Here is a 63738-nt window from a genome sequence, read left to right as displayed (position 1 = left end):
ATGTTTTAACATGCACGTGGTAGGAAGCAAGACTTACGAAAATGCTTGTATTCTCAAGTAACAAACTTAACAAAACTAGTTGAGGTCAAACAAACTTCCTCTCCTGTATTGTGATTTGGGACACTCCTTCTGGAGCAGTTTTGCATACTACATCATTCTAAAAAGGTAATGTTAACATGCACGTGGTAGGAAGCAAGACTTACGAAAATGCTTGTATTCTCAAGTAACAAACTTAACAAAACTAGTTGAGGTCAAACAAACTTCCTCTCCTGTATTGTGATTTGGGACACTCCTTCTGGAGAGCAGTTTTGCATTTGTATCAAGGACCATTAAACTGCAATAACTTTTCACCAGATAATTGTACTTTTAGTCCTAAGTATGACCAAGCTGTTTTCATTATATAGAAAGGTTTGTTCCAGGTTTGGTTTTTAATTGTGAAAGGTATGAAACAAGCCAAGAGCATATTATATAACTTCTATTTAAGGACCATCAAATACTATGCAACCATTAAGATTTTTTGACTGTTAATATGGAAAATTATTTTAAAGTAAAAAAAAATTCAAAATTGCAAATATTTAGTCATTGTGACTCACTAAAAATATGCATGTGAAAAACATTGGAGGCCCTAGAAGCAAAGAGCACATGTAGTATCTAAATCTTGGTTTCTAAATACCATTGTTATCCACTACATGAACAGAAATGGCCAACTTTAGAGATGAGGCAGGGATATAAGATATGCCTGGATACATCAAACTAAAATGTGCAGTAAGGGAAACCCACAGAATGAGAAAAAAGATTTATAAGCTATAGGTCAGGTGAAGATTTAATATCCACAATATAGATGAGGAACTTCCCACCTCAAAAATTTTTTAAATTAAGAAACAAGTAAAAGCATTTGAATAGACATTTAAAGAAACCCTGCAGATGGCCAGCATGTATATGAAAGATTCTCAACATCACTAATTACCAGAGAAATGCAAACTAAAACCACAATAAGGTATTTATTACCTAATACACAACAGATGTTGGTGAGGATGTTAAAAAATTGGAACTCTAGTACAATTGTTGGAAATATAAATGGTGCTATGTAAAACAGTATGCAGAGTCCTCAGAAAGTTAAAAGTAGAAATCTTGTGATCCACCTGATTGCAATTCTGGGTATTTATCCCCAAAGAATTGAAACCGAAATCTTTAGATATTTGCAGACATGTTCATTGTAGCATTATTCACAATAGCCAAGATGTGGAAACAAATGTCTATCCACAGATGAATGGATAAAGAAAATATTTGCATACAATGGAATATTTTTCAGCTTTGAGTAAAAAAAAAAGGAAACCTTGTTATATGCATATGACAAAGATGAACTTTGACGTTATGCTAAGTAAACTAATTCTGGGACAAATATTGTATGATTCCACTTATTTGAGGTATGTAGTCAAACAAGCAAAGAATATAATGGTGGTTGCAGAGGAGGAAAGATGAGGCAGTTGCTATTCAACAAGTATAAAATTTTGTTTATATAGAATAAGTTTTAGAGATCTGAACAACATTGGTCCTGTAGTTAACAATACTGTGTTTTGTTCAGATAGATCCCTTGTTAAATATTTTTATGACAATCTTAAAAAAAAGAAAGATGAGCCTGGATCACATTGGAAAATAAGGAACAGTGCAACAGGAGCCAACTTGAAGGGGCTCCCACTGAATTTACTGAATTTGGGTTAATTTAGGTCTCAGAATGAATAATGATAATGGATCATAACTCATTGAATAAAATAGAGACCAATGGGTCCACACTATACAAATGGGCAAGGAAGAAGGAAAAGTGCTTCTCTAATTCTTTCTACATGTTTTAGTTGCATGTCAGCTAGTAAATGTGAAAGGAAAGATGTAGTTAGAAAATCTCCCTTTGAAAACTGACTCAAGAAAGAACCATCAATGGCTGCTGAAACTACTGTGTAAAAATTTGGTGATTAGGATATCTATACAGTGACAAAAATTTTCCCCACAAATATTTTAATAATTACAAAGATAAAAATAGTAACCTTACAGAGAAGAACCTGGCAGACATTATCTTAAATAATAGTTCACATCAGGAGTAACGGGGCAAGCTGACGTCACATCTACTCATACTGACCTAAGGATAACAACATGGTTTAGCTGTATTCCTGATAAGAATGCACACTCTGGACCTGAACATGAGGAACCATCAGAGACATCTATGTGTCCAAAGACACATTCTGCAAAATAATTGGCCTCTACTCTTCATCTCTGTCAGGGTTATAAAGGACAGTGAACGACATCTCAAGGAACTATTCTAGATAAAGGAGATTGAAGAACTGTGACATCTTAATGTAATATGTGATCCTGGATTAGACATGGACCAGTTTTTTCTATAAATGACAGTATTGGTATAATTGTTAAAGTGTGAATAAGGTGTATAGATTATAATCCAGTGCTATGTCAAGGTTAATTTTTTTTTTTTTTGGTACCGGGGATTGAACTTGGGATCTTGCCCTTGTGAAGCGGGCGCAGTGCCACTGATCTAAATCCCTGGCCCCTCAAGGTTAATTTCTTGATTTTTTAGTTATAGTTATACTAGGAGTGGCCTTGTTCTTAAAACCATTTAGGATATTAAGTCTGCAACGTATTCTGAAGTGGTTCATACCAAAATTAATGCTGCAGATATAGAGAAAACATGACATATAAAATTCAAAAGTTTTGGAATCTGGCTATAAGATACAGGGTTTCTTTGTACTATTATTTTATATAAAATATGCTTTTGCATTTACATTCATCTAATAACTGAAGTGATGTATATTTATATTTTTCCTTTTTTACATAAAAGATAGTCTATTTTACTTTCAGAATGAAAACTCTGAAAAGTATTGCTATATAAGTTTAGAAAGAAAGAAAAAATATGAGATATAGATGAAGAGTAGGTTTTTTTATGTGTTCTGGTCTTGACACATCTAAAAAATATGAATAAATAGAACCAGTTATGAAATCTTATGACTTGAATTTTCCTGTATGTGTCAAATAATTTGGAAAGTGTAGAACATATTTGAGGGTTAATATAGTTGAAACTTAACTGTAGTAGCCTTAAAATGATGTCTCATTTTTCTTTTCAGCCTTAATAGACTTAAGGAACAAATATATGTGTTACTTGCTCATAATATAGAATAAATTTATTCTCTGAGAATTAAATTACAGGCCAGGCATGGTGGCGCACGCCTGTAATCCCAGCACTTGGGAGGCTGAGGCAGGAGGATCACTGAGTTCGAGACCAGCCTGGGCTACATAGTGAGTTCCAGGTCAGTCTCAACTACATAGTTTTTAAAAAAAAAAAAAAAAAAAAAAAAAAAGAATTAAATTACAACTGTGGATTTTAAGGCTGTATCTAATTTGTTAAAAAGTGAATACATACCATGTATGTATAATGGAAATTATTCATCCTTATAAAGGAAGGAATATTTTGATACATATGTCACAACATGCATGAAGCTCAAAGATATGCTAAGTGAAATAAGCTGGTCAACAAAAAGACAAGTACTGTGTTCTTAGACTTGTATGAGGTCCCTAGAGTGGTCAAATTTATAGAAAGTAGAAGAGGCAAGAAGGAATGAGGATGGGAACTTCACTGTTTCAGAGCTTGAGTTTGAGAAGATAAAAAAAAAACATGAATGACATTTCGGGTTTTGTCATGACATATTGAAAATAGAATGCAAAAGAGTTTGTATGCATGCTATAATGTAATACATTATGTCACAGGTATTGTCTTCAGGAAGGCACCCTGGATCTGCTAAGTTAACAAGCAAGAAGAAAGGGTAAGTACCCAAACTCAGGAAATGTTTTAGGGGGCTGGACTATGTTTTGCCTATCCCAGAATACTAAATGGGGCTTGTACCGTCACAAGATTAATGGAGTAGTTTTTCCTGTTTACCTAGATTGATTACTTTATGATTTACAGACCATATGGTCTTCATAATGTTCTTTTTTTTTCCTATGGTTAGACAAGCTTTCTTTTCCAATTTTTGCTGGAAACAAAATGACTACTTACTAATATATTTTGAGAAAAAAATACTTTATCGTAAGAATGTTAATCCTGTTTTCTAGGACCCATATAAGAAAAATCTCACGTTTTAATGCAGATTCTGGATGTCCCATCCATTCTGATTCAGAAAGTCAGGTAAGATTAAGCTGAGTAACTGGAATATACACTGATTAGTCTTAAGGCAAAAGCTTAAGCAGGAGGACTAAAATGCAGAGGTGAAGTATTAATTTCCCTACAGAAGTCCGAGGCTGTTGCTTTAAAGCCTTTTTTTAACCAATAATAAGTTGATTGTGAATAAATTTATTTAGAATTTCATTTCATATCTGTCTTCTCCCCCACTACAGTTTTATATACAAATATGTTCTCATTACTTTCTCCTTGCAGACTGAAACTGTTCAGGGACTTGATGGTTGTGCTGCTTTGCTGCGGAACATTTTGAGAAATGAAGATTCAGGTTTTATTTTTCTAAATGATTTTTCATTGTCACTTTTTCTCAAGTAGTTTTTTTTAAAGTTGATGAATTTTATTTCAATTATTAATAGATTCAGAAGCAGTTTATTCAGAAAATAGATGTAATTCCAGAACTTTAGAAGACAAAAAATGTGGATCTAAGAAGAAAGGATATGAAAAACATACTATTCCTTCAGTAGTTCGGAAAGAAATATGTAAGCATTTTTTCTCTGGTTTACTTAAAGATAATTTTTAATTCTAGGGATTTTGATGTTATCAGGAATATACAGTTGCCTTTCATTTTTATTGCTTTTATTTAGATATACGTATGTGCTCGAGCTTCTCTTTTTCTGTTCAGCTTCTAATTATTGAGTAGTAATTTTACTGTCACTTTCCTAAGAAGAAGAATAAAAACAGATACTGTCTCTGGGTTTATAGGAGAAAAGTTTCAAATTCTGAATAACGTTTAGGAGATAGGTAAAGTTACCTTTGTTTCCATTGCCACTTATTTTCATAGAAAATCACAGATTGGTTGAATTTTTAATCAAGGATATATCAGGCTAATATATTTTGATAATAATTGTTACTGTTTTGTATGTACTGTTCCTAATTTGCATAGTAGGTGTACATAGTACACAAGAAGGTAAAATCCAAGTTGGATAGATAAGGAATGACAGATTGCCAGTGACTGCTGTGAATACAGCCTGAGGCATTTCACGCTCTCAGGATTAATTTTGCTGATTTAATTAAGTGCAGTATAGAACAAACAAGTTTTGAGTATGTTGTCTCTTCAAGGCCTATAAAACAAGTCTAAAATAGAGATGAAAAAGTCCACATTAGTAGTTCTTTAAATAACATGTAATTGTACGTATTTATTGAGTATAGTGTGACATTTCTTCACATGTATACTGTGTGTACTGATCAAACTGTTACAGTGGGAATTCTGAGTGGGACCAGCTAGTTCCACAGTTCAGGGCTAAGCATTTCAGCACTTTATTGCGTGCTTATATTTAGTGCAAAGGATAAACTCTAGAAAATCATCTAAGGCACTAGTCCTGGATATTGAGATATTAGGACCGGACAAAGAGGCTAAGAAAATGAAGGTAGAGCATTTATAGGAGTAAACATCGTTGTTCCAGTTGACCTGAGTTAGGGAACAAGGAGAGAAACAACTTTCTTCATACTTGTTGACCTGCATTGTTCAGGAGTGTAGGCACTAGTTGTGTGTTGCTGCTGAACACTTGAAATGTGACCAGCGCAACCAAGAAGCTGTCTTTTTAATGTTACTTAATTTTAATATATTTGAAAACTGATACTTGATTCAATTATAAAACCTTGAACTAATGTGTTGCTTTCCTCTCATTGCTGAGATGAAACACCTGAGACCACAAGGTAGGGGGAAGTAGGTTTATTTGGCTTACAGTTCATGGAGGCTTCAGTCCTTTATCGGCTGGCACCAAGGCAGGGATGACAAACTGGCATGGCAGAGGAGAAACAACATGGAGTGCACAAGGCAGCAAAGGCAACAAGGGAGACTTAATAGCATCTCCCTGCCCCTTTAATCTTAGTCCAACTACTTAGGGCAGGAAGCGCTCACACCCTTAATCCTAGTGCCCTTGAGCCTAACATTATAACCTGAATCAATTCCGCTTCACACACTCTAGATCCAGCCTACGACCCCATGAGGTTTTGGGGAGACATCTAGACCCAAACTATAACAACTAGTGACTCGAGTATGTGAATCTACCTTTTCAGCTGTGAATTTTATTACATCTAAATATAGATCATGTATGACAATTTAGCATCCAAATTGAGTTGTCCTTTGTATAAGATAAACGCTGAAGTTAGAAGATTTAATACAAAAAAATCTCAGTTCTCTATATTAAATGGTAATATTTTGGCTAAACAGATTTATTTATTTATTTATTTATTTTCCTCATGAGTTTATTGGTCCATTTTAGGTGTACAATACAGTTACATACATTATTGGGGTCTTGTACCTTTACATGACAGGTCTTGGTTCTCATTTTTTTCCCCTTGTCCCTGCCCTCCCTTCACCCCTCCTCCCCTCCCCCTTTACAAATACTTCATTTCCATTTTTTCATTTTCTCATATTTTTTTCTTTTTCCTTATTAGCTTTCCCCTACCCTTCCCACTTTCCCCACACCTTTAGCCCCTTTCTTCCTATTTCACATTGTCAATTATATCATTAGGATCTTATGTGTTATTATAGTTTATTCACACCAGAGAAAATATTCAGTGTTTACACATGTGTGACTTATTTATTTCAGTTAGGACCAACCCCTGGTTTAGACTGATGTTGTCTGAGAAATATAAGCAAGTCATGTATGTAATGTACAATTTCCAGGCTAAACAGATTTAAACAAAACATGAAAAGCTAAATTTACCTATCCTTTTCACTTTTTATTGTGGCTACTGGAAATTGTACATTACATACATGACTTGCTTATATTTCTCAGACAACATCAGTCTAAACCAGGGGTTGGTCCTAACTGAAATAAATAAGTCACACATGTGTAAACACTGAATATTTTCTCTGGTGTGAATAAACTATAATAACACATAAGATCCTAATGATATAATTGACAATGTGAAATAGGAAGAAAGGGGCTAAAGGTGTGGGGAAAGTGGGAAGGGTAGGGGAAAGCTAATAAGGAAAAAGAAAAAAATATGAGAAAATGAAAAAATGGAAATGAAGTATTTGTAAAGGGGGAGGGGAGGAGGGGTGAAGGGAGGGCAGGGACAAGGGGAAAAAAATGAGAACCAAGACCTGTCATGTAAAGGTACAAGACCCCAATAATGTATGTAACTGTATTGTACACCTAAAATGGACCAATAAACTCATGAGGAAAATAAATAAATAAATAAATAAATCTGTTTAGCCAAAATATTACCATTTAATATAGAGAACTGAGATTTTTTTGTATTAAATCTTCTAACTTCAGCGTTTATCTTATACAAAGGACAACTCAATTTGGATGCTAAATTGTCATACATGATCTATATTTAGATGTAATAAAATTCACAGCTGAAAAGGTAGATTCACATACTCGAGTCACTAGTTGTTATAGTTTGGGTCTAGATGTCCCCCCAAAACCTCATGGGGTCGTAGGCTGGATCTAGAGTGTGTGAAGCGGAATTGATTCAGGTTATAATGTTAGGCTCAAGGGTATTCCACTGACATGATGTGAAGGTCCCCAACACAGGTTACACATGCTTCAAGTTTAGGTAGCAACTGAAGAACCCTGAGCTTGGGGAATCTGTCACTTGGTTAGTAAACAGTAAACAAGTTTTTACAGGGGGAAATATTACCTCATGTCTCAAGGTTGCTGTCACAGATGCAGCCTTGCAGAATGCCCTGGCTTTCTTGACATAGGAACGAGAGACCCACTGAGGACCACTTGCTAACAGTGTAGTCCATACAGACAGCATGCCTGCAGAGCAAGGTATAGACCAGTAGAGGATGGGTGTGGCAGATGAGAGATGCCTGGTATTCTTGGTTCCTAGCATTAAGTTCTTGTTTGAACTCAAGTCAAGTCCTGTGGTCAGGACAGAGTATTCTTACTGCCCTTCCCCCATACTTTGATCTTCTGTAGAAAGGTTCTACTTCCATAAGACAGTGATCTTCAGGGTTGTGAAATCAGAAAATTGCAATGAGTCCTCATTGACTTATTTACTCCTAAGATTTGCTCATTAGAAAAAGCTGCCTTCCCTTGGTTTGTTTGTTTACCAAACTATAACACTATCTAGAAAAGAACATTTTTTGTTTGTTTATGGGTGTGGGTGGATGTTCACTGCTATTAACCAATATAAGAGTTTTTGCTCTTTTGTCCCAAACCTCAGCTCCTCTGCAAAATGCAGAATTTATGCTAGGTACTTATTGTCCTTTCCATGAAATAGTCATAAATAGAACTTTAAAGAATCAATTACTGCATGTCTCTTAGTATCTATGTAGCATTTTAATTTTAGCATACATACCATTCTGCTATTTTTTAGCTATCTATTAGGGCACAACGTCCATAGGTACTTTTGGCTGAGATCTATCTGATGATTGAATGTCTGTGGAGTCAAGGAAACCCACCTTGATGCATTCTATGAGTAAAGAGGCAGAGAGGCCATTCCAGAAATGTATTGAGCTGATGTGGGTACTTCTGACCTTAAAGCATGTGTTTTGTTTTGTTTTAAGATGGGGTCTTTCTGTGTTGTCTGGGCTGACCTTGAACTCAAAATCTTCCTGCCTCAGCCTCCTAAGCCTAGGACTGCAAGCCAGCACCATCAGGCCTTAAATAAAAATAAGCATTTTTTTTTTTTAGTATTCATAAGATCCTGAGTTCAATCCCAGTATCACTACAAAAAAAAAAATCAATCTTTCAGATTTGATAACTGTCTAGTGCTTTCATAATTTTTATTTTAATAACATACAGATGATCTTCAATTTATAATGCTGGTGTAATGTTCCCCCCAAACCCAACAGATAGGGAAAATCTTAAAAGTTGAAAAAAATACATGTAACCTACCAAACCTCATAGTTGAGCAACACCATCTATTTAGTCTTATGGTTGAGTGGCATCATGAGAGAGAGTGATGCAGTTTTGTCAGTAACCCAGAAAAGAACAATTCAAAATTCAAAGTGTGATTTTTTATTTATTTATTTATTTATTTATTTTTAAATTTAATTTATTGGTACATTCTAGGTAGATGTACAGTTACATTCATTACTGGGATCTTGTACCTTTACATGCCAGGTCTTGGTTCTCATTTTTTCCCCTTGTCCCCACCCTCCCTTCACCCTCTTCTCCCCTCCCCCCTTCAAACACTTTAATTCCATTTTTACATTTTCTCATATTTTTTTCCTTTTCCCTTATTCCCCCTTCCCTATCCTTCTCACTGCCCCTACACCTTTGGTCCTTTTCTTCCTATTTGCTAAGTGTCCCATTAGGATCTTGAGTACTATTTTAGTTTTTCATAGCAAAGTGTGATTTTTTTAATTGAAGGCCTATTGCTTTATACACTGTGAAGTCAAAACATCCTCAGTTGAGCCAGATTCACTGGCAGATACCTGTAATCCCAGCACTCAGGAGGATGACACAGAGGGTTGTTGAGTCCCAGAGCTTGAGACCACATGGGGTAAAGTTGGAGGTGATCTATGTACACATATGGCTGCTCTCACCTTGGGAAATAAAGCACAGCAGGCAGAATTCTTTGAGCACTGATTGCTCCCACCAAGGCCAGATGTTCTTATATATTTTAAATTATAATAGGCATCAATGGCCTTATCTACATTAGATGTTTATTTGATATTTGGATGGCAGAACTTACCCATCGTACAGTGCTGTGTATACAGCACATAGGGTTCATGAACTGAAAAGTTTTAATGGACCAGTTAATCATTAGCATTTCAGGTACAGTTTTCATGGAAGGTACTTTGGTGTCATTAATAAGAGCAAGGTTGCATACTTCATTTTATTTGGGTAATAACAAGCCCACTCGTTAGTTTGTTTTATTTTAAATTGTATAGCAATAATATAAGGGCATTTTTTCTTTTTCTATCCATTTATGATTTGTCAATTGTCTTACATGCTAAGACTTTATACCTTTAGTACACATTTTCAACATTATCAGCAGAGTCTCATACAGATTGAGTTTATAAGTTAGCAAATTAAGCAGTTTTCATTCAGAGGCTTTGATTTTCAAGAAGTATGTTTGGAGCTTATTGATTCAGATGAGGACATCTGCTGGCAGAGGCATAATACTGTACGTGGCTCAGCTTGAGAGACTGAAACTGCCTTCTAAAGAAGGTAGATGACAGCCAGCGCCTGGGCCAGAGACAGTGCGGCCTGAGAAGTCCTCAGACTGGGTGATTCTTATCTCAAGGAACCAAAGGAAATCTAAGAACAGAAGAGAGACCCAGAATCAGGAGGAAAGGATGTGTAGTGTGCCAGACAGCCGTGGGCTATGCTGTCCCCTCCATCATTTCAGATTTCAGAGTTAAAATATTTTAGAGGGCATTTTTTATTTAATTTATTATAAAATTGCATATCCAATAAGAAGTAATATTTGCCTTACAGAAATACTTTGACCGGATTTGTAGTAGCTCATCCATTCAGATAGTGAAAATAACTATTACTGCTTTTGCTTTTAATCACCTGCAAGGGAACATGTTCAGAGGTGTATTATTAGAGAACAAGACTTATAAATACCAAATATTTACTTGTCTATCTTTAAGAGTTTGTAGCAATTTTGGTGTATAATATTTATTGAATTTTTATTGTGTGCCACACATTGATCTTAGAACTTTACAAGTATATTTACTTCTCACAATAATCTTACACACTATTTTTTAAAAATCATTTTTCTAATGAGAAAGAATAAGTCAAGAGAGCTTGAGTTTACTCAGCTAGTAAGTGACTATTGTTTTATACATCTTTTTATAAACATAAACACTCATTTGTTAGGTGTATACATGAGGGTGGAATTATGCTGTATGGATAGAGAGAGAGAGAGAGAGAGAGAGAGTGAGTGTGTGTGTGTGTGTGTGTGTGTGTGTGTGTGTGTGTGTGTGTTTGGCTTAGGTAGATATTATTACAAGTTATTTTCCTAAATTTATTTCATACCTTGATAACCTGTGATCTACCAGAACCCTGATTTCTGCTAATAATGTTTAGCGAATTTTGAAGAGGGGATCTTGTTAGATGGGGAAATAGAATTTAGATTTTCATATCAATCTGCTGGGTAGTTCTGTGTAGAAAACTTTGCTTTTAATTCATTAGTTTCTACTTTGTACATAGACTAATGAGAGAAAATAATAAAGCATAAAATACAATCTGCCTATAGAAACTTACAGTTTAGTGAGAGGGAGAAGGGGATAAAAGAAAGCCTCATAAAATATCAGTGGTAAGTGATTTAGATATGTGCTTTAGGATGGCAAAGAGCAACATTAGTTTGAGATGGAAAAGACTCATGGGTGAGTGAAATATTCAGATGAGCCTTGGGAAATGGATAGAATTGAATGGTAGGAGTGGCACAGGAAGGAAAGAAAGACTTACTGGGTTTCTAAGATGGCCATGGAATGATAGTTTTGAGTTGAGAATGATGGGAAGATAGTTGGAAGAGTAAGTTGTGGTCAAGCTCTGGGAAATTTTAAATGCCAGGTTACAATATTTTTTTGAAAGCCCTAGGTATAGATGAAATTTTCTTAATGGTTGATCTCAGAGCTCTGATTTTATTTTTAACTGTCAAAGCATCATAAAAGTTACAGTCTTCTGTCTTTCCTGTTCCATTTTTCCCTGAGAACATGAACTGGACAAGGGAACTGGCAACATTTTATGGGGTATCAGGGAGAACACAATATCTCGACTGGTATTATAATTGAAGAAGGAATTTTACAAATAGCATTTAGTAGAGATTTCTCAGAATTGGTATAGATGATTGTGACTGGGAAACTTAACTCATTAACTACTTTGAAGAATTTGGAGTAATTTCTTAGGGAGTAAGAGCAATAAAGCCCTTCTATGAAGTATCTGATGAACTGTATTTCTGAGAGTTTTTCCTCCACTAAGCTCTTCTGAAAGTTTTTGAAGAATCATGTTTCAAGAATTTTTTTCCCTTCTTCCACATTAGTATCTTTGGATAATAAGAAACAGATACCTAGTGAAGATTCTACTGAAAGTGAACGAGACACATCAGACACAGCACAAAATTGGTCATTACAAGATCATTATAGAATGTATTCACCAATAATATACCAAGCCCTCTGTGAGCATGTGCAGACTCAGATGTCACTGATGAATAACCTGGTGTCCAAGAATGGCCCCAATGGGATTCCTTCTGTACCTTGCCATACTATATCTGATTCTGGTTAGTATAAGTGATATTTTTAAAAGATTGATTATTAACCATAATTAAAGTGCTTTGCTCTTGTATAAGCAATATGAGATGTGAATGATGTTTTTTCTCCCTCTTTTTAGAATCTCAGGCAATACCACATTCTAATTGCGGCTGTTGTACCTCCACCCCAGTCTGGGCACCTCAGAGGCCACTCTGCCCTCCAATGGTTCATTCTGTGGGTGCAGTTTGTATGCTATACAAATTTGCTTATAGAAATTGTCATCTTTGGAGTAAATAAATATTGAATTTACTGATGGAATAAGTGCACTGGAAGATAAGACCTATTTAAAGTATTTTTATTAGAAAAGTTTTATATTTTTTAAATAATCAATAGAGAAAAAGAGGGGAAGAGATCAGTACAATAAAAAAATAAACTATACCTACTACCCAAGCACTGATATAGTATGTTGCCAGTCATTTAGTTCTGGGTATAGATTTCATTTTCTGCCAATTTACTAAGTATTCTTTCTTTTAAAAATACAATTTTATTTAGATTTTATACAGTTTTATATACTGCTTTTTTGCTTGAGATGTTATTATACATACACTTCTCTATTAACATATATTTTTATGACTAAGTAGTGAATGCTATATTTCTGGGCATACCATTGTCTGTGTAACCATTCTTTATGGCTCAATATTTAAATAGCCAGTTTTTGCTACCTTAACATTTTTTTTAAAGTGCATTTTTGCAAAAGCTTTTTATATGTTCAAGCCAGTTTTCTTACAGTACAGTTTCCCTAAGTTGAAATACTTTAGTCCAAAAGTGGACTGATTTTCAATGCCTTTAAAGTATTCATGGTATTTGTAAACAATCTGTTTTAGGCATGGCATTATAATGTTCCCATTTGCAAAGTGATCTAGTTATGCTTTAAAAAATTAGAATCTTTATTGTGCAGAGAAGAAATCCTTACTTTAAGGCTGAAAATATCAGTCAGTTTCTAATATTAGAAAGTTATTGTGCAGCATCTGTGGTTCAAGTTTGTTATAATTAATGCCTACAAGTGAGTGCTCACGCTTTTGAAGGCCTATTTTTTCCTCTTGCTTTAGGAAGTTCAAACCGATGGTGGTAACCAGTTTGCATCTCAAAGTAAAACAATGTCTGTGAACTATCCTGATGTTTCGAGGAGCTCGTTCAATGCCAGTACTGGAGTTGCATGTGGCCTGCCCCAAACTGACAAAGCAGCTGTTTCCGCATTTCAGCAGCTGAGTCTTCCTTATTGGATTCTGCCACAACGAGGAGTCTGTAAGGAAGCAGACTTACCAAAGTGTCTTCAGACACGTATGTCTTTGTTTCAGTCCCTTGGAAAGGAAACTCTCCCAGACAGTAAGACACACCAAAGCCCAACTCAGCTACAGCCGGCTTTCTCGGCCTCTAGTGAAGAAAGATGTGCCAGAGAACAAATTACAGAGGCCACAAATGAAGGAAAGCATTTTGACGTGCATGTGCAAGATACAAAAATTGTCCAGAATATACAGAAGGCAAAAAATGTGAACCAGACTGCTGAAAAAGTTAGAACTATAAAGTATTTGCTGAGAGAGCTCAAGGCCTTGGTAGCAGAACAAGGTAGATGAGTACTTTCTTCATAATTTTCTGTAGCACAGTATTATGCTAAGTAGCAGTGTCATGTTGTTCGTCATTAACATTTAGAATAATTGCCGCGGAGATGGTAATGTTTTCAGTGGACTGATTATTTTTCCTATTTAAAAAGATGTGGGAAGCTAGGTGTGGTGGCACATACCCATGATCGCCACACTCTGGGAGGCTGAAGCAGGGATCTCACAAGTCCAAACCCAGCCTGGGATACTTAGCCAGACCCTGTCTCAAAATAAAAAAAATTAAGGATATAGCTCAGTGGAAAGGCCCTAGGTTCATTTTCCAGTAACACATGCATACAAAGATGCAGGGCTGGGAGTGAGGCTCAATGGCAGAGCACTTGCCTAATATGCGCAGTGGTCCCCCTGCATTCCCTTGCCAGCACCATAAAATCAAATACAGATAACAACTCTTCTATTGTTTAACAGATCTCATTTTGAGAAGTAGCCTAAACCTTTTAGTGCCCTTTTCACTATTTTATTTTTGAGACTTTTATCAAATCAAGAAAAATGTCTATGAGTAAGTTTGTATTGAAGTAATAGCTTTTGCTTGGGATGAGTTATAAATTTGTCATCTTGGAAAATAGTAATGGACTGTGGAAGCACTAAACAAATACCTAATATTTCAGACACCAAAGAAATCCTAAAATGCTGTAAGAATATAATGCTATTAAGCTACAAGTTTAATGTATTAAAATCATTGTGTTTCCAGGCCTTCAGATTATGACTATTCTCTACCAAATGTTTAATGATGATAATAATAGTCAGTATTAGCTATCACCTACTGAACATTTACCATGTTCCCAGCTGTTTTTTCTATGAATTACTTAATCCTCACAGCAACTGTAACAGGTGATATTTAATATTCACATTTTACAGAAGAGCAAATTTAGGCTTTGAGAGCAGTATCTCATTTAATCTCAGCAGCCTAATGAGATAAAAAGTCAAAGGACTCAAAAATTTCAGATAGCAATAAGTTCAAGAGATCTATTGTACAACACAGTGGCAATAATTAATAATGTATTGTAGTCTACAAACTTTCTAAGAGGGTTTTATATATATATATTCCATATATGCTAAATATATGCAGTTTTTAAAGTAAATAATTTTTTAAAGAGTAATTTATATACAAAAAGAATGGAGTGATTTGACTAAGGTTATAGTTCTAGAAAGTGTGGATCCTAGTTATCTTATCCTCTGTATTGAAAGCCCATGTGCAAAAGCAACTCTTCAAAGATTGACAGAAGACTGCTCATTCGTTGGGCCTAGTATGTGTACACATATTTTTCATGTTAAAATACTTGTAGATTTTAGTAAGTTTTTAATTTGAATATACTTTTAATTTTATATCAATTAATATATAATTCAAATTATGTTCAGTCCACAAAAAATATCAGTAGGAATGAGGGAACAAAAAGGAAAAGGAAAAAGATCTACCACTTGTTTTTTTTAATCTGTATCTGTCTCCTCTAAATAACTACTATTCACAATTAATAACAAAAATGGCCTTAAATCTACTTTATAAAATCAAATAATGATTTAGCCTTAGCAGGCCTTCACTCAATATTTTGCCAGATGAATCATCTAAAGTAAATCATATGTATGCCACGATCAAAGGTTGTATTGTAACTGTTAATACTGTAGCCAATTATGAAAAACCTATAGCAATGTTGTCTACTGTACTAGACCTTTGGTAAGTGTAAACCACTTTCCTACCAGACACAACCAAAACAGAATCACTGATATAATAATTCTGTGATTTAAAATTAATCTTTAGTTTACTGTATGTTCTGAGTAAGCATGTACATGTAGTAGGAAAGCAAAATAGGATTTGTATAATGAAATCATCCATAAATCATCCATAAATGAAAGGTATTTATAGCAAGTATATAATATCTATAGACTTTATTTTTTAGTAATATGTTACAATAGGCTTGTCTAAAACCAATTGAAAATACTGATTTTACTCATTTCTTCTGCCTTTCATAGATGATTCAGAAATTCAGAGGTTGGTAACAGAAGTGGAAGCGTGTATAACTGGACTTTTAGCAGTAAGTGGAAACACAGATATTCAAGTTGAAATAGCACTGGCCATGCAGCCATTGAGGAGTGAAAATGCTCAGTTACGAAGGTAAGAATTGTTCCTTAAATATTTTTGTCTATAGACAAAGATGTCCTAAAATAAGGATGGACTATTATATCTAAACCTTCATAAAGAAAACAGATTTTTCTGTCTTACTATATTTCTACCTTTTCTTCTCCATTTTCCAAATATTTCTAGCATTCTCTAATTCTTCCATTACTTCTTCTGATAAATAATATTTTTTCCTGCCTCTTTCATGTTTGTTGTCACTGACCTGTAGTGTGTAGACAGGAAGATGGAGTGCCTGAGTATATTAATCATGTTAGTCTAGGCTTTGCTACAGAAACAAACTTCTAAATTTCACTGGCATAATACACCAAAAATTTATTTCTCCTTCATTCAAAGATCACCTGGGTCACTGAAAGCTAATTTATATCCTATGATTTATGATCCATCCTATTCCCATTTCATGAAGCCACTGTCTCAGATTGTTTTCCAGGAAAAAAAGCATGTGTCTACCAATGGAGCATTCTTGCATATTGGACCATAAGTGACTATCTCACTACCACTTAATATTTTGTAGGATAAACAAAGTTACATGATCTTCCCTAATATAAAGTTCTGGGACATAAAATTTTCTCATACTTCCCATATACCTAGGATGGAATAGAGAACCTGATTTAGATAAGCACTAGTAGCTCCACCTCATTTAGACATAGGGAAAAAACTCATTTAAATGCATAGATTTTATTTCTTGGCTTTCTTAACTTGTTGGAATTATATTCTTTTTTATTTTGAGAGTGGAATTCAGGGCCTCAGGCAAGCACTCTTATCACTCCCCAGCCCTTTTAAATTTTATTTTGAGGCAGCATCTTGCTAAATGTGCTAGGCTGGCCTCAAACTTACCAGTTCTCCAGTGCTAGCCTCCCAAGTATCCAGGATTACAGGTGTATGCTACCATTCCTGGCTTGGACTTATATTTATAATTTGTTTAAGGAAGATGTAAACCAGGGATCTACTCTTGAAATATAGAAGAAATCACCCACATATTAGCAATAATATCTTAGCTTTGAATGTTGAGTGATGACCACTGAGGCCAACACTCCAGTGTCTGTTTATTAATTTGCTTTGCAGAGAATTGAAGCACATTTCAAATGCTTTTGCAGCACTGCAATGGAATTTGTCCTGAGAGAGTGTTACATTTGACTTTGTATAGACATTGTATAAGCTATTGACATTGATATAAACTATTGACATTGTATAAGATAGGACTTGAAGAACCTGCACATATTTTTTAAGAAACTGAAAAGACATAAAATAGGATCCTAGTTGTAGAGTAGCTTAAATTTATAGTCTAGAGTAGTGATAGTCAAAGTTTTAGAGACCAATGCCCAAACTGCAAACCAAAACTCACTTTTTTATCACTAAGGCCCACACTGCAATTAAACCTAAATACTTATTTTTTAGTTTAGAATAAACAACATTGACATCTTTTATCTTAAGAGAAAAACAAATAATACCCATACCATAGGTTTGCCAGCACTGGTCTGTGAAAGCATGACACCAAGATGAATGTACTTGATTAGGCTTATTTCTTGAATAATAATTAGTCTTAGTTTTCTTGTTGCTGAAACAAAATAGCTAGCACACAAAGTTAAAGGAGGAAAGACTTACTTTGGCTCACAGTTTGTAGAGGTTTCAGTTCATAGTTGTCTGGCTCCACAGCAGGGTAGCATGGCACAGGGGCATCACAGAGGTTACAGTTCATGGTAGGCAGAAGGCAGCAAGCAGCAAAGTAGCAAAGAAGCAGCAAGTGACAAGCAACAGCATCAGACCTCTTTCTGTCCCTTATGTTCTATCCAGGGTAGGCCTTCCCATTATCTGCACCCAGAACTATGCCAAACCAATCAGTGGATTAATTTAGTAATCACACACCCATATCCCAGCATCACACACTGTCTATCCAGCCACCTCTGAAAAGCCCCTGCCCCTACATAAATGATGGAGTTGATGGTTTTAAATTCTAATGATACTTTCTTCAGTCCTGACCTAGGGAATCCCAGTAACAGTATTAATTTTTCAAAGCCAAGAATAAATAACAATATTGGTAAGGCACAACAACTACTAACTTATTGAATATTTGTTATGTGCCAAGCTTTTGTCCTTTATATGTGCCATCTCTTAAATTCCTCAAGCAGCTTTGTGAAGTAGATATCATGTTATTCTCATTTATAGATGAGGAAACCAAGACATAGAGAGGTTATGCAATTTGCTCAAGGTTGCACATCTAAGAAGTGGCAGAGTCAACACTCAAATCAAGGCAATTTGATTTTAGATGACAAGAATCCTAATTTATAGACTTCTACATTGTCAAGTAGGAAGCAGAGACTAACTTATTTATACATCATCAATATTTAGGTGTATTTTATAGAACAAAAGAATAATACTATAAACCAATCAAATAAATAAACATTTAAAGGAATGATAATCAAATAATTGGATTCTTAAGCACACTAGAACTTAATGTTAGAATATTATCTATTTTAACATTGTTACCATGGAAATATTAATGGTTATTTATTTCCATTTCTTAGAACATTTTAGAATTGCCTTAGGAGCTAATTTATTTATTTGTTTGACAAAATTTATTGGTTATTTTAGTAAAGACATTCATCTCAGTCATTTCTCTAATCTTGACCTTAGATTAGTATTTCATTTGGGTCAAGAAAAGAATATGTAGGAGAGGGATGTTATTGTAATAAGCAGTAAAATGAACAAAAATGAATAGTTTGCCTACATAAAAGTAAGTTAAATTCATATATATTGATATAATTAAATCATATTAAGAACTAATAGTTCTACATACATTTCCATTGTTTTATTTGGGACTTAATCTAAACTTTAAAAGAACAATTTATTAGGCATATGCACAGGTTTCTTTGGAGTTACTACCTATTGAAGATCAGCAAGTAACTACCACCAATAAAATAGTCTGAAGCTGCTTCCAAATTTAACATTGTAGGAATTCTGAAATAAATCACTGCATCTTTTTTTTTGTCTGTAGCTATGCTTTCAAAGATGTTTTTAACTATCACATTTTAAAAGTCCATATAGAATACAAAGCACCCTATAGTACACAAATCTAACAGTATATATGATGAACAATTCCATAAAATGTGTTTGAAGATACATTTTCTTCCATTTTCAGTACTTACAATATGCTTTTGAGAGTCCACTGGGCAGTATATATACACTTAATAAACCATATAATTGTTCTAATAAGAAGTCCTACAGTGAGTTTAATTCAAATTGGATTTAACAATTTAGTAATGTAAATGTATAAGCAAAGTGGGCCAGGGATTTATCTCAGTGGTTCCACCTCCTGCATCGCAAGCACAAGGACCTGATCTCCAGTACCAAAAAAAAAAAACTGTATAGGCAAAGTTACAGAAAATGCATCTTACTGTTTTCCATCTTCTACAATTTTGTTTTTTTTTGTACCAGGGATCAAATTCAGGACCTTGTGCTTTCAAGACAGGCGCAGTGCCACTGAGCTAAATCCCTGGACCTTTTTTCAGATTTTTTTTTTCTTTTTTGATACCAGAGATCAAACTCACGACTTTGCACTTGCAAGGCAGGCAGTGGAACCACTGAGCTAAATCACTGGCCCAATGTTTTTTTTTTTTTTTTTTTTTTTTTTTTTTTTGGTGTTTATACCTTTAAAAAAAATAAAAACCAGCCAAATACTTAAGCAGTATGTGCATTTAAATTTTTGGTGGTAGGTCTGTATTTTAAAAGAAATAGCTTATGATTTACCTCAAGTTCTGGTGGAAATGCTTACAGGAACTAGCTAATAAACAAAAACCAAGAAAAGCACATTCAAAGTACTGATTCACTTGAGTAGCAAATGGCTGTTCTTGAAGATTAATGAAGGTAGACAAGATCATTAAAGTGAAATGGGCTGTTATGAACAGTCGATACTTCACATAGAAAAAATTTTTAAATTATTTTTTTAAAGAGCTAAGCTTCTGTATCCACTAATAGCAATATAATACCTAATAATATGTTAGCAAAACAAATGCCAATAAGGAAAAAAAAATCTTAATTTTATCTAAATTTGCTTTCAGTCAACAGTTCAGCCACATTTTCCTTTCAATACAATACAATACTCTCCTTTTCCTTTTATAAGGCTGTTCCTGGGAGCCAGACAGTTTAGGTAATGAGGGAGATAATTTAGGAGTAACTGCTTACAGTTTTAAATAGACAGTAATTTTTTATTTCTTCTTAATGTGCTTATAGTTGTGTCTAAAAAAATATGCAGTTCTTAAAAAGGTACCATTTCTGATTTATTATTTGTAACCTTTGGAAACTAATCTCATGAAACTACAAAATTAGCAAATGTCTTGAAATCTGTATATAAAACATAAATTACCTCTAATTTCAAACTCTCACTTACTAATAATGTACCATTCAATCTTTAAAAAAAAATGAAAGGGGCCTGGGATATAGCTCAGTGGTGCTGCTGCCTACCTTACAAGTGCAAGGTCCAGCGTTCAATCCCTGGTACCAAAAAAAAAAAAAAAAAAATGTCAGCTCCCAAGATAGCCTTATACCGTTCTTGAAAAAAGGAAACTGTTCCTTTTAACTTTATACCCATCCCACACTCCAGTTCAAAACACATCATTTAGTTGTCTTCATCATGGACATTTCCAAGATGAGATTTTGTATTTCATTCCCATAGCTTCTGGTTATTAGAAAACCCATGCTTTCTTTATTGAAAGAGTTTGGTCCTGCCACTGTTGGTGTATCCCGCCCGGTATTCTTCATCCTCATCTTTGCTTCTGGAGGCATTTCCTCTGGTTCACTGTCTTCATCTTCATTAAAAGCTGCTGCTACTGAAAGGCTTTTTGGAGCAAGAGGGAACAGTTTCTTTAGGCTTACTCGATACAAGTTTGATGGATATAGTATGCTTTTGTTGTCTGACTACCTATGGCAAATCCAAACTTGGAGATCTTTGTAGGCTTTGTTGGGAGGCCCACAGCTGCTTCTTCAGCTGATTGCTTCACAGTGCTGTGACTGGAACTTTCCCTCCTATTACTCCGGTGGCTCCAGCTCACTTTGGCTACTTTGGCTTCCCCTCTCCCGCCTTTCTGTCTGCCATTTTCCCTGCTGCAGCCTCCCCTGCAGCCAAGTTAATTTATAAGCCACTCAAGAAAAAGGGACTTAATATTTTATTGCTACCTATTGTTTTTAATTTTTTAAAAAGTATTATCCTAGTTGCCAGGCGTGGTCGTGGCACATGCCTGTAATTCCAGCACTCGGGAGGCTGAGGCAGGAGAATCACTATGAATTCCAGGTCAGTCTCAACTATGTAGTGAGACCCTATCTCAAAAAAAAAATATTATCCTTATTGATTCGTTGATGTCTAATCTAGTTCTTTAAATGTGGTATTGGAGGTTTCTGGCAGTCCTTATAGGACAGTGTATGGCATGCTCTTACCATTGTTGTTTACACGATCTTTTAAAAGATGAAATTACCAGGGCCAGGGATTTGGCTTAGTGTTCTCTGAATGCCTTGCAAGCACAGGGCCTGAGTTCAATCCCCGGTACCAAAAAATATACATATATTTATACACACACACACACACACACACACACACACACACACACACACACACACACACACACACACACACACACACAATTACCAAAAAATGAAGAATTTACCAGATACACACCATTTAGCAGAATGAAGTTTCCAGCAGTAGTGTAGGATTTTTGTGCCTCTTCATACTCTTTATTTGAAAAGAAGCATTCATAATCATTACAAGTAAAAGCTAAAATGCATAAATTCACTCAGAAGTTGTTTTCAATCAAAATGTGATTCTTTTTTTTTCTGTTTATACATTTGGAGACTACATGTTTCCTTCTAGCTAGAGAAGTGATGGGGGATGTTATTGAAGTTTATTGCCATCTTGTGGTGTAGTGAGAGATAGCTAGGAGTGTTGTTTTTATGGCATCTTGGCAGTTTTTATGTGCCCTGCTCATTTTGACCTACAAAACCCCTGATACTCCCCCAAATATCCTGGATGGTGTTGGGGGTGGTGTGATACCTCTTACTAACAATTATCGAGCTAGAGTGCCTTAACTCACAACCACTTTCTGATTGTAGACTGAAATACAAGACCAGCAGGTACACTTGCAGAACAAAACCAAAAAAATTGAAATGGGAATGTTTTTTGTCTGTATTTGATATATTGTCGTAGTTTCTGCAGATGGGAGCTACTGAGGAAGAACAGGTTTTTTGTTTTTTTGTATTTTTTTTAATTTCACTTTATTTTTTAGTTAGGAGGAATAATTAGAAAGCCAGTGAGTTAAGAATTAGATATATTGAATGTATCATACAGACCATCTGGAGACACAGACACACAGACACACACACACACACACACACGCACAAACCTGAAGCACAGGAACAAAATCAACAACTATAGATATATAGACTTGGAAGCTACTGAACACATCCTTTTGAGCTTTTACCATGGATCTAACACCATTACAGGCACTAATTATTAAGAAGGTATAGAATATGGTTACGATGAGGGTGAACTGCTGGGGAATAACAGCTTTATAGGGAAAGAATAGAGGAAAAGGAGCCTCAGAAAAAAAACTATGAAGAAACAACAAGGGAAGTAGCAGAAAACCTAAGAGACTGATGTCACAAAAACCAAAGGAAGAAAGAGTATTGAGGAGATCTGTACATAACCTTGAAAATAAACAGACTCACAGCAAGGACAAAGCTAGGTCAGAATAAATATCACAAGACCAATCACCCAAAGAAATACAAAAAAACTTGAAATAGTGTTTCATGGTCTCAAGGAAACTAAAGATAATAGGAACTCATAGAGGGAAAAGAGATTGAGACAGAGAGGGTGCTTAAAAAGGAAAAGATAGAAAGAGAGGAAAAAAATTAGATGAGCTCAGAAAAGTAAAAGATTATAAAAATTAAAGACACACTAAAAATAATTAATAATAAATAAACACGAATTCCTCCAGAACTCAAGCAACCATAGTAATGGCTTTTCTCCCAAGTCTATTTGTTTATTTATTTATTTATCTATTTTTTGGTACCGGGGATTGAACTTGGGTCCTTGCACTTGCAAGGCAGGCTACCGAACCGCTGAGCTAAATCCCCAGCCCTTCCAAGTCTGTTTAATTGCTACTAAATTCACATTTCAATTTTCTACTGACTTTAGTGTCTTTCTCGTCCCAGGTGGTTTTTTAAGAAATGTATTTTTACTGTGGTAAAATGTACATAATATAATGTATATCTTCATATTTCAAAAAAAAAATTTTTTTTTTGGTTTTTTGAGACAGGGTCTCACTGTGTAGTTCACACTGTCCTTTAGCTCACTATGTAGCCCAGACTGGCCTCAAACTCACGGTGATCCTCCTTCCTCTGCCTCCTGAGTGCTGGGATTACAGGCATATGCTGCCATAGCCAGCATTTTTTTTTTTTATACTGGTTATTGAACTTGAGTCCTTGCACTTGCAAGGCAGGCAGTGGCCTAATTTTTATTTTTATTGGCACGTTTGCAGTACATGATGATTATATTACTCATTCGGTGTCTTAATTCTTTTTTCATCACCTTTCCCTCCCATCCCTCCTCCCCTCCTTCATCTCTTTGTCCCCTTTCCTTTGCAAATGATCTGTCTCTCTGTTTCCTATCTTTCATTTTGCTCTTTTATTTATATCTTGAGTTGCTCATGTAAGACAACCTATACAATATTTACATTTCACTAAACATTGTGGTCTCGAGGTGCATCCATTTTCCTACACATGACTCAGGTTTATCATTTTGGGTTTTTTTTGTTGTTGTTATTTTTGGTACCAGGGAATTAAATTCCGGACCTTGCACTTGTGAGGCAGGCAGCGGCACCCCAGAACTAAATCCTGGCGCTCAAGTTTATCTTTCTTTATGGCAGAGCAGTACTCCATCCTGTGTAAATACCACATTTTTCTTTATCCATTCATCTGTTGATAGACATATGAGCCACTTCCAAGATTTAGCTGTTATGCACTGTGCTGCTATAAACATGGACATACAGGTATCATTCTAATATGATGTCTTTAACTCTTTCAGGAGGATACCTAGAAGGGGAAGAGCTGGGTCAAATGGAATTTCCAGTTTTAGTTTCTTGAAGAATCTCCATCTTGATTTCCAAGGTGGTTGTACCAGTTTATGTTCCCGCTAACAATGTAGAAGGTTCCTTTTCCCCCTGCCACGTGCAGCATTTTTTATTTGATTTCTTGATTATAGCCAGTGTTTCTGGAGAAAGAGTCACAGTGCATTTCTGTAATGGCCTGAGATGTTGAACATTTTAAAAATTTATTTATTGGTCATTCGTACTTCTTCTGAGAAGTGTCTATTCATTTCAGTTGCCTAATTTTTGATTGTCTTTTATTTGGCGGGGGTCTAATTTTGCTTACTTCTTTATATATTCTAAATATTAGTCCTGTGTCCTAGGAATAGCTGGTAAATATTTGCCCCATTCTGTAAGTTGTTTCTTTTTGTTTGTTTGTTATTTGTTCTCTTTGCTGTGTAGAATTTTAAAAATTTGATGTGAGCCCATTTGTTAATTCTTGGTGTTATTTCTTCTGTAACTGGAGTTCTGTTCAGAATGTCCTTGCCTATGCCTAGTCTTCAAGAGTTGTACCTATTTTATCTTCTAGGAGATTGTTTCTGTTTCCATATTTAGATCTTTGATCCATTTAGTTTAGTACATGGTGAAAGATACTAGTCTAGAGTCAATCTTTTGCATGTGTATGGCTAGTTTTCCCAGTAGCATTTGTTAAAGAAGCTATCTTTCTTCCGGCTTATGGTTTTAGCTTCTTCGTCAAAGATCAAGTAGGTGGATGTGTCTAGAGTTTTTTCTGCATCCTCTATGGTGTTCTGCTGATCCATATGTCTGTTTTTGTGCCAGTGCCATGCTGTTTTTATCACAGCAGCTTATAATATAACTTGTATAAGGTTGTGATGTTTCCTGATTTGCTTTTTTTTTTTTTTCCCAGATTAAATTTTGGGATTGTTTTCTCTAGTTCTGTGAGGAGTGCTATTGATAGTTTAAGTGGAATTGCATTAAACATGTAAATCAGTTTTGGAAGCATGGCCATTTTGACTATATTAGCTGTGTCTGTCCAGGGACAAGATGTTTTAATTTTCTGAATTTTTAAGAGTGTTCAATTTTCTCCATTTTAAGAGTATTATTATAGTTTTCATTGTAGAGCTCTTTCACTAGGTTAATTCCTAGTGCTATTGATAGTTTAAGTGGAATTGCATTAAACATGTAAATCAGTTTTGGAAGCATGGCCATTTTGACTATATTAGCTGTGTCTGTCCAGGGACAAGATGTTTTAATTTTCTGAATTTTTAAGAGTGTTCAATTTTCTCCATTTTAAGAGTATTATTATAGTTTTCATTGTAGAGCTCTTTCACTAGGTTAATTCCTAAGTATGTCGTTTTCTTGATGCTGTTGTGAATAGTATTATTTTCTTAATTTCTTTCTCAGTGAGTTCATTACTGGTGTACAAGAGGGCTGTTGATTTTTGTGTGCTGATTTTGTATCCCGCTACATTGATTAATTTAGTTAATAATTTAGGAGTCTTTTGCTGGAATTTTTGGGGTCTTCTATGTATAGGTTCGTGTCATCTTCATAATAATTTGTTAATTTGATTTCTTGCTTTCCTATATATATATTCCTTTTATTTCTTTCTCTTGTCTGATAGCTCTGGCTGATATTTAGAGTGCTTGATTGAATAGGAGTGGTGATAGTGGATTTCCTTGTCTTGTTCCTGCTTTTATAAGGAAAGCTTTCAACTTTTTCCCATTTAATATGATGTTGGCAGTAGGTCTGTCATGAATAGCTTTTATCAGATTGAGGTAATGTCCTTCTATACCTGTTTTCGTCAACTTTTTTTAAAATCATGAATGAATGTTAAATTTTGTCAAAGACTTTTTTTGTGGCTTTTGAATATTTATTTTCATAACCACTTTTAAGAACATATTTCAGTGTCATTGAGTATATTCATAATGCTGTGTATCCCCCCACAATGTCCCTAAATTTTTCATCCCCAACATAAAATCTTTATCCATTAAAGAATAACTTCTTTTTCCATCCCTCAGCTTTTAGTATGTTCTGTTCTTTCTGTCTCTAAATTTGAGAAATCTGAATTTTTTATCTCTTTAGTTTGCAGCCGTATTTTCAGTGGTAAGAATTGTGCCTGGCACTCATTATAATAAATATGTGTTAAATGACTGAATGCATGTTGGATAGACTTAAACATCTCAAAGCAAAATAAAAAAAAGAGAATAATCTAAAAATTATTAAGAAGACACCTGAAGGGGCCATGATGTAGCTCAGCGGTTCGGTGGCCTGCCTTGCAAGTGCAAGGACCCAAGTTCAATCCCCGGTACCAAAAAAAAAAAAAAAGACACATATGGAAAAGAAACAAGATGAAAAATTGGCAAATGTGAAAAAGAAAACAACAGTTGGATTAAAGACAGTATTAAAAAATATATGAAAGGCATTTACTAATCTAATGATCTGTATCTGCAGATCAATAGTACATGCAAGAGCTCAGAAAAATAGTAACACCAAGACATTTGCTGGTAGTTTCTGTACCCAAAGGACAAAAAAATGACTAATAATTTTTTAGAGACATTCAAAATAAAAAGCAAACCATATATAAAGATGCAACTATTATGTTGACCTCAGCCTTTTCACAGTGTTCTTTTGTACTAGAGAGATAATCACAGTACATCGTATACAAAGTCCTAGGGCAAAGAAGATGGGCCCTAAGAATCTGTTATGTGGTTTAGATGTCCTTTTAGTACTATAAGGACAAAAGCCATATTCTCAGGTGGGCAGGAACTTAGGAAATAAAGCACCCTTGGGCTCCTTAGAAACAAAAGCAAAGCCAAAACAAAACTTTTTTTTTTGGTACTGGGGATCAAACTCAGGACCTTGTGCTTGTGAAGCAGGCGCAGTGCCACTGAGCTAAATTCCCAGCCCCAAACGTCTTGAATGATAAAATCCACTCAACCAAGACATAGATTCAAACAAAGGAGATTAGAGGTGAATGTTGAATCTATGTGTAGAATTAAGACAACTAGAAATTGTGGTTTCAGACTGGAAGATGTTAGTAATCATGACAGTACAAATTCTTAACTCAATATTTTTCATATCTTATTTCCTCAGTTGTAGATTATTTAGGAAAATTTCTTGAAGAAGTTTACCTTATGTTCATCTTGTTTGACTTATTTTCCTTCAATTAAAATTACATAATCCTAAATTCATTACATAATATTTAAAAATCATATTTGTAATAGCTCATCGTACAATTTTAATCATTTGTTTTTGTATTTGTTTATGCTAGAAAATGTATGAATAGTATCTGCAGTGATTATTATTTCTCCTCAGTGTTGTGCTAGAGGCTCTGACTAGGACACTAAAGCCAGAGAAAGTAAAAATTACCCATTGGAAAGAAAAGAAGTAAAACTACTTTCCTTAGATGACATGATACTTCTTGTAGAAAATCCTGTGGAATCTATAAAAAGTTACTAGAATTAATAAGGAAGCTTAGTAAGGCTGTAAAATTCAAGGTCAGCATAAAAATACAATTGTACTAGCAATGAACAGTTGGAAATGAAATCTTAAATCTGTACTTTTTTATTAGTATCAAAAATATGAACAATTTAAGGATAAATACAACAAAGAAGTATAAGGCTCATATACTGAAAAATATAAAATATTGCTGAAAGAAACTTAAGAAAAAGAGATAAACCTGATCCATACAAGTAAATTTTATTATGATGTCATTTGTCTCCTGATTGAACTATAGATAGATTTCTTGCAAGTCCAGTGAAAAACAAGTAGGCTTTTTTTTTTTTAGAATTCTGATTCTAAAATTTATATGGAAATTCAAAGAATCTAAAATTACCATGATAATTTTGGGAAAGAGGACAAAGTACTATCTATTTCAAGACATAAGGTTAAAATAATTAAGATAGCTGTGACATTGATATAAAGGTCGTTAGACTAAATATTGAAATACAACAGTCTGATCCCATCGATGAGAATCTTAATTTAAATTACTTATCTAAGAACTAGTATTTTCTTCCATTAAACTCAAGTACTTGCATGCAAAGGGACCTCCTCCTTATACTGTTCAGTTTCTTTTGATGTATAGAGGTGGGTTAATTCTCAGTTTAAATACTTGAACCTTATGTAAGAAAACCTGAGCCCATATTGTTTTCTATTTTTCTTAGCTAAATCTCATGGTATATTAAATTCATGCACTTACCTGCACATAAGTATATGTATGTGACGGTATGTTTATAGGGGTTATATTAAATTTTCATAACCTTATTTCAACAAATATTTATTAATCATGTGTCTATACTGTTATAGGTATTACAGAAGTTTTGAATAAATGGACATGGACCAGCATTTCTATTTAGTAGTGTGTCTGTAACACAGAATGTAGCAGTTAGCCTGCGTACTCTGAGGAACTCCCTCAAAAAGTACTTTTTTGTATTATCCAGCCATAGTATTTTAGATCTAGTTAATAGGTACTGTTTAGTTTGCTGCAACATTTACTGAACAGTGAAAGGGAGGAGCTGATGTATATTAGGAAATGCCATATTTTTAAAATAATTATGCATTAGGAAAAGGACATTATAAAGGAATTTATAGGAGTAGTGAAGTAAAAAGAATTCAGTGTATGTTAGATGCACCAAGCTGTTCATGATTTCTATATGTGTTTCAAATTAGTGTTTCTGTATACATTATTAATTACTGTTTTTTGTTTTTTTGGTGGTTAAGCCTCCTCTAATCTAAAGTTTATGTACTGATAGTTTCTCTGGTAGTAATACCGTGTTAGTGATGATTACTTGATAGACACTGATTAAATACCTGTGTTTTGTTTTCCCCTCTGGATAGCTGATGAGGTGTATGTTACATTTTGGTGTATAGACACTGATTAAATACCTGTGTTTTGTTTTCCCCTCTGGATAGCTGATGAGGTGTATGTTACATGTTGGTGAACTGTGTGTGTGTGTGTGTGTGTGTGAGAGAGAGAGAGAGAGAGAGAGAGAGAGAGAGAGAGAGAGAGCATTTGGCTATGCTATATGGAGTTTTTATTTCCATGGGTTTTGTTTTCTAAATTTAAGAAGTAACTGTTACTATCAGCAAAGACCTTATGAGAGCTAAAATTTAACTGTTTTGTTGAAAAATCAGCTCATTCTGATAACCCAAATATTTGTGGAGAAATGTCTGGATAATTTATTGAATTCATGAGTGTTGTGTGGACAGCTTTGGTCATTCTCATCGTATAGGTTTTTGTTGTGGAATAGTCAACTTCATATGGATTCACTTTTACATGCTTGGCATGTAAGAAATAAACACTCAATTAAAAAAAAAAAAGAAATAGAACAGCCTAGAATTAAACTCACACATGAGGATAATTTTTGACAAAGATGTCAAATTCAGTGGGTAAATTGTGTGTGTGTTTGTGTGCTGTTGTTGTTGTTTGGGATTGAACCCAAATCTTTGTACATGTTAGACAAGTGCTCTACTACTGAGCTACACCCCTAGCCCAAGAATAGTAAATTGTTCTGAAAACATTGGCTTGGGAATGCCTTCCTCACCTAAAGATTATTTGGATTTTTCCCTAAAACTTATATAGTTTTCTTTTATTTTTGGTATGTCTTATGTTTAGCTCTATAATCCATCCAGAATTAATACATGTGAATGATATGATATAACACCCTAGCATTTTAGGATTCAATAACAATGTAAATATTTTAATGCAGAATATTTTCAGGTAAGTAATAATGTGAAGATGCTAGATTCTTATTTTTATATTTATTTTTTGGTACTTCTTTTTAAATAGGCCATACTTTCCTAGAAATTAAGAAAACACTTTTGTATGTTTGTGTTTGTGAAGCAGCTGAATATTATGAAGTTCATTTTAGGCCAGAGTTGTTACTTATGCACATTCTCAATAAATAGCCATTAAAATTTCAATCTAATAAACAAATTTTTAGAGGCATAGATTTGTATTACCCAGTTTTGTTAACGTGTGACAAACATTGAGCAGAAAGATACCTGATAGCAGGTAGTGCCTGCAGGTATTCTAGTTCTTATGTAATGACAGATCTTTTTAAAAGTAGACAATTACAGTAAAGAAGATACAAAGAAGGAAAATGGAATAAGAAAATAGCAAGAGAGAAAAACAAAGGGAAAAAAAACAGAAAAGTCATTGAAAAGTTAACCTTTTTTCAGTGAGGGGAGGTTAAAAAAATTTTTTTAATTGTCTCAGGCCCCTAGTGAGGTTTTGTTGTTGTTTGGTTCATTTAGTTGTTTGTTTGTTTTTTTTTATTATGTTTTATGTATTTGTGTTCCACTATTATATTTTTTCTTTTTTGTTAGGCTGTCACATGTACACTGTTAAATGGACTTGGGATACTAGCATTCATAGTTCTTCATTACTTTCTTTAGGCAATTAAGAATTTTGAACCAGAAACTCAGAGAACAAGAAAAAACTCCACCAGCATATGGTAGTATGGGATACAACCCTGAATGTAGGTAAAAGAACTTAAAGGATTAATATTAAAATCTTATGGCTCTGGAGATACTGGAAAAGAATTGACCTTTCTGAATTGAGCTTCCTTGATTACTTTGTCTAAGTGAATTTTTCTTTGTTTTTCTTTTTCTTTTTGCTGTTTTAGATATTGAACCTAGAGATTTGGCAAATGCTAGGCAAGTAGTCTGCCACTGAGCTATAGTACTAGCCCAGTTTCCTTTATTTCTTAAATCAACTTAAAAAAAATAGGAATAATATCCCTTATTAAAATTTAAGGGCCGGGGATTTAGCTCAGTGGTTCTGTTACCTGACTTGCAAGCACAAGGTCCTGAGTTTGATCCAGTTACCCTCCCAAAAAATTTTAAAATTGTGTAGAAAAATAAAATATTGGTGATAGCACTTCTGAATAATGCACCTCTGTTCAAGGTTTATATCGTGTCGGGCACAATATAACTATACATGTACGTTTTCTTTTTTAAGTGTACAGTTGCACTCTTCTTTAAGTAAGTTCTTATTTAAAGCTCTTATTTAAATAGAGGTTATGTAAAACCTTTTTAAAATTATAGTGAACAATTTTCTGTATCAAAATACATACATATATGCTTTTTTCTGTTTGATAATTACTTAGTATTCTATTTATATATAAATATTTATGATCATCTATGAAATATCTGGGTATTTTACCCGAGTGCACTTATTAACACAGTGAAAAATCCTTGTATAAATGTCTTTGTGCATGTTTGTGAGCTTTTTTGCGGGATAGATTAATAGCAGTAGAACTTGTGAGGCAAAAAGTACATGCAGTTGTAATTTTGACAGATACTCCCTCCTTCTGTTCATTTTGTTTTGTTTTGACACTATGTTGCCCATCCTACTCTCTAACTCCTGGGGTCAAGCAGGCCTTGGCTTCTTCAAAAGCTGGAACTACAGGTATGACCCACCAAATTCTCCCTATGGATCACGGAGCTTAATAGAGAAAAAAATTGTCATTAGAAGAAAAGATGACATCTTGGTCACGTTCTTGTCACTAAGACACAATATCCAACACTTACACCTTAAAGGAGGAGAGGTTTATTTTGGCCCATGGTTATCCAAGGCAGAAGTGACATACAGAAGGCTGGTCACATCGTGGCAACCAGGAAGCAGAGAGTCAAGGGACAGACCAGAGAAGGAGATGTATCCTTCCAGCTCATGCCCCAGTGACTGCCTGATAAAGCCAGATTCCCCCTTCCAGCAACAAGTCAGCTGTGTCACGCCCACAATTTGGTCACCTTCCAAAAGCCATACCTGGGAGCACATGAGGCCTCTGGGGCACAGTCTTGATCCAAACCATAACAGATGAGAACCTTTCATTTTGTTTTGTTTTTTAACATTCTTGGGTACTTTTTCTGAGTCTGATGTAAACACAAATGTCACAAAGAAATGGCTTTATGAAGTGTTTCTCCAGAAATTTTTTTTTTCAATTTCTGAACAGTAAAATACATTCAGAAAGTGTCAACAAAATGAAGGGAAAATTTTGTGATACATGACATAACAGCCTTAACCTAATATATGAGTATCTTTTATAGAGCAGTAGGAAAAATAGGAATATCCAGAAGAACAAGCCTTTACGAAAGTGTTTAGCTTCACCAGAATGATTTCATATAGATCACTGGTTCCATGATAAACAGAAGGTAAGGGTTAGATGAGGGTGAGAAAGAGTCGAGAAGGGAGGGCAAGAGACCAGTGATTACCATGCTAAGTAGCTTGTCTCTTTTTATTCTTTTGCTTATTTCTCTTTTTTAAAAGAGCATTTATTAGTACTTATAAGTTCTTGTTTGAGACCAGCTCTATGAGAGCTGGGACCATGTCTATGTTGTTTACTGCTGTACACCCAGCTTTTAATAGTGTTCTTCATACATAGTGAGCATTCATTCAAGGTTATCTTTGCTAAATGAAATCGTGCTAAAGAATGTGATAGATCTGTGCTGATACCTAATAATCTTATGGGAAAAAAAGAGCAAAGTTAGAAATTGTGAGTACAGTGTAGTATGATTCTTTTATGTTTATATATATATTTATAATATATTTATAATATAAATAATAATATGCATTTATATATACATATTATTTATATGTACCTGGACTGCTGACCCCTGGACACTTAGGTGATATGTGTGATGTTGCCTTAACAAACTAAGTCTGTGGCAATATATTATGCAGCAATAAATAAATAATACAGTATTGCAAGCAAGAACACAGCTTCAGTTTCCTCAATCATTAAAAAGGATCCAACTCAGTACCTTACACTTGCAAAGCAGGCAGTGGAACCACTGAGGTAAATCCCCGGCCCTGTTTAAATACATTTTTATGTGAAATATTATATGCAAAAGTGAATCCAGAACCAGAATTAATAGTGATTGCTTGTAGGAGGAGACTTAGGATGGGCAGGAGGATACTTTATAAGACTCACTTGATTTCATTGAAGGATCCAACTCAGTACCTTACACTTGCAAAGCAGGCAGTGGAACCACTGAGGTAAATCCCCGGCCCTGTTTAAATACATTTTTATGTGAAATATTATATGCAAAAGTGAATCCAGAACCAGAATTAATAGTGATTGCTTGTAGGAGGAGACTTAGGATGGGCAGGAGGATACTTTATAAGACTCACTTGATTTCATTGGCATTTTGTGACTCTTGAATTTTTTACTTTGTACATGTATTCATTCTTTTAAAAAAGTAAAAATAACTTAATGCCCAAATTACCAATTGGAGAAAAAAAGGCATAACTGCTGCCAATCAATTTATGCATATAATTATTAAGCTGAGTCAAAAAAAATTCCAGATCTCTCTCCTTTTCAGACTTCTTTTAAAATTAAAAAACAATTGTTTTATTTATTTATTTATTTTTTTTGGTACCAGGGATTGAACCCAGGACCTTGCATTTGCAAGGCAGGCACTGGATTATTTGGTCTTTTTTGTCTTGCAGTGTTTTCCCTTCAGTCTTTGAATATGTCACTACAAAATCAATTACAGGAGTCACTGAAGAGCCAGGAATTACTACAGAATAAAAATGAAGAGCTGCTAAAAGTGATTGAAAATCAAAAAGATGAAAATAAAAAATTTGCTAGTATATTTAAAGACAAAGATCAAACCCTTCTTGAAAATAAACAGCAATTTGACATTGAGATTACGAGAATGAAACTTGGTATGTATTTAGACTATCATTACAATCACATTTTTTTAAAAAAAGAATGAGAAACAGTTTTTTGTTGTTGTTGTTGTTTTAGAATTGGAAGAAGCCTTGGTAAATGTGAAGAACTCCCAGTTTAAGTTAGAAACTGCTGAAAAGGAAAATCAAATACTGGGAATAACACTACGTCAGCGTGATGCCGAGGTGGCTCGCCTGAGAGAATTAACCAGGTGATACTGATTTTTTAAAATAACTCATCTTTTATTAGGTATATTTATTAATTTTAAAATAATATCAAATGTGATCTCTTTCCTATATGTTTTCCTCTTAATTTTGCCAGTGTTTTTTGCTAATTTGCAATGTTTTCTTCTGTTTGATTTGTTAGGCAAACCTAGCTAAATGTGTTTTTAAACCATATGCTTCTAGGTAATGGACTCTGATGGAGCTGAAGACTTGCATATAGCAAAGTGATTAAGCTCTCTGAAGCCAGAGTGACCTGAGTAGAGTCTTAGCTTTGCCACATTATTAGTTAACTTTGAGGACATTATTTAAGTTCTACAAACCTTGACTATAAAGTGGGGACATAGTAGGATTGTTAGGGAACTGAGAGCTAATTCATGAAAAGCATTTAGCCTGGTGAGCATTCATGCCATATGTGTTAATTAATTTTCTCATTGCTGAGACAAACTATAGGACTCCCAAAGTTAGGGAGGAAAGGCTTATTTGGTTCAGTTTGTAGAGGTTTCAGTCCATAGTTGGCTGGCTGTAAGGCAGGATGGTACAGCAGACAGGCATCACAGAGGAGAAACAGTTCATGGTGAGCAGAAGGTAGCAAAACAAGCAAAGAAGAAATGATTACAGCTCTTTGCATCCCTTGTATCTGATCCAGGCTTCTTAGGATGGGTAGCACTCACACCTTTAATCCTAACATCCTTGATGCTGGCATTATACCATGAATCAATCGCAGCCTCACACACTCTAGATCCAACCACCCCTGAAAAAACCCTGCCTGTGACTTCATGAGTCTATGAGGGCACATCTAGACACAGCCATAACACCATATGACTATGGGGATAAGTCATTTAGCCTCTCTGAGCTTCATTTTCTTCATTCTTTCAGAAAAATGAGGGAGATGCTGTAGTCCCCCTTCAATCCCTGGCAAGTTTGTTCCCAAGCCAATAATCTCAACTTTAATATTATATACATCTACAAAATTGTTTTCTTTTGAGATATTTGTGAAGAATTTAATTTTCAACGATTTTTTTTAAGTCCTAAGAAGTTAGTTATTATAGTTGAAATCATCAGAGCTGACCATGTCTGTGAATGATTCTGGAAAGTCATAGCTCTAAATGTAAAACAATTCTGTATATAAGGCAATCTCTCTTGTACTTCCAATTTAAAGAGCTATTTTGAATTATAAACTTTATAATTAGTATATGTTTGCGATACATACATTTTACAGTCATCTTGGAGATTAGGTATATGTACATAACAGACCTTGTTTCTTTTCTTAATTTTTTTTCCCTCTTACCTCCCATACTCCTTCCTCTAAATGCCCTTTTTCCATTTTCATTCTTCTTATTATTAATCTTATCTCATGTTTATGACGTACAGTGTCTACATACATTTAGGTTATTAGGTTCTTCCTGTACATGGCTTATCTTTATTTTACTTATTTCCCTTTCCCCTTTCTTTCTTCCCTTGCCCTCAGTCTCCTAGACCCCTTTCCATATGCAAGAGATCCATCCCTTGTTTCCTTCTGTCCATCCTTTTCTGTGCTTTTTGTTTGTACTTTGCCTCACTCAGACGAGAGATATTATATGATATTTAAGCTTATATGTTTGGTTTATTTCACTCAATGTTATGTTTTCTAGGTGCATCAGTTTTTCTATACGTGTCACAAATCCATCCTTTATAGCTGCGTAGTATTCCATTATAGTATATAGATACCACTTTGTCTTTAGTCCAGTCATCTGTTGATGGGTATACAGGCTGCTTCCAGAATTTAGCTAGTATGAATTGTGTCGCTATAAACATTAGTATGCTTGTGTCACTAGAGTATGATGTCTTACACTCTTTGAGGAAGATACCTTGAAGGGGAGTAGCTGAGTCATATGGAATTTCTAATTTTAGTTCTTTGAGAAATCTCCATAGTGACTTCCATAATGGTTGTACTAGTTTACATTCCCACCAACAATGGTAGATGGCTCCTTTTTCACTGCAGCCACACCACAATTTGTTATTTTTTAAAATTCCTGATGATTACCATTCTTTCTGATGCAAGACAGCATCTTGGTATTGTTTTAATTTGCATTTTTTCTAATGGCCAGAGATGTTGAATACTTTTTCATATATTTATTGACCATTTGTACTTCTTCCTCTGAGATGTGTCCGTTCATTTCTGTTGCCCCTTTCTTTAATGAGTCTTTTATTTTAGGTGGTCCAATTTTTTTTAGTTTTTTATATATTCTAGATTTAGTCCTCTGTCTAAGGAATAGCTGGCAATTTTTCACCCAATTCTCTTGACTCTAGAATTTAGCTAGTATGAATTGTGTCGCTATAAACATTAGTATGCTTGTGTCACTAGAGTATGATGTCTTACACTCTTTGAGGAAGATACCTTGAAGGGGAGTAGCTGAGTCATATGGAATTTCTAATTTTAGTTCTTTGAGAAATCTCCATAGTGACTTCCATAATGGTTGTACTAGTTTACATTCCCACCAACAATGGTAGATGGCTCCTTTTTCACTGCAGCCACACCACAATTTGTTATTTTTTAAAATTCCTGATGATTACCATTCTTTCTGATGCAAGACAGCATCTTGGTATTGTTTTAATTTGCATTTTTTCTAATGGCCAGAGATGTTGAATACTTTTTCATATATTTATTGACCATTTGTACTTCTTCCTCTGAGATGTGTCCGTTCATTTCTGTTGCCCCTTTCTTTAATGAGTCTTTTATTTTAGGTGGTCCAATTTTTTTTAGTTTTTTATATATTCTAGATTTAGTCCTCTGTCTAAGGAATAGCTGGCAATTTTTTCCCCCAATTGTCTCTTGACTCTACTAATTGACTCTTTTGCTGTACAGAAGCTTTTTAGTCTGATACATTCCCATTTGTTGATTCTTTTTATTTCTTGTGCAACTGTGGTTCTGTTTAGAAAATCCTTTCCTACACCTGTATCTTCAAGTGTTTTACTTATTTTATCTTCCAGTGGGTTCAGTGTTTCTGTTTTAATGTTTAGATCTTTGATCCATTTTGATGTTAGTTTAGTATGTGGTGAGAGGTATGGGTCTGGTTTCAGTCTTCTGTAAACAGTTGTCTAGTTTTCCCAGCCCAGGCTGTCTTTGCTCCAACATATGCTTTTGGCCCCTTTGTCAAAGGTCAGATAGCTGAATGTATCTGAGATGTTTCTCTGTCCTCCTGAATTATAAACTTCTAGGGAAAAAGATCTGTAAAGTATTTAATAAATATATTTGAAATATCTTTAATCTGTTAATAGAAAAATGACACTTTTATCAGAATAATTTTATTGAAATTTTTATTTAAGAATGGGAAGGCAAAAGACATTTCTTGTATCCTGTAAAATTATAATTTATTAGGCTCTAGCCATGGTTTCTAAACTTTGGTTACACTACTTTTCAAAGTAAAATAAGAGAATGTTTCAAAAGGAATGGCTCTTGTTTTCTGAGGAGTCCTTTTGGGACGAAAACTTAGTATTATCAAGTACTTATGATAAGAGAAGCCAATAGCAAAAGACCACATATATAGTTCCAAAATAGTCAAATTTATTGAAGTATATCAGGGTTTGTCACAGGTTGAGAGAAGAGGGGTCAGAATAGGGAGTATCTGCTAATGGGTATAGGGTTTCTTTTTGGGGTGATGAAAATGTTCTGAAAGTAGATAGTGGTATACAACATTATAAATATGCTAATAGGGCTGGGGATTTAGCTTAGTGGTTCTGCCGCCTGCCTTGCAAGCACAAGAACCCGAGTTCAATCCCCAGTACCAAAAACAAATACGCTAATAAAACCCAATGAACTATGCATTTAGAGGGGTGAATTTATTGTATGTAAATTATATCCCAACTGTTGTTTTTAAAAATTATATACATTATGTGTATCATTTATACATTATATATAAAATATTATGTTATCTTTTATAATATATAATTGTATTACATAATATATAATATAATATCATATTATATTCAGTTCCTTTATTTCTGTCCGACAGGATCTCAATATGTAGCTCAGGCTGGCCTTGAACTCACTAGGTAGCCCAAGCTGGCCTTGAACTCAAAGCAATTCTCCTGCCTCAGCCTCTTGAGTGCTGAGATTACAGACATATGCCACCATGTCCAATACAATCCATTTAGAGAAGTAAAGGGAGGAAAATAAAAAGGACAGCAAGTCAGCATAGTCAAGTGCCATGAGAGGTTGCCTAGGCATTCCTGTGGATACCTCCTCCCTCGTTCTAAGGCACATGGTTCTTAGCCCCAAGCACAACATCTGATGAAGAAGAGGATCTAGTTTCCTGGTATTTTTTTCCTCTCTCTCAGTCTTGTTATTTCTACTATTATGTCCAGCTGTCTTAGAGATATGAAGTCAGAATCTAATAATTATTTGAAAAGTACTTTGACATTTTTCATTCTTCCCTCTCCCCTATTAACTCATTTGTGATTCTCTATGGAAGAGAGATTTTGGAATCTGTATTTTCATAGATGGAGAAACTAAAGCCATGCAAGTAAAGTATTAATAGAAAGTTAATATCAGACCTGTGACTAGAATTCTTATAACTTAATTTCTAACCAGATTTTCTTTCCCTCTGATGCAGGGCATGACTTTAGCTAAAACAGTTTGTTTCTGGAAACAATTCTCTACCTGATTTAATCTAAGTAAAATTTAGATTTTTTTTTTTTTTTACCTGAGAGATAGATGGAGAAATTGATGATTTTTTGCTTATTTGTTTATTCAACATACATTTATTATTATGTTCCAAATATATATGTGCAAACATACATTTAATTGCTAAATGCCCACATCAAGTCAAAAGCTAAGTTTCTAACCTGTTAGTTATTTGTATGTTTGGGGTTTTTTTTTTAATCTGTTCAATATCTGTTTAGCAATATCTGTGCTTTGCCTATTTTTTACTTGAGTTTTGTTTGTTTTTGTCTTTGTTTGCTATTGCGTTGTATTCTTGATGCATTTTAGATATTGATTTCTTATCAGACATAGGTTTGCAATTTTTTTTTACTTTGGATTTTCTCTTCACTCTATTGTTTCCTTTTATGTGAAGAAGCTTTCCAGTTTTGTTTTGTATTTCACCTATACTAGAGAATGAACCCAGGGCCTTTGCACTGAACCTTTTTTATTTTTTATTTTGAGACAGTTTCTCTGAGTCACTAATAATTTGCCTAGACTGTGCTCCAGTTTACATCCACCTGCCTCAGCCTCTCACAGGGCTGGGATTACAGGCATAAACTCCCACATCTGACCAAAGTTTTCTAATTTGGCGCAGTTTCTTTTGTCTGTTTTGTTTTTGCTGTCTGTAATTTCAAGATCATATCCCAAAAATTGTCCAGACCAATGTTGTGTAAAGCTTATTTCCTGTGTTTTCTTCTAGTAGTTTTATAGTTTGTGAGTTTTAATTTGTCTTTAATTCATTTTGAGTTGATTTTTATACTATATTGGGTATGAGATAAGGAACCCAATTTTATTCTTTTAAATGTGGGTATCCAGTGTTCCTAAAACCATTCATTGAAGAAGACTCTTCTTTCCCTGTTGTATGTTCGTTGCATCTTTGTTGAAAATCAGTTGACTAAAAATCTGTGGGTTTATTTCTATTTCCCTCTTGTTCCATTGATCAAGTGTCTGTTTTTATACAAGTACCATGTTGGTTTTAATTAGAGCAGCTTTATAATATATTTTGAAATTGGGAAATTTGATGACTCCGTCTTTGTTCTTTTTTGCCCAAGATTGCTTTGGCTATTTGGAATTTTGGGGTTCTATATCAATTTTAGAATTATTTTTTCTATTTCTTTGAAAATGGCATTGGAATTGTGGTAGGGATTGCATTGGATCTGTAGATTGCTTTGAATAGTGCAGACATTTTAACAGTATTCATTCTTCCAATTCATGAGCATGGAATAGCTTTTTCATCTATTTGTGTTTTCTTTCATCAGTATTTTATAGTTTTCTATACATAGATCATTCATCACCTTGGTTAAATTCACTTCACAGTATTTTGAGTGTTTCAGTCACTTTGTAAATGGTATTTCTTTTTTGGGTAGTCATGGGTATATAAAAATCTTTTTGATATTTGTGTGTTGATTTTTGTATCTTGTATCTTATAATTTTAAAAATAAATTCTAATAGGTTTTTCATGTATAATCATTATATATTTTTTTAAAATATAGTACATCATGTTGTCAGCACACAATCTCAATTCTTCCTTTGCTGTTAGGATGCTTTTTACAGACCTCAAATTCCTGTGATTCAATTCAGCTGTTTTTTTAATGTGGATTTTTTTAGGATATTAAATGAATTTTCAACCAGTATTTTCAATTTACAATAGACATGTCAGGATGTAACCTCATAAAGTCAAAGAGCATCTGAATTTCTTTCTCTTGTCTAACTGCTCTGGCCAGGATTTAATAGCACTGTGTTGAAAAGAAGTGGTAACAATAGGCATCCTTGTCTAGTTCCTGTTTTTAAAGGAAAAGTTTCCAACTTTTCTCCATCGAGTCTGTTAACTGTGGACTTATCACATATGGTCTTTATTGAATTAAGGTGTATTTCTTGTGTACCTAGTCTATTCAGAGTTTCTATTATGCGAAGGTGTTTTGAACTTTGTCATATTCCTTTCTATATCCTTGAGTTAGTAATAAGGTTTTTACTCTATTTTGTTACAGTGGTATATCACATTTATTGATTTGCGTATGTTAAACCATTCTTTTATCTCCAGGATAAATCCTACTTGCTCATACTGAATGATTCCTTTAATGTGTTTTTAAATTTGGTTTGCTAGTGTTTTGTTGAGAATTTTTGCATCTGTGTTTATCAGGGATATTGGCCTGTAGTTATCTTTTCCTGTAGTGTCCTTGTCTGCCTTTGATATAAGGTAACTCTGGTCTTACAGAATGAACTTGGAAAAGTTCCCTTCACTTCAATTTTCTGAAGAATTTGAGCAGGATTGGTATTAGTTCTTATTTAAATATTTGGTAAAATTCAGCTGTGAAGCCATCTGTACTAGTTCTTTTCTCTAATGGGAAACTTACTGATTCAATTGCCTTGTTACTGATCTGTTCAGATTTTCCCTTTGTTCATAATTCAATCTTGGTAGGTGTTATGTGCTTTGGAATTTACTCATTTCCTCTAGGTTGTCCAGTTTGTGGTATGTAACTGCTCACAGTGGTTTTTTATAGTCCTTTGCATTTCTGTGATATGAATTGTTAAGGCCTTCTCTTTTGTTTCAGATTTTGGGTTTTTCTCTCTTTAATAAGTCTAATAAGGGTTTATTAGTTTTCTCTTTACAAAAAGCCAACTCTTTAAGTTTCATTGATTTTTTTTCCTAGTCTCTTTCATTTTTTTCTCCTGATTTTTGTCATTTCCTTTCTTCTGCTAATTATAGGCTCAGTAGGAACTTTGGCTCCTTGAGGTATAATATTAGATTGTTTATTTGATATCTTTGTTCTTTTCTGTTACAGGCATTTATAGCTATAAACTTCCCTCTTTTAATTGTTTTTGCTGTATACTGTAAGTTTTGGCACATTGTTTCTCTTTGTGTCAACGTATTTTTTTACTTCATTTTTGAATTTTCTAAGGTTTTTTTTTGTTTGTTTTTTGTTTTTTTGAGACAGGGTCTCACTATGTAGTTGAAACTGACCTGGAACTCACTGTGTAGCCCAGGCTGGTCTCAAACTCACAGAGATCCTTCTGCCTCAGCCTTCTGAGTGCTGGGATTACAGGTGTGCGCCACCACACCCAGCTCTCCTGTTGTTGATTTCTAGTTTTATTGTGATTAGAAATGATTTAATATGATTTATTCCTCTTAAATTTATGAGGGTTTTTTTCCTGGCCTAACATAATTTACACTAAGTAATATTTTGTATGTGCTGGAGAAGACTGTATATATGCAGTGTTTTGTATAGGTCCATTGGTTTGTCTAAAGTAATTCCATCTAATTTATCTGTATTAATTCTCTGTCTAGGTGATATGTCCATTGTTGAAAATGGGGTATTGACATCACCTTATATTATTGTATTACAGTTTATCTCTTCGGAGCATTTAATTGCGTTATTGGGTGCTCCAAGATTGGATGTGTTGTTATATTCTCTTGATGAGGTGATCCCTTCATCATTATATAATGAGCTTCTTTGACTTTTTCAGCTTTTGACCTAAATATATTTCATCTGATAGAAGTATAGCTACCTTTGCTTTTTTTTTTATTAGTTTCTATTTGCATGGAATATCTTTTTCTATCCTTTTACTTTCTTTCTTTTTTTTTGTCTCATTGAGTTTATTGGTACATTTTAGGTATACAGTACAGTTACATTCATCATTGGGATCTTGTACCTTTACATAACAGGTCTTCTATCCTTTTACTTTCAATGTGATATTCTTACTAGTAAAGTGAGTCTCTTGTAGGCAGCATATGGTTGGTTTTTTTTTTTTTTAATCCTTTCAGCCATTGTATGTCTTTTGGTCGGAAAATTAATCCATTTACAAAGTAATTGGTGATGAGTATGGACTTACACCTGAAATTTTGTAATTTTTTTTAATATTCTTTATTTCATTTTTCCTCTCACTGCCTTATTTTGTGGTTTGGTGATTTTCTGAGGTGGTATGCTCTAAGTCCTTTCTTTGTATGTTTTGTATAACTTCTATATGATTTTGCTTTGTGGTTACCATAAGGTTTATATAAAACATCATGTAACAGGCCATCTTAAGTTGATAATACCTTATCTTTAATCATGTACAAAAACTACACTTTTATTACTCCATATTTCATAATTTTGATGTGAAATTTTACAATTTTTTGTGATTTCTATTCTTTAACAACCTATTGTAGTTAGTTTTTTTAATAGTTTTGTATTTTAACGTTCATATTAGAGAGAAAATTGCTTTACACATAGCCTGTATAGTACTAAAGTATTCTGAATATGATTATTGGTTCCATATATCAAGTTTTATACTTTCAGATGTTATGGTAATTAATGGCCTTTCATTTCAGCTTACAGAATTCCCTTTAGCAATTCCTGCAAAGCTTGCCTAGTGGTAAACTCCCCATAGATTTTGTTTGAGAAAATTTTTATTTCTCCTGATTTCTGAGTGACAACTTTACCAAATAAAGTAGTCTTGATTAGCGATTTATTTTTCCATTTCTTTGAATATACTGTATCATCCCATTCTCTTCTGGCCTGCAGGAGAGCCAGATAGTTACATCAGGACTCCTTTGCATCTGATGGGTTATCTTTTGATGCTTTCAGAGTTACTATTATTATTTTTTTATACTGGGGATCAAACTTGGGACCTTGCTCTTGAGAGGCAGGCAGCAGAACCACTGAGCAAAATCCCTGGTCCTCAGAATTCTTTTTTGTCTTTGATTTTGGTTACTTGGTCAGAGTGTGTCTTAGTGAACTCCTCTGTGGATTGGATTGGTTTGCAGACCCTCTGAGACTTCTGTCCCTCAATGCTAGTATCATTCCCTAGATTTGTGGAAATTTCAGCCATTATTTCCTTTGGGCCCTGTGTTTCTCCTCTCTTATGTAGCTGTTTGTCTTAGTTACTTTCTTGTTGCTGAGACACAATACTAGACACCCACAATTTAAGGAAGGAAAGATTTATTTCAGCTCAGTTTATAGAAATTTCAGTCCATAGTTGGCTGGCTCCAAGGCAGGGTGGCACAGCAGAGGGGCATGGCAGGTAGGAAGTAGAGAGTAATCATTGGCAGAGGAGGGAAACAAATAGTACATCTGTGTGTGTGTGTGTGTGTGTGTGTGTGTGTGAAATATATATTCCTCATTTAATGTCTGTGTTCTATTCCTGCAACTAGGTCATTAAATGAATTGGTTGCTAAATGAAGAGTTGTAAATAGTATGTAGATTATAGCATTCAGAACAAAGAAATGGTCAAAGGAAACACCCAACTTGATGACTTTTTTTTATTTGCATAGTTCTTACATGCAATGTATGACAACATAAAACTGCAGCACTGTACAGTATAACACAATCAGCAAAAATTATGGTTCTGAGCTGGGCATGGTGGTGCACGCCTATAATCCCAGCACTTGGGAGGCTGGGGCAGGAGGATCACTGTGAGTTCGAGACCAGCCTGGGCTACATAGTGAGTTCCAGGTCAGTCTCAACTACATAGTGAGACTCTGTCTCCAAAAAAAAAAAATTATGGTTCTGTATAAACAAGATGTACTGTACCCAAAAAGACATTGAGGCTATATAAAGATGTACAGAACTGTACAAAAAAACCAAAAGGACAGGTCAAAAGTCTGAGCAGTGAGTCACAAATCTGAACAGTTGTTAAACAAATAGGTCATTAAATAAGGAGTGTGTGTGTGTCTCCAGGTCATGCCCCCAGTGACCCATCTCTTCCCACCAGGCTTCACCTCCTATATTATACCCAGGTAGAAACCCAGAAGTATTACACACCCATGATCCATTTACTTCCCCAAAGCCCTGCCCCACCTATGAGTACCTGAGGCTTTGGGGGGATATCTAGATATACACCATAACAGTACTCTTATGCAAGAGTTATTTCTCTTGATGGGGTTTTTTTTTTTTGGGTGTTTTTTTTTTTTTTTTTTTTTTTTTTTTTTTTTTTTTTTTTTTTTTTTTTTTTTCAGCTCCTCTGACTGGATAATTTCCAGTTTTCTGTCTTTCAGCTCACTGATTCTTTCTTCTGCTTGATCAAGCCTGCCATTGAACCTTTATTGAATTTCTCAGTTCAATTATTATATTAGCTCTTTGTCAAACTTCCCATTTTATTCATGAATTGTTTTCCAAATTTCATGTGTTGCCATATTTTCTTGTATTTCCCTATCATTTTTAGGAGAATTGTTCTATCATTTCCTGTATCTCCATTTCTTTAAGATCTATTATTGGAGCTTTATTAGTTTCTCTCAGTGGTGTCATACTTCCCTGATTGTTTGTAGTCCTTGTGTCTTTGGGTTGGTGCTGCTCATTTGAGGAAGCATCTATTTCTTCTGTCTTTGTAGGTATTTTTTGGTAGGGGTAGACCTTTAGTCTGCTCTTGATTCTAGGCAGACTGGTTGTTGAACACAGGTATGCAGACCTTACTTTTAAGTTTAGTAGGGCTGGGCTTTTGCTCTGAGGGAAAGTAGGACTACTGGCTGTGTTTCATAGTCCAGTGAGATCATGATGGGCTTTGCCATCTCCTCTGATTGGGCAGAGTGGCAGGCTGTATTCCTAGCAGAGTGGCACTACTGTTTGGAATCTATACTGGTGTGGGCTGGGCTCTGAGGCTGGCAGTGGTCACTACAGTAAGACACTGTTCAGCTACTCAACCGGTGTGATTCGAGGCTGTTCTCCACAGATGTGCACAGTTGCAGGCTTGTCTCTGGCCAGGTTAGGCAAAACTATAGACTGAGCACCTCTGCTGGGCAGGAACACTCTCAGAAGCCCTGCTGTACCATGTAGAAATTAGGGAGGTTCAGCATGGTCAGCCCTCTACCACTCAGATGTGGGAAGGCTAGATGCTCTTCTCCACAGATATATATGGGTACACTTGCTTCCTAGCTTGGTTGGAAGGCTTAATTGGAGTACCATGGCAGAGGTGGGATTATCACTTAGCCACTGGGGTTGAGTAGGACTAGATACCCTCCTCAGCCAATGTTTGCATGTTGCCTTTGGTGTAGGAAAGTCTTGGGCAGAGCTCTAATGCTGGGCAGAGTCACCTCTGTTAGTTTGGGCAGGACAGAGGCAGATATACTAGGACCTGTATTTGTCTCCTGGCCTAGAGCAGGAGCACTTATGTCCCTAACAGTGATTATTCTTAATTTACTATATTTGATAAGATTTAAAAAATGAAAAAAATTTCCAACACTGCTGCAAAAAATCAAAATATTTAAAAGTCGAACTTTAAAGCGTGCTCATTTTTTATTTTGTTACCTGTTGATATGTTTTGTGTCTTTTCAAATTGGTATGTTTATCTTTTATTGATTTGTAAGAACATATATGATTCAATTCAAATGTGCCAACCACTTTACCTTATATCTTATTATTTGCTATTGTTTAATCTTCATTATACTTCTGAAGTAGGTATCTTCAGACAAAACTGAGATTCAGAAAGGTTAGCTGACTTTTCCAAGATCACAGCTAATAACAGTAGGATTTGATGCCATTTCTTTCAAACTTCTAAGCCTGTGTGTTTTTCTTTATGTCCCACTTTTCTGATACCTGGCTGTTATTTATATCTAATTATGATAGAGGTGGGGATTTAGCTCAGGGGCACTGGCACCTGCCTCACAAGGGCAAGGTTCTGAGTTCCATCCCCGGTACAAAAAAAAAAAAGTTGTTTAATTATGATAATTATCTCTAAGCATCTATTTTTCAGTATTGTTCCAGTGTCCTTTGTTATATACATTTTGAATTGAGGAAAATAATTTTTAATAAAACCCATAGCAAATAAGTAGTAACTTCCCATTTTGATTTATAACTTAGCCTACTATATTAGGATGGCTTTTTACTGAAAGATTCATTTTGTAGTATTTCTCAGAAATAAAATATTTCCATATCTTAAGATAAAAAAATTATGAGCCTTCACTTTTACATGTAACATTAGGTTTGATACAAATCAACATCTTTTCTCGTTTGTGATTTACTCTTGTCCAACATATTCTGTGATTTTGGCTTTTAGTAGCTTATTTTCATATTAAGAACAAAATACATATGGGAAATCCTTTTCTTTTTTTTAAAGGTGGAGATATATATATATAAGTGAATGAGAGAAATAGACAAAAAACTAATGATTATTCTCAATTTTTCTTGACAGAACTTTACAAAACAGTATGGCAAAGCTGCTCTCAGATCTTAGTGTGGATACTACTCACTGCAAGCTTGGAAATAACCTTACCAAATCACTTCTGCACATTTATGATAAACAACTCCAACAGGATCCTGCCCCTCCTCACACTTCCGTAATGAGCTACCTAAATAAGTTAGAAACAAATCACAGTTTTACTCATTCAGAACCACTTTCTGCACTTAACGATGAGGAAACTGTAAAGCCAGACAGACCCTGTGAAAACGTCTTGCCTTCCAGAGGCCCTCCACGTGGTGACTGTAGGGTGGTGGAGGGGGTATCCGCCCCTGGGTTTCTTCCTGCCTTTTCACAGCAGGGTTCTGATGTGGAGTGTGAAAGCATGACTTTAATAGAAGATTCATGTAATTTGGATAGTACAATTTATATTCCTTTTGCTAGAAGCTCTTCTAAAAATAATTCTCCACTTTCTAAGAGAATATTCCCCCAGCCACAGGTAAGTGTTGCTACAACCCAGCTGGTCAGCAGCAGTGCACTGACCCTGGAAACAGAAAATAAACTGAGTTCACCTGTAATTTGTTTGAATAACAAAGCCGAAGATATACCCGAAAAACTTTCCCAAAAAGCTGATACAGAAGACAAACAACTCCTCAAGAAAATAAAGGAAGCAATTGGTAAGATCCCTGCTGCCACCAAGGAGCCAGAGGAACAGGCCCACCAGCACCCATCGATTTGTCACACCACCAGCGTCCAAGCAAAAGGCAGTGCTGTCTGTGATGGCAGCTTTTTAAATTCTGACCTGATGTCAGACTGGAGCATCTCTTCTTTCTCAACCTTCACTTCTCGTGATGAACAGGACTTCAGAAATGGGCTGGCAGCACTGGATGCCAACATAGCTAGGCTGCAGAAGTCCTTAAGGACTGGTCTTCTGGAGAAATGAAATTAGAGGAAAACTGATTAAGTGCTTCCTCATTTAGATTAGAACTTGGCTATATTGAAGATATACCGGTATTTTAAGTTTCCTTAGAGAAATAATTTTTCACGTTATTAATTATGTATGAAAAATAAATTATTTGAATAAATAAACTTACCATTGGAATATTTTGATACTTTGGAGCTTACAAAAACAAGTCACCTTTAAATATTTAAATTGTTAGGGAACAAAGTTGTAGATAACTAACAAAGTATAGCAATGTTTCAATTTAATACTTAGCAATTACAGTTTTTTTATTACATTTAATCCCTGGGTTAAGCATACAGATTGAAAAGATTTTGTGCTCATCTTAAAGAAGAATGGGAAGGGATCTCTGGAGACAATTATTTTTTCAAACTAGAGTTTCTTTTTGGTTTCAAGGTAACTTTATTTTTAAATGGCATCATATATTTATGTGGGACACTTTGTGCTATGAGCCAGTGCTGTTGGTGAAATGTATAAACATTTTTATGATAAAAGGTGCCAGTTATCAGCACTTCATAAGAAAAAAACTTTGATAACATCCTCAGTTAATATGTTTTCTTAAATCCTGAATATATGTTTTAAGGCCTTCAAAAAAGAAAACCAGACTGATATAAAAATGCTAAGAGCTGAGTTTCATTTGTAGAAATTTGGTGGTTTTTTTAATAAGTAAGAAATGTTTGGGTTTTTATCCTTGCTGTCTTTAAACGTGATGGAGCTTGAAAATATTGTCATTTGTCCTGCTTTCTAAACCAATTTTTTTTATCATTTAGCTATGAAATTACTCTCTTGTATAAATTATATGAAATGTGTTGTTCTCTCTGTCTGCTTTTCTGTACTAGTCTTCATAACTGCCCAGTATCACCTCCCTCCAGTGCATCTTGACTCCTAGAAAGCTGAGTTTTGTGTTATGATGAACACTTAGTACTTATCATGTGTCTGGTGCATTCGTATTTAGTACATGCACAGGTTTTAGCATTAAAGTGTGTACTGCTAGTCCTAGAAGTTCTTCCTGGTGGCTTTAGTTGTTAGTGCTACCAGTCTAAAGGACTCAGCTGGACTCTGACATGTTTTACGGGTAGAGTACTGGGGTTTTTTTTTTTAGGTCTACAAGTTCTAAATGAATTCTAGACTTATTTTCACAGAATTGCTTGATAGCATTTTAAGTGTTTTTATTCCTTGTATTCGTGAATTAATTTGGTGGCTTATTTGGAGGTAACAGGCTATAACTCTTAAATACATAACTTCAGAAATAAAATAATGCAATGAAGAAAATTGTCATTTTTCTGTTTTCAAATAACTTATTCATATGTAGAATTAAACTTTTAAGATTGTTGTGGCAATTCTGAGGATGAAGTAAAGTGTTTTGCCTCTTATATGCACACAACACTATGATCCCAAAATGTATAGGGATTTCTTCCCACTACGAAGAAAGCAGTACTTTTAGGTGGGAATTCTATAATGCATTTCAATCCTGACACGATCCAGTCCCATGTAGAGTCAGAACCCAGAGTCAGGACTCAGTCCAACAAGACTGCCCTCTACTTCAGATGCCTGGCGTAGATCCTGGCCTCCAGACCTTCTCACCAAGTAGCTACAGGTTGGACTTCCCATGACCTCTCTCTCTAAACACTATCAGAGCAGTTAATAGAACTCAAGGAAACACATTCACTGGTTTATTATAAATGACATTTTAGAGGATACAAATAAACAGCCAGAAGAAGGGTTACATGGGGCAGTGTCTGGAAGGGTTCTGAGTGTAGGAGCTTCTGTGTCTGTGCAATTGGGGTGTGCTACCCTAAGCAGATAAGTTAGTTGTAAGCCTCCATGTAACCAACTGTCCAGAAGTCCTCCAAACTTTGTTGGGGGTAGGGGTTGGTTATTGAGACTATTTTGTATGAGCAAGATGGAAGCAGGGACAATTGTATAGAAATGTGATTGGATAAAAACAGTATGATGCAAGGTCACTAGACTGAGTGGTGAAACTCAGCAAAGACTGTTAAGACAGGCCTTTCTGTACAACATTCCTTCTTTGTATGAGATAGGACTGAGATGGGAGTCTTACGATCTATCAGACAAGGTAGCTGAGAGAATTTTGTAATGGCCAGCTGCAAAACAAAAAGGTGGGGTAAGATTATAGCATATTTTTACTTTCTATGGTACACCTTGGGGAAGAAAAATTCTGCTTTATGTGAAAGAAAGCAGTACTATGCCAATGAACCAAAGAAGTACTTGATGAATATTTTTCCAGAACCTTTTGGTTCTGCCTATCTAGGAGCAGGGGACATCTTTCTGATGTCCTCCTTAATGTTTATTTTCAGAGTACTATAGTTTTCTTTATAGAAGTCTTTGACTTCCTTGGTTAGGTTAATTCCTAGGTATTTTGTTGATTCTTTCTGTTATTTCTTGTGCTGTTGAGGTTCTGTTTAGAAAATCCTTTCCTACACTTACATCTTCAAATGTTTTACCTATTTTTTCTTCCAGCAGATACAATATTTCTATCTTAGTATTAAGAGCTTCAATCCATTTTAATTTTGATGAGAGTTAAGGGTCCAGTGTCCATCTTCTACAAACAGATAACCAGTTTCCCCAACACTTGTTGAATAAGTGATCTTTCCTCCAACATTAGCTTTTGGCCACTTTGTCAGAGATCATATAGCTGAATGAGTATGGGGATTTTTCTGTACCCTCTATTCTGTTCCATTGATCCATGTGTCTTTTTGTTCCAGTACCATGTCATTTTTATCACTATTGCTTTGTTAGTACATTATAGCTTGAAGCCAGGTATTACAAGGACTCCTGCTTTGCTCTTGTTGCTCAGAATTACTTTTGCTATTCTGGGTCTCTTTTGGTTCCATATGAATTTTAGGATTTTATGAATTTTCTAGTTCTATGAAGTATTCTGTTGGTTTTTTGATTGGAACTGTATTGAATCTATATAACAGTTTTGTATATCCAATAAACAGACGATTAGATAAAGAAAATATGGTATCTATATATAATGGAATACTACTTGGCTATAAAGAATGACAAATTTGTGACATTTGTAGGAAAATTGATGCATCTGAAAATATAATGTGAAGTGAAATAAACCCGACACGCAAGCTTAAGTACTACATGGTAGCTCTCAGTGAGGCAAAGCATAAACAAAAGGTATAACAAAGGACGGATACATAAGGACAAGAGGAGGGATCTCTTACAATAGGGAAATGGTCTGAAGGAGCAAGGGTGAAGGGTGAGAAAGGGGAAATTATTAGAATAAAGATGTGCCATGTGCAGGAACCTAATAACTTCAATGAACGTAAATATATGCCATAACATGAGCTGAGATTAATATTAACAAGAATGAAAATCAAGACAGAGGAATTAGGGGAAGAGGGAAAGGAGAAGGAATATTTTTAAAAAGTATTACATACATGTACACCCACTCCCCAAAATGATTGTAAACTGTATGTACTGTAAACATGTACTAATAAAACTTTTAGAAATTTAAAAAAAATAGGGATCCAAACTTTAAGCATAGCACTAAGTAAAGTTAAATTCTGTTTGTGAACTAACGATCATTTTTCAGACCTATTAATTTCCAGATTTCTATTTGGAATTGCTTAAGAAAAAGAGTCCTAAGACCGGGACACATCACAAAGCCTCACGTCTTTTCTAGATGTTTCAAGGTACCTCTGGTAGAGAACTGAGTACAATTTTATTTAAAGCACAAGGCCTCCCAGAGATCTCAAGAGAATTCTGAAGTACTTACAAACTGAGGTTTGCAAGGACTTTAAAAGCCATCTATCTAATGTTTAAACCAAGGATCTCTTCTACAGTGACCTGCTACTGGTAAGACCCCTAGCGTATTGTGCACGTTGCTTTTGCTTGGATCAGTTTTTTGCCCAGACTCCTCCTGACAATTCCTATTTGTTCTTCAAACAGTACTATTTCTTATCTTGTATATAACTCTGTTAATGCATGTATCAGTTTACATCAGCCTTTCTGACCCTGCACCCTTCTTGAGAGGAAGGACCAGTATTTATTCATTGGTACACCCCCACGGGGGCACCTGGTAACACATATAGTAGGTACTTAATAACTGTATTGTCAAACTGAACTAAATCCCTGACAGGCTATCGTCTAGGCTTCACTCCTGGTATTAAGTTCCTGTGACAGCTTGCTTATTACAGAAAGATAAACTTGAGACATTTGTAGCTTGCTTATTTATTATACCTAGGTTGTGAGTGTTGCTTCCATGTAACTTTTATTCTTTATTCCTAAATAATCTGAAGCAAAATCCACATTTAGTAAACATCTGTACACTATTTCTTTTGCTGTGGAGAAGTCCCAGATTTTTAAGTAGGGGAGGGGAGATAAGACAAAAACTTTTTAAACCGTGTCACCACAACAAAGCCATCCTTCCAACCTTCCTCACCAGTTTGTGGGAAAATAAACATAGGCAAAATATTTGAAAACTAGGCACTGTACGGTCTATGACTTAGTGACATTTAAAGAGCCATTCTCATCTTGCTTGTCTTTCTGACATCTGCCAGTTTGTCAGTGATTCAACATTTAAATTCAGCAATGTCAATAAACTGTAGATATGATCTGGTCAAGCAGAGTACATTTAGAATATTGTTTTCTATAATCTTACTGTTTTTAAGAGATAGTATTTTTGTGGGGGTTTTGTTGTTGTTTGTTTGGTACCAGGGATTGAACTCAGGGCCTTGAGCTTGTGAGGCAGGTGGCAGCACCACTGAGCTAAATCCCCAGCCCAATCTTGTTATTGTTTTTAAATGGACAAAAATTAAGTTGGCTACCTTGGCCATGATATACTACAGATCATATTGGGTCTGAAGTTAGTTTCCAGGTAATATTCACACTGTCATTCCTGGCGTTGAGTGACACCGTGTTAGGAGCGCTGATTACAGCCAAAGTCTTGTCCAGTTAGACATGAGCCAGTTCCTCAAGGGCTAAGGTTCTGATCAAATAAGTAGCCTGCTGGACCTGCAGGAAGAGCTCATGGTTTACCGCAAGTTCAAAGTGCTTATATTTATGAAGCCGGATCTGCTCCAAGAGGCTATATAATGAGTGGAAAGAGGAAAACAAATATGGAAACAGACACACTGCATACCACATTTCTAACACTCTATGCCAGATACCATAGCTGTGTCATATGGAATTTCTATTTTTAATTCTTTGAGAAATCCCCATACTGATTTCTGTAATGGTTGTACTACTTTACTATCGGGTCCCCAGCCATGAGTCCCGATCTCCTGCAAGGCAATATGACACAAGGCAAAAGAAAGACACAGAAACAAGACTTTAAAAGATAGCAAGGATCTGGGGTGGGCCACGCTGAACATGTGGCAATGAGGTTGAGCATGTGGTGAGGGCCACATGCAATGAGGTCCTTTGGTATTTATTGATTATACAGATGTGGGTAAGAATAGGATAGAAGGACTCGTGAGGCATCCAGTGATATCATCTGACAAAGGCAGGGCTTGTAGTAATGAGGATTAGGCATGCTTGTGGAACTGACCAAAGGTCGTTTATGGTTAACTAGAAAGTTACTGAAAACAAGGGATGGGCAGCTCTGGGGAAGGAATGTGGATTAGAGCTACCTGGTCTTTGGCTGCAGTGTTATCTCATTAGGAGCCCTGCAGCTTCACAGATCAGGATTTAGATCTCTGTGGCAGCCATTGGCGGGGAAGCTGTACTAGCCTGCAGCACCATCCATCGTGCTCCTGTGAGTCACATAGGCTTTGGTGCGGCTCCAGGTACATTATAGACAACTATGAGGGGAAAATCCCTGCTCCGTAATATAGCCTTCTCTGACTTTGGTCAGGGTGGTCTGCCACAATTTCTCTTTCTCTTTTTAGAAGCTGAAATTGAAGCAGAGTGAGTCAAGGCTGTATTGCATCTAGATGTCAGCTGGTTGTGGTTTCTGTATGGCATGCTGTGTATCAGAGGTAATTTGAAATCCAGGAATAACATCATAAAATGGGGCACTACCATCAGGTAAATGAAAAATCTCTGGTGGGTGATCCATCCAAGCAAGTCAAACCCTGATGTGCTGTGAGATTGCAGGGCTCACGCACTGTCTCCTCCAGGTTGGTCCATCTGACCATCTGCGCTGATCATTTGGTCCAATCCAATCAGTTAGGTGACTTTGGCAGAGTGGATGGTATGACACTTTCACCTCTTCCCTCCAGCAGTGGGTGGCATATAGCCCTGGGTCTTGTGTCTGATGGTCGATGCAGGTGAAGCAGATTGCTCAGGTGCAGCCGACTCATCATTCTTACTAGGAGTGCTACAGCTCATTCTCTAAGGTGCTGGTGAGTCCACCAATGTGATCCATGGTTACATGTTTTAAGATGGCTGCCACAATGTTTCTCTATCATCTGTCAATATCAAAAAGAGGTTATTACCATAAACAGCATCTTATAACACCTGTGCGCTTAGAAGGCATGAATATATTTAGTACACCGTGAAACTGGCAATAGTAAGTGCCACAGCTATGTGAAACACTTTGCCCATTAATTTAGTTTTGTACCAAATCATCTTTTAAATAAAACCTTATTGTTTTTCCATGGAAAATTTAACTTTTTAAATGACCAATGTAAATATATCACAATATGTTTAGGAGTATATATTGGAGTGAGTCTTTCATAAGGCTATGAAGACTATTGGGGTTCATCTAATGAACAAAGGCTGGAAAATATTTCCAGGCAGCTGATGCTTTATTCATCAAGGGGAGTCCCATTTAGCCGTCTTCCTAAACCTAAGGGTCTCCATTTAATTACCTTGAATTAACACATTATTGTTAATAATAATAACTGTGATCATTAACACATTATTTTTAACCAATAAAAATTATGAGTTATTATATAAAGACAACAATATACATTGCCTTTGTAAAGTTAACCTTGATATCATTTTGATCAGCTAGAAACCTGGGGGGAACAAGTCTTTAACTTTAATAACGTTTTTCTATAAGCCAATTTAAATTATAAGGAAATATTTTTTTAAATCCAAAAAGGCAACCAAGATCTGTCATGTAAGGGTACAAGATCCCAATGATTAACTGTACTGTATACTTAAAAAGTATCAATAAACTTAACAAGAAAAAGAAATCTAAAAAGGGAAAAATGATTGTTGCACTAAAACAAAACAGCTGTAAGATAGGTTGGACAAACGGACAAAAACACATATAAGGCAATTTAATTATAAAACTAGAGTGCACTGAAATATATTTGGCCAAATTGAATTATGATGACCAGTTTACATTTTTAAAATAATTTTAGGCTTATAATTGTAAATAAAACTACTCAAAACTTTTTGTAGCTCAATTAACAGAGATCTCTGTGATTATAGTCAGAGGAAATAAAAGCCCTTTATACCTGTAAATGTAAAAACAATTTTTAAGGTGGGCCCTAGGTTAATGAATTTTTCTTATGTCTTATTCACTATAAATCTTCTATAACAAACTTGATTGCAGGTGCTTTGAATTTTAAGGTGTCTCTTCGTTTTTTCTTTCTGTCTCTTTTCTTCTTTTTTTTTTTGTTCTCAGATTGTTACACTCAAGAGCAAGTTAACCCTACAATTGCAATGTAAGAATTTGTAATACACAAAAAATATTTTAAGTATACCAATTAAACATTTGGAAACCAAAAGTACATTTCATTTATTAATTGTCTAAAATTTGTAACTTCATTTTTTTTGGTAAAATTTTTCTATGTCTGGCAGAGCAGTGTTAGAGTTTTTTTAGCTTTGACTGTGCAGCTCCCGATATTTGTGGGCAGCATTAGGGTAGTAATGCTGAACAAGTGCTAGCCTTGGGGCTTTTAAAGCCAGGATTGTTTTTCTCACTGTTTTGTTCTGTGTTTTCTACAGCTTTATCTGTTGTTTTCATTACATTTGTTCTCATTTTAGGTTTTTCCAACTTGCACGTGGGTTTTGTTTAACTTTTCTGGAGTCTGACTGCTGCAGCACCTGTGTGCATACCCTGGTGCAATAAAGACAAGCAATTTTTCTCATACTTTTATCCCCACCTCATCCATAGACACCCTGCGGTTTTAGCAACTTAAGTGGAGTGGGAGGGCACTTGACCTCCTCCAGAGGTGGAGCACAGGGTTTGCTCTAGTGCCAGTGGAAAGACGCATAGGTGCCTGAGCACCTCACGCACTGCAGTGGCCTTTTGTAATACACAGTGATAACAAATAGCTTTGGACTTGGGTGTGGGTGGTGGCTGGCTGCAGAAGCTCCAGAGGCAGAGGTGGCAAAATACAGTCTTCCTCAGGAGGAGTGCAAGCAGGAACTTTAATGACCTCAGGAGGGAAGCACCATTGGCTTTTGCATTTTTGTCAAGTAGCTGTTCTAAAACACTCCTGACTGGTAAGAGTCAACTGAGGGCTAAAATTAGCGGGTGTAACTGCAGCTGCAGGCATGGCCACCTTCCACCTGGCTGGCTGATACGGTGCCAGCACAGGGCAAATTAAGTTCAAAGTAATATATCTGGCAAGACAGGGCTTCTTCTTAGTTGTGTGGCATGAAGGTTATATTTAATGTGCTCCCACAAATGTAGATAGATCTATGGTTACACCTTGGGGAAGCCATGGATTAAATTTAATATTTTCATGTAACATCTTAGTGATTCTTCTTGTTGGCACAGTGCACTTAGATTACTTTAAAAGTGTACAAAGCAACTGGGTATAATGTTGCTCATTTGTTGAGAGATATTGCCCCATTATTTTTTCTATTGGGGATTAAACTCAGGACTTCATGCTTGCCAGGCAGGCACCGTGCCACCGAGCTACATCTCCAACCCCAATTGCCCCATGTTTTAATCCCAGCAGAATGAGAAATTGCTTGTGGCTAAGCACTCACCTGCTTCATGCACCAAGAACTCCTGGAATTCGTCTCACAAGATCTTCATCATTAAAGCCACCTCTGTTCTGCCTCACAGGCAATTCCACTTGTGGGTTCAAATCACCATGAATGTTGGGCAAGTTATTGGGTCCCTAGCCTTGAGTCCCGATCTCTTGCAAGGCAATATGGTACAAGGTGAAAGAAAGAAAGAACGACACAGAAATAAGACTTAAACAGTGGGAATCTGAGATGGGCTGTGTCAAACATGTGATGAGGATGAGCATGTGGCAAGGACCATAAGCAACCAGGTCTATCAGTTTTTACTGATTATACAGGCATGGGTAAGTGTTGGGTAGAGAGATGGGAAGATGGGGGAGTGGTGAGCAGCAAAGAGAGAGAGAGCCTCTCGAGGTTTGGTGTCCAGGCACTGGAATAAAGCAATATGAACCCACAAAGGATCTGAAGTGAGAATGGAAACCGATGGGGACAGCAAAGAGAGAATCCATAACAAAGGAGCATCTCCTACCTAAGCCTGAACTCACTGCTGGAGAAGGCAGTATGAATACTAGTGACCCCGTAGACCTCCACAGAGAAGCACACCAGTGGAGTGGAGAAGCAGATGCAGTGATCAGCAGTGGTTAGTGAGTTACTGGGGTTTGGATGTCCCCCAGGAGAGAGCAATTGGCCAGTAGTCATCTTGGAGAGGGGCTAACTGACTCAGAATTCAGAAGGTCTGTGGGCTGGCTCCGTCTAGTGGCTTCTAGTGCCAATGTCAGAGTTCAAACCCCTAGGATGTCCTGGAGTTCAGTTTGAGCCAGTGGGGATGGGGCGGGAGTGGGGGGGGCATGTAGACTATTGGAGGCTCCACAAGTCCACTTCCAGCCTCACAGCCAGAAACCAGCCTGAACTTCAGTGGAACTACAGGTGCAGGCTTGCTGGGATTGTCCACTATCCTGTCGTAAAGCTAAGGCTGGCTTGCTGGGATTAATCAATTTGTATCTGTATACTGCCTACATTGTCTACCAGTGAGAGCAGAGGCAGCCTTGAGTTTTTTCTTCTTTTTTCTTTCTCTCTTGTTTCTTTTTTCTTTTTTTTTGGCTTAGTTTTTTCTTGATTGCATGTTCTTATTTTTGTAGAAGTGTGAATATGGTTTCTAGGTTTGTGTTGTTGTTTTGTTCTGTTCTTGTTTTTATTTCTTCCTTCCCCTTTTCCCATCTGTCTTCTTCACCAGTTTACAAAAGTTTTACATGGTCTTCTTTGTCCTCTAGCCTTGCTTTTAACCTTTTTCTCTTCTTCCATTTCTGTATTTTCCCCCAACTCCTTTTAAATTTTTTTCCCAGAGGATGATTTTGCTGTATTGAGGGCTTATTTGCTGCAAACATTTTTCTGGTTTGTTTTAGGTTTTGTTATATAACCACAAATCTAGTTCATATAGTTAAAGGTGGCAAATTAATACTTATCACAGTTTGTTATCTTCTAGGCTATGTTTGATGCTACTGTTATTGCTAATTGTACTAGCCAAGGTGACATAATTGTTCTAATCAGTTGTTTTTCTTGGTATACCAAAACTGAGATTGCCTAAGGATCATAAAAATACAATAGACCAGTTCCAAAGAAACAGGCCCAGCCAAGTAGGCAGCAACTTCTCATCCCTAATAAATTGAAGAGGGACGATCTTGCAACAGACTCAAAAGCAAAGGTCAGTTATACCTGGAAGACACCTCTGAGAAGGAGTCATTTCCTAAGGGTTCTAAATACTAGTAATAAAGATACTTGCCATAAGCAATCTATATGCATTAACCCTGGGATTAAAGCAAAAACAACAACAAAAAATAGAAATGAGAACATAATTAAACAAGATACAAACCTAGACTTCCAGCTTACCAAAGGCAAATCCAGGGGGCAGTGAAATAGGATAATCCAAAAGTCATCCACCTGGACTCCCTGAAGTGGTAACAGCAGAAGTAACAAAGCAGATGAAAGGAGCTCTAGAAAAAAATCAAAGCAGAAATAATTTCTCAGATAACTACAGAGATGTGACTATAAGGAAAGAAATGATTAGTGACTCTACAGCAGATACAGATAATAAAAAAAAAATAGAGGAGCTTAGGAAAATGATGGAAACCATGAATACCCAGCATAGGAAAGAAATGGAATCCATGAAACACATTCAAGCAGATATAGAGGAGATTAAAATATTCCATTGAAAACATACGCAGTAAAATGAGCCATATGAGAACAGATTATCAGATATAAAAGAACTGAGTTAGCATACATGAAAAAATTTCTTTTTTAAAAAACTAATTTCATTGGTACATTTTAGGTATACAATTAGATATACAATATAATGACATTCATCATTGGAGATTTGTACCTTTACATAATATATCTTGATTCTTATTTTTCCCCATTCCCCTGCCCTCCAACCCCTCCACCCCTCTCTATTTATAAACACTTTGTTTCCATTTTTGCATTTTCTCATGTTAATTCCATTTCCTTCTTTCCTTTCCCCTACCCTTCCCACTTCACCTTCCCCTTTGCACCTTTTCTTCCTGTTTCACATTATTATATATTTTGATCCTTATTTATACTTTCAGTTTCTCAAAAAGAGAACCTATTCAGTATTTATACATGTATGTCCTATTTATTTCACTTGAGTATGGCATCATTGTGCATCCATTTAGCTATAAATGTCTCTAAATTTTTCATTATTTATGGCTGAGTAGAACTCCATTTTATTAAAAAAAAACACATACATTTTCTTTATCCAATCTCCAGTTGGTGGGCAACTGGCCTGTTTCCATGTTTTAGCTATTACAAACTATTCTGCTATGAACATGGGTGCATATATATTTCTGTGGTATGATATTTTAAAATTCTTTTGGGAAGATACCAGCAGGGGAATAGCTGGGTCAAATGAGACCTCTAATCTTAGTTATCTGAGGTATCTCCATAATGATTTCCACAGTGATTGAACCAGTCTACACTCCCAACAACAGTGGACCAAGGCTCCTTTTTTCCCACAAACCTGCCAGCATTTGTTATTGGTTGATTTCTTGATAGCCATTCTTTCTGGCATGAGGTGGAATTTCAGTGTTGTTTTCATTTGCATCTCTTGAATGACCGTGTTGTTGAATATTTTTTCACATGTTTATTTGCTATTTCTACTTCTTTTAGAAATCTCTATTCATTTCAGATGCCCATTTTTGAATTGGGTTTTTGAATTTTGGAGAACTGATTTTCTTAAACTCTTTGTATAGTCTAGATAGTAGACCTTTGAGGAACAGCTAGAAATTTTTTTTTTTTTTTTTTTGAGACAGGGTCTCACTGTGTAGTTGAGACTGACCTGGAACTCACTATATAGCCCAGGCTGGTCTCAAACTCACAACGATCCTCCTGTCAGCCTCCCAAGTGCTGGGATTACAGGCATGTGCCACCACGCCCTGCTCAGAAACTTTTTAATAAGAAATCCCACTTGATGATTTGTGTTAGTGCAAGTGAGGTTTTATTCATGAAATCTTTTCCTACGCCAGTGTCTTCAAGAGTTCTACCTAACCTCTCCCAGCTGGCTTAGTGTTTCTGTTTTAATATTTAGATCTTTAATCCATTTGTATTTTAGTTTAGTGCATGGTGAGAGATATAGGTTTAGTTTTAATCTTTGGCAAGTTGAAATCCAAATTTTCCAGCACCATTTATTAAACAGGCTATCTTTCCTTCAGTGATTGGCTCCTTTGTTGAAGATGAGGTGGCTGAGTGTGTCTGGAGTTCTGTATCTTCTACTCAGTTTCACTGTTCTCAGGTCTGTTTCTTTGCCAGTACCATGCTGTTTTTATCACAGTAGTATTATAGTATAGTTTCAAGTTGGGGGACTGTGATACCCCCTACTTTGTCTTTGTTGCCTAGAATTGCTTTTGCTATTCTAGGTCTCTTCTTATCCAAAATGAATTTTTGGATTGTTTTCTCAAGGTGCGTGAAGAATGCTGCTGCAATTTCATTGGGATTGCAATGAATTTATACAGCAGTTTTGGAAGTATGACCATTTTCACTGTATTGGTTCTTCCTACCCAAGAGCAAGTATGTCTTTCCATTTTCTGATATTTTCTATCTCTTTTTTCAGAGTGCTATAGTTTTCAGAGTAGAGGTCTTTGATTTCTTTTGTTAGGTTGATTCCTAGGTATATCTTTTTTTTTAATGTTATTATGAAGGGAGTTGTTTCTCCAGTTCCTTTTTCAACAAAGTGAGCCTGTTGTTTGTGTACAGGAACACTTGATTTTTGTGTGTTGACCTTGTATCCACCTACTCTACTGAATTTGGTTTTAAGTCTAGAAGACTTTTGGTGGAGTTCTTGGGGTCTTCTATATAGAGTATCATTTTGTGTGCAAATAATAACAATTTGACTTCTTTGTTTCCTGTCTTTGTTCCTTTTATTTCTTTCTCTTGACAAATTCCTATGGCTAATGTTACAATTTGACTTCTTTGTTTCCTGTCTTTGTTCCTTTTATTTCTTTCTCTTGACAAATTCCTATCAAAATTCCTATCAAATTCCTTTCAAAACTATATTGAACGGAAGTGGTGAGAGTGGACATCCTTGTCTTGTTCCTGATTTTAGGGTGAAGGATTTCCATTTTTGACCATTTAGTATGATATTGGCTGTTGGTTTTTCATAGATGGCTTTTGTCAGGTTGAGGTAGACTGTCTATTCCAGTTTTTTGTAGGGTTTTTATCATGAATGCCTGTTGGATTTTGTCAAACACTTTTTCTGCATCTATTGAGATGATCATATGGCTTTTGTCCTTGGCTTTATTAATATAGTGTATTACATTCATTGATTTGCATATGTGGAACCATCCCTGGATCCCTGGGATGAATCCCACTTGGTCAGGATGTATAATATTCTTGATTTTCTTCTGCATTCTATTTGATAGTATCTTATTAAGAATTTTTGCATCTATGTTAATTAGTGAGATTGGCCTATAGTTCTCTTTTTTGGTTGGGTCATTCTCTGCTTTGGGGATCAAGGTGGTGCTTGCTTACAGGAATGAATTTGGGACTATTGCTGCCCTTTTAATTTAATTGAAGTGTTTAAACAGTAGTAGCAGCAGTTCTTCTCTAAAAGTGTTGTAGAATTCAGCAGTGAAGACATCATGGCCCAGACTTTTCTTAGTAAGTTTTTAATGATGTTTTCAATTTTGTTCATATTGGGTTGTTTTTAGAATTTTTAAGTCTTCTTCATTCAACTTTGATAATTCATACATATCTAGGAATCTGTTCATTTCTTGTATGTTTCCATCTTATTGGCATATAGGTTCTCCAAGTAGGTATTAATGATCCTCTAAATTTCTGCTGGCTCCATTGCAATGTCACCCTTTTCATTCTTAATTGCGTGAATTTGGGTCTTTCCTTTTTTTTTTTGATAAGGTTGGCAAAGGGCTTGTCATTTTTGTTTATTCTTTCAAAGAACCAACTCTTGGCTTTATTGAATTTTTATATCATTCTCTTAGTCTCCATTGCATTGATTTCTGCTCTGATCATTATAATTTCCTCCCTTGTATGAGCTTTGTGTTTGTCCTGCTTGTCTTTTTCTAGAAGCTTGAGGTTCAGCATCAGGTTGTTTATTTGAGCTTGCTCTGTTTTCCTAACATGCATATTCACAGCTGTGAATTTGCCTTGTAAGACTGCTTTCATTATGTCCCATAGATTCTGATATGTTGTATTGACATTGTCATTTAATTACAGAAACTGTCTGGATTCTTCTTTCATTTCCTCTGAGGTCCATTGGTCATTCAGAAGTGTGTTGTTCAATTTAGACATGTTCTGTGAGCTGATATATGGTCTATTTTGGAGAACAACCTCTGTGCAGATGAAAAGAATGTGTATTCTGATTTTTGTGGGGTGGAACACTGTAAATAGCTTTTAATTTGTTCAAGAGTTTGATTTAGTTGTAGTATTTTGTCATTTTTTTTTGTCTAGTTGATCTATTTGTGACAGTGGGGTATCAAGGTCCCCCACTACTATTATATTACTGCTTATTTGATTTTTCCTGTCCATTAGTATTTGTTTTATATGTTGGGTGCACTAGTATTCGGTGCATATATGATTATCACCCCTTCCTCTTGGACTTTTCCCTTTATAAGGATGTAGTGTGCTTCTTTGTCCCTTTTAATTAGTGTTGGTTTGAAATCCATTGGATCTGCAAATAGGATAACTACTCCTACTTTTGGGGGGGTTCCTGTCACTGGAGTATTATTTTCCACCTTTTAATTTTCAGTCTATGAGTTTAGTTTTGGTTTTGTTGTTGTTGTTGCTGTTGTTGTTGGAGACAGGGTCTCACTATGTAGTTGAGACTGACCTGGAACTCACTATGTAGACCAGGCTGGTCTTGAACTCACAGTGATCCTCCTGCCTCAGCCTCCTGAGTGCTGGGATTATACAGGCATGCACCACCATACCCAGCTGTGAATTTATTTTTGAATTGAGTATGTTTCTTGTATGCAGCATATTGTTAGGTCTTGCTTCTTGACCCATTCTGCCAGAATATTTTTTTAATTGGTAAATTGAGACCATTAACATTGATGCTTATAACTGATATGTATTGACTTATCCTTGTCGTGACTTTTTCTTTTTGTTGGATTCTCCCCTTTGCATTTAATTTCTTGTGACTGGTGCATTATTCTGCTGGGCTTCTGGGGCTGTGATCCTCATTGTCTTTTCCTAGAATATTGTTTAAATTTTTTTGGAGTGCTGGTTTGGTATTCATGAAGTTCCTCAGATGCTCTTTGTCATGAAAGTATCTTATTTCCCCATAAATTTTAAAAGATAGTTTTGTAGGGTACATCAATGTGGGTTGGAGGTTGTTTTCCTTTAGGGGTTAAAATATATTACTCCAAGCTCTTCTTGCCTGAGGTTTGTGTTGAGAAGTCTGCTGTGATTCTGATGGACTTTCTTTTGTATGTGATTTGTTTCTTTTCTCTAACTGCTTGTAGAATTTTGTTCTCTGTTGGTTT

General features: G+C 35.4%; 1 protein-coding gene across 1 annotated transcript; it reads left to right on the top strand.

Annotated features, from left to right (window-relative positions):
* The first annotated feature begins 3771 nt into the window (after positions 1-3771).
* Positions 3772-49096, top strand: Ccdc14 (coiled-coil domain containing 14). Its single transcript, XM_033755910.1, has 12 exons — positions 3772-3824; positions 4114-4186; positions 4436-4505; positions 4594-4716; positions 12143-12379; positions 12490-12584; positions 13460-13976; positions 15995-16136; positions 30650-30732; positions 33705-33923; positions 34006-34138; positions 46936-49096. Exons 5-12 carry the CDS (start codon positions 12247-12249, stop codon positions 47861-47863), a joined length of 2250 nt encoding a protein of 749 aa, XP_033611801.1. The 5' UTR covers positions 3772-3824; positions 4114-4186; positions 4436-4505; positions 4594-4716; positions 12143-12246; the 3' UTR covers positions 47864-49096.
* Positions 49097-63738: the final 14642 nt, after the last annotated feature.

Source organism: Fukomys damarensis, unplaced genomic scaffold, assembly GCF_012274545.1.
Source record: "Fukomys damarensis isolate Sample0158 unplaced genomic scaffold, DMR_v1.0_HiC HiC_scaffold_24, whole genome shotgun sequence".
NCBI classification, from domain to species: Eukaryota; Metazoa; Chordata; class Mammalia; order Rodentia; family Bathyergidae; genus Fukomys; species Fukomys damarensis.
Note: the sequence above shows the minus strand (reverse complement) of the source record. Positions and strands in the feature narration are given on the sequence as shown.

Bases quoted from the DNA above. Each gene is read 5' to 3' on its own strand.
- Ccdc14 (XM_033755910.1), top strand. From the start codon at position 12,247: ATGTATTCACCAATAATATACCAAGCCCTCTGTGAGCATGTGCAGACT. The intron at 13,977-15,994 runs GTAGATGAGTAC...TGCCTTTCATAG, and splicing joins GGCCTTGGTAGCAGAACAAG to ATGATTCAGAAATTCAGAGG. The intron at 16,137-30,649 runs GTAAGAATTGTT...TACTTTCTTTAG, and splicing joins GAAAATGCTCAGTTACGAAG to GCAATTAAGAATTTTGAACC.